Below are 71239 nucleotides of genomic sequence, written 5' to 3'. Positions count from 1 at the left end.
CCATCAGGGGGTCCCGGGAATCCCATGGACCTGAAACTTGTTGAGCCACCAGATCGGAATCACCCAAACATATAACGCGTGTGAGGTTCATCTCCTTGGCGAGTCGCAACCCATGAAGCAGAGCCTCATACTCCGCAGCGTTATTGGTACACGGGAACATGAGTTGGAGAACATAACAGAACTTGTCTCCCTGGGGCGAAATCAACACCACGCCAGCCCCCGAGCCTTCCAATTGCCTAGACCCATCAAAATAAATAGTCCAGTACGTGAGATCAGGGCTGTCTTCCGGAATCTGCAACTCGGTCCAATCATTGATGAAGTTGACCAGTGCCTGGGACTTGATAGCCGTGCGAGGCGCATACCGCATGTGGTGCGGCCCAAGCTCAATCGCCCATTTGGCGATTCGCCCTGTTGCTTCTTGGTTCTGGATGATGTCCCCGAGAGGGGCGGAGCTAACCACCGTGATAGGGTGTTCTTGGAAATAATGTTTAAGCTTCTGACTCGCCATAAAGACCCCATAAACCAACTTCTGCCAATGCGGGTAGCACTGCTTGGAGAGGGTTAGCACCTCACTGATAAAATACACCGGGCGTTGTACCGGGTATTCCTTTCCTTCTTCCTTCCGTTCGACAGCCACTGCCACGCTCACCGCCTTGGTATTCGCCGCGATGTACAAAAGCATAGGCTCCTTTTCAGTCGGGGCGGCCAGAACCGGCGGGTTGACCAGCTGCTGCTTCAGAGCTTCAAAAGCTTCATTGGCCTTCTCCGTCCAAACAAAACGATGAGCTTTCTTAAGCAACTGATAGAGGGGAATAGCTTTCTCCCCCAGGCAGCTTATAAAGCGACTCAAGGTCGCGATACGACCCGCCATGCGTTGAACTTGATTAATATTCGCTGGTTTCCCGAGCGAAGTGATTGCCTCGATTTTGTCCGGGTTGGCCTCAATGCCGCGTTCGGACACCAAGAAACCCAACAGCTTTCCTGCGGGAACGCCAAAGACACATTTGGTGGGATTAAGCTTCATCTGATACACCCGCAGATTGTCAAAAGTTTCCTTGAGATCCTCCAAGAGTGTCTCCTTCTTGCGAGATTTAACCACGATGTCATCAACGTAAGCGTGAACGTTGCGTCCGATTTGGCCGCGGAGACAATTTTGGATACAGCGCTGGTCAGTCGCCCCAGCGCTCTTGAGCCCAAACGGCATGGATACATAGCAAAAAGCCCCAAACGGGGTTATGAAGGCTGTCTTATCCTCATCTTCCACAGCCATCTTGATTTGGTGATATCCGGAGTAGGCGTCCAAGAAACACAAACGCTCGCAGCCCGCGACCGAATCAATGATTTGATCAATGTGGGGAAGGGCGAAAGGATCCTTTGGGCAAGCTCTGTTGAGGTCGGTGTAGTCGATGCACATGCGGAAAGTGTCGTTCTTTTTTAGCACCAGGACTGGGTTAGCCAACCATTTAGGGTGGAAGACCTCAACGATAAATCCAGCGGCCAAAAGACGGGCGACTTCTTCCCCGATCGCCTTGCGTCGCTCCTCATTAAACCTGCGAAGATATTGCTGAATCGGCTTTGCTTTAGGGTCAACATTAAGATGGTGCTCAGCGAATTCTCTTGGTACACCAGGCATGTCAGAAGGTTTCCATGCGAAGATGTCCCGATTCTCACGGATGAATTCGATGAGCGTGCTTTCCTATTTGGGATCGAGACCCGCCCCGATAGTGAACTGCTTGGATGAATCGCGAGGAACGAAGTCCACCATCTTAGTGTCACCCGTCGGTTTGAACTTGAGGAGCGGCTCGGCATCAGTCGTTGGCTTCTTGAGGGGCGACATATCCGTCGTGTCAACATTGGCTTGGTGATACTTGAGTTCTTCTGCAGCACAGGCGATTTCTGCATAAGCCGCATCTCCTTCCTCACACTCCTTTGCTATCCTCCTGTCACCATCGACCGTGATGGGTCCCTTAGGGCTAGGGATCTTAAGTTTAAGGTAAACATAGCAGGGGCGAGCCATGAACCGGGCGTAAGCCGGCCGCCCGAACAACGCATGATAAGGGCTCTTTAGCTTGACCACCTCAAATATAAGCGACTCGCTCCTGTGATTGGATGTTGTACCAAAAGCCACATTAAGTTTGACCCGCCCAATTGGATATGCCGACTTACCTGGGACGATACCATTGAATACTGTGGTTGACGACATTAGGTCTTTCTCTAAGAGGTTCATCCTTCGAAAGGTGTCGAAATTTAATATGTTGATGCTGCTGCCACCATCCATAAGAACCTTTGAAAGGGTATATCCCCCGACTTGGGGGGCCACGACCAATGCCAAGTCACCGGGGTTGTCGATTCTGGGCGGGTGATCCTCCCTACTCCACGAGATAGTCTGCTCAGACCAGTGGAGGTACCTGGGGAGTGCCGGCTCGGACACGCTATACGTCCGGTGCTTCACCTTCTTGTCTCGCTTATAGGCACTGGTGGTGAACACGTGGTATTCTCCGCTGCTTAATTGGTTGGGATTGCTGCGAAATCCGCCATTATCATCTTGCCCCTGTGGAGCCCCCTGCGGGGGTGGCTGCTGAAACACTCTGGGCGGGTTATACCGCTGCTGGTTATGCACAAGGTACTGGCCACTGCTTGGTTGCGAGCCGCCCTGGGCCCCTGGTTCAGGAAAACCGCCGAACGGGTTCTGACGTTGATTAGGCGCACCGAATTGTTCCTTCCATTGGCTCTGGTCACCGGTTTGGCCTTCTTGAGTGCCTCCGCCCGAAATTCCTGCATTACGTAACAATCTTCCCAAGAGTGAGTCGCCGGTCCATCCGCCATGGCGTGGTGCGAGCAGGGGCCCTTAAGTATCTCGTTATAGTTGCGCGGCTTCTTGCCACTGTAACCCCTCATCTTCTGGCGCTGATTGCCATTGTTAGCATTGGTGTTGGCGACGAAGTCCGTGGATCCTTCCTGTTGCCTTCTCTTGCTATTTCCACCATGATTATGGTGGGTGCGTTCCTGAAACCGGGAGTGATTCTTGGATGACTCGCCTTTCCTCGGCGAGTTGGCTTTTCTGCCGTCCTCTCCTGGATCTTTAGTATCGTCTGCTTCGACGTCCGAGTGAGGGTGTCCATCAATTCGCCCATATCCTAGACCTTGCGCTTGAATCGCCCCAGCTTTTGTACCAAGGGCTCATAGTGGCAGTTTTGCTCCAGGATTAGCACGGCTTGAGCCGCTGTGATGCCATCTGACGAGTGGATGATTTCCACAACCCGCCGCGTCCAGTGGTGGGCCGACTCATTGGGGCGCTGAACGCAGTGTTGTAAGTCGACGATCGTCATCGGGCGTTTGCAAGTTCCCCAGAAGTTTTTGATGAAACGTTCCTTCAGTTCAGCCCAAGTCTGGATGGAGTTGGGTGGCAGGTTTTTCAACCAAGTACGCGTCGTCCCTTCGAGCATCATTGTAAAGTACCTGACACAGACCGCTTCACTTACATCGAGCATGTCCATTGTGAGTTCGTAACTCTCAACCCATGATGCCGGCTCAAGGTCTGGGGTGTAGTTGGGCACCTTCCTTGGTCCTTTAAAGTCTTTCGGCATGCGCTCGTTGCATAGGGCAGGGGCCAAGCATGGCACCCCTACTTGCCTGCCGCTTCCGCTAAGTGGCGCTGGGCGGGTTTGGATGTCCTGGTGCTCCTGGTCTGTCGCCCCAAAGGTGTTGCGGATGGGAGGGTCCCGATGGTTAGGCAGGTTACCCTGAGGTAGGCGTCGCGGTCCGCTGGTTATGGCGGGTTGGTCCTCTGGCCGACTTCTGGTGTGGCTCACCTGGGGGGTGGAGTGCAGCCGATCGAGGCTGTGTGAGAATTGTGCATTCTGAACCACCGCCGTTTTTAACATCTCAATGGCGGTTTTTGCTTCTATTTCAGCCGGGGTGTTGCCATAAATCAGAAGGGATTCTAAGTGGCGAGTTGCGGCGAGCATGTTGTCCATGGGGTTGGAAAAGTGGCCCTGAGGCGTATGGAAACGGGGAAAGCGATCATCTGCTGGCTGAAACGACGGGTTTGGTGGCTGAGTCGGCCCTCCTCCTGGAACGGTTCCTGCCCCGGGGGTGCGCGGAGTGTCGAAAAGGCGGGTAGGGTTCAGATCAGGGGGTAAACGCCCCTGGTGCCTCCTCTGATGGACAGCGTTGGACGCGCGCTGATGCCTTTCAAGTCGCCAGTTCTCGGTGTTCAAGCGGGCCGTCTCAGCGGCAATCTGAGCTTGTCGGGTCTCAATCCTGGCGGCTTCTACCTCTGCATCTCGCTGGGCCTTCGCCATCTCATCTCGCAGCTTTGCCAACTCGGCATTTATTGTGCCCTGGTTTTCTGCCGTCACAGGGGTTGCCATGATCCTTGTTATCTCCGCCGACAGGTCCACCAGGACCATAGCTGGGCTCTTGGATGGTTCGCTAGCCTCGTTGTTTCCTGCAGGGTTTTGCTGGGACTGTGTTGCCCCCGCCATGTATACGGCGATCTGACGGCGGGTCCGGTCGAGGACTTCGGGATCCATTGCCAGCGATAGATCTCTGAGGCGGCCTTCCTGCAGGGACTGGATTGAATCCATGTCACCCGTGGATGACTCGTCATCAGTGTTGACCGGCGTAGTCTCCTGAGTCGTCGATCGCTCTGGCTCATCAGATCCCTGCGTGAAGCCGACGAAAACTGGGCGCGTCGGGCTTGGCAGCGCGACGGGACGGACATACCTGGCCGGCTCGACGGTGTCGGTGAAGATGTCCGTGTCACGCCCAAGATGTGACCCTATCCTCAATTTGGCACGAAGGCCTCGTCAGGGATAGAACCGCATCTCGTCGTGTCGCAAGAATGGATATCGTCACAAGTACATGTACTGAAAAGAAGATATATATATATATATATATAGAATTGGCTTACACTCGCCACAAGCTACATCAGAGTCACATCAGCACATTACATAAACATCAAGAGTAAGAGCAGGGTCCGACTACGGACGAAAACAAACGAGAAAAAAAGAACGACGTCCATCCTTGCTATCCCAGGCTGCCGGCCTGGAACCCATCCTAGATCGACGAAGAAGAAGAAGAAGAAGCAACTCCAAATGAACAATCAACGCGCTCGCGTCAAGTAACCTTTACCTGTACCTGCCACATACCTTTACCTTTACCTGTACCTGCCACATTAACTTCAAGTTATCTAGAACCAGTGTTAAACAAAGCTTCCACGTTGCCACATAACCACGGGCACGGCTTTCCGAAAAGATTTAACCCTGCAGGGGTGCTCCAACTAGTCCATCACAAATTACCACAAGCCGCATAGAAATCCTCAATCACGAAGCTCACGATCTCATCGGATTCCCTAGTGGAAAACCTCAACTCTGAGATTACCCAAAGCATCACCGGAATCCCAATGCACAAGATATTATGTCAAAGGTAAAACTAATCCAGCAAGGCCTCCCGACGTGTCGACGAACCCGATAGGAGTCGCGTACCTCGTTCTCAGGACACGGCGGATGAGCTAGACGTCGGGATCGCTAAACCTCCGGGTGACCAGAGGGGCGCCGGACATCGCTCAGGTGGGGCCAACACTCATGAGGAGCACTGGCCCGGGGGTTGATTAAATTATCCTCGCGTTAATTACTCCCTATGCAGTTCATTAGTTATTAGGCAAATGTAGTACCAAAGTTGGGCCTTGCCAGACCAGCTTTAATCTAAAACGAATTATCATGGGGGTCCCCATAACAACCCCGATCGTGTTAGGAGCACTCATTTATGGAACATAACACCGGTAGCCGAAACTAAGGGGGAAAAGGTGGAACAAAACACCAGGCTAGAAAGGCCGAGCCTTCCACCTTTTACCAAGTATATAGGTCCATTAAATTAAATAGCATTAATATGGTGATATGACAAGGAACCCATGTCATCACATGGAAGCAACAACACCTGCAACTAGCAACGCTAACAACAAGGTTAAGCAAGTAGTAACATAGCCAATCAGTGGTTTGCTAGGTCAAACAGGTTGAAGGTAATCATGACATTGTTGAGAGGCTGATATTAAACATGTGGTAGGCAACAAGACATAAACGATAGAAGCGATAAAACTAGCATGGCAATGATAGTAATGGTATCTGGGGAAATGGTCATCTTGCCTGGATCCCGCTTCGAAGAAGAACAACTTCGTGAAGTCGGCAAACCAACGTAGTCGAACGGGTCCTCACATTCCGACACGCTTGCGGAACTCTATCGAGACGAAGCAAACCGGAAACAAACATCAACACAAATATTCACCACGCGATGCACAACATGATGCACAACCTAATATGATGCATGAACAAATCAAAATGCAAGGGATGGCATGGCAATTCACCTCACCCAAGCTCTACACATTAAGTGAAGCTCGATATGCAACGAGTTGCATATCGACGAAACTCCACGATTAATTATTTAATTCACTCCCGATTATTTACACGGCAATATTAAATTGTAGTTAACATGGCAAGGGGTGAGCGATGATCCTACATGACATCCTAGTCGTTAACACACGGAACTTAGAACGAGCTACGTTACCAGAGGCATGCAACACAAGATCTTATGCCATGAATGCGACATGCATGCAAGTTACAACATCACGGCAAGAAGAGAAAGAAGCAGGTGTCGCCACGGCGAGCGAAAGGGAAACTATGGCGGCAAGACGGAAACGATGCCACGGCAATGTTCCTATCCCGATACTCAACGAGATATCGAGCCAACAATAGGGAGCGGGTGCGGGAACGCTAAAATAACGATGGGGTGATCCCGGTTACCGGGTTCCGATGTGCCGGGCAAAACATAGAGGGACAACATGCAACGGCCAACATACGGTGCATACATACATACATTCATACATCACTTGTACACGGTACACGACAACGTTCCATCGGTATACCTTTGAAGCGTGCTATTCGAAGCGGTTCGGGTCGTAGCGGATCAACGGTCGTCGTGGAAGTAGTCGTACACGGTCTCGTCGACGGTAGTCGTTATCTTGCGTCGGTAGACGATCTTCGGCGTCGTGAGTCGAACACGTTTCCGAAGAGGCCGTCGAGGACGACGTGGTGCGCGGTGATCTTGTCGGTTCCTCGGCGGAGGGGAATGACGCATGCGGCGACGCATGCGGCACCACAACAAATGCATCGGCGCCGGCAGACAACGGCAAGCAGCACAGAAACCAAGCCTAGCATCTAATAGCAAAAGCAACTAACAACTACTAGATATAGCCGCTAGCTACAGGATTCTACTAGCAACAGCCTCGGCCAGCACGCACGGCACAGCAAAGCGCAACAACACGCACCCGCGGTCTAGCAGCAAAGCGCAACAACACGCACCCGCGGTCTAGCAGCAAGACGCAGCAATTACAGCTCGCTGCAACGGCATGCATCGGCAGCAGCAATACGACAACGGCTCCAGCTAGCGAGCTAGCAGCGGCAAGGCAACGACAGCAACAACATCGCGGCAACGGCAAGCTATGGTGAGCATCATCATCTCGACAGCAACATCAACCTGCAGGCACAGGCACGACAACAAGAGCAACAGCAATGGCTAGGGCAGCAGCAAGCAATAGCAACACAACACCAACCTCGACTGGCACCGGCAGCTAATTCAGCAACGGCGGCAAACGCATCGCAGCGGCAGCAGCCTAGCGCAACAAGCAACAGGACGGCGACAGCAAACGGCAGCAGCGCAGCAGCAGCAAGCTGTACCGGCGGCGGGGCGAACGGCGAGGCGCGGGACTCCATGGGGAGGCGAGCATGGCGGCTCGACGGGGCACTGGCGGCGGCAAGGCCGAGGGCGATGGCGAGGTCCGGCCGACGGGTAGGGCACGCGGAACCGACGGGGCGACGCAGCTCGCAGCTGGCGGCGCGTAGGGAGACGGCAAGGCGCGGGCGTCGGCGCTGGAGAAGAGGCGCGCGGGGCCATGGCAGCGAGGGGCTTGGGGGCAGGGGCGAGGCGGCGCACGGGGCGGAGCAGAGAGGTGCGCGAGGGGGCTCTGCAGGTGCTTGGGACGGCGGCGCTCAGAGGAGGAGCCACGAGGGAGAGATGGGGATCGAGGCAAGGGCGCTGGGCCTCGGGGAGAACGAGGGGAGCGGGGGTGTTCGCTAGGGCAGGGGAGGCCTGGGCCTTGGCCTGGGGGTCCTCCCCCTTTGTTTTTTTTAAATCCCTTTTAAAACAGAAAAAAACACACTCTAAAATAAAACGATTTAAACAACATTAAAAAAATGATTTTTGGCACCTTGAAAAAAAAATACCCCAACTATAAAATAGGTTGGGCTTTTTTTAAACAAATAAAAATGAAACCCTTTTAAGAATTAAAATAAAACTCTTTTAACAAGAGAATAAAATAAAACCCTTTTGAAGAATAAAATAAAACCTCTTTTATTTAAAGAATAAAATAAAAGCCCTTTAAAAGAGAAAAGAAAATGAGACGGTTTTAAAATAAAACCAAGGGAGAAAATAAAGAAGACCCAAGGGTTACCCCCACTTTTAATAAAAGGACATTTAAAAGAAGACGAAACTTTTAAAGGGGGTTGAAACCGAAATCTTTTGCGCAACCACAAAAATAGAATAGAGAGGAGAGAAGGGTTTTAGGTATGCGGTGTCACAGGGTTTAGCGGTGGCTCTCACGCACCCTCTCTCAACACTCCAACAAAACAACGCCACTCACAAGGCACTAACACCCAACAACACGGCAACAAGCAACACCGACAAAACACAGTTGACATGATGCCATGCATGATGCGATGATGCAAACTAAATGATGATGCAACCAAATAAAATAACCACACGACGGAAACGGAAATAAAGAGGGAATCTTCTGGAGCGTCGGTCTCGGGCTGTCACAGTTCGGCTTAGGCATGGGTGCACCGACCATGCCGATGAAGATGTTGACCTTGCCGAAGGGGACTCTGTAGCCGGATTCGATTAAATCAGCCTCGGGTCCCCACAGCAAGTTGTCGATGTAGTACTTTCCGCGGCGGCTCCGGGTCATGAGCCGGGCCGCGTAGCTCCCTGACCCTGGTAGGGCTCCCTTCGCGAACTTAACTCCACCGTGCGTAGGACTTAGGACCTTGGACTTAGCTAGTATTTCACGATTCCAGAATTTAGTCTAAGCCTTTCTATCATGTGTGGGACAGATCTCCCTGAAAATCCTTCTATCCATGCTTTTTCTTATGTTTCTTGTATGAACAAGCATACATTATATGCCGAGAAAAACTATAACTCCAGACTTTTCATGACACCACAACCAACAAGCTGGTATGCTTCTGGTCGAAAATAGTATCCCGTGTACTGCATATGCATCCATTGGCATATATGTGCTTCTATCATATCATTATTCCACGCGTTGTTCACATATTCAATCAAGTTATTCGCCATTTCAGGTTCCGCCATCACCAACACCATCAGTTGCATCGTACTTTTCATGTGGGATCCAATTATTTTTTCATATATGTGAGTGGATCTACTATCTCTAGTTGTTCATACTGAACCTTGCTTGAGTACCTCGCAACCTTCAAGAATCGACCCCCTATGATGGTCTCGAACCTAGTTTCTCACTAAGAAAATCTCCATTGGAAAAATAAAGTGGTTTCACATTTTGGTGGAGTCATATTTTGCCAGGAGACCCATGCAGTCCTTCTCTTCCTTGCTTTTGAACCCCGCTAAAAATTCCTTTGCATTTATCAGTGTGTTCATCCCATCACACTTTAAAGCATCATATAACATATGTGGGAAGTGCCTGTTCTATAGATTTAACGAACAAAAACTTTCACGTCACTGATAATATCAACTATATCCACCCTTGAATTATTTTCTAAACTCTACCTTTCAGATACATGAAGACACCATTCTTTGACTTTAGGCATCCCCAAATACTTCTCACTCAAAGCTTCTGATTTCAGATTGAGTGTTTGTTTCACCCCATCCTTTAATTCATCTGAGCACCCTTTAATGTTTTCTCTAGGTTTTATTTTTGCCTTAAGGCTCCACAATAAAGCTCAGACACCACAATCACTTCATAATGCGACCGGGACAGTTGCTCTGATCTGGCTAGAACCAAAACCCTGTTTTCTACTAGTAAACAAAATAACATCCGGGAGCACTAATTTGATCCTACTAACCATAACCTTTGACACTATCTTATAAATCACATTGTATAGGATTATTGGTCAAAATTTAGACTATAGTGTAGGATTATTCACCTTCGGAGTCGGAACGATAAATGTTTTATTGGTGGCCTCCATATCATCTTCTCTGTTCAATATTTTTAGAACCACTTGAGTCTTTTCCTCTCCATATAGACCGCAGTGTTTATGAAAAAAAATGTGTCAGAAATCTATCCGGGGACGGAGCTTTCAGTGGAGACAAATGAAACATAGCACTATTTACATCCTCAACCGTGTAAGGTTTTGTTAGGTCAACATTTATCATGTCATTAACTTTCATGTTGAAAGGACGTGGATGTCGCCTGGGGGGTGAATAGGCGCTTTAAAATAGTTACGTTTTAGGCTTGAACAAATGCAGGATAAAACTAACATTTAATTAGTCAAGCACAAAACCTAAAACAACTAGGCTCACTTATGTGCACCAACAACTTATGGTAAGCAAGATAAATAACTAAGTGATAGCAAGATATATAACAAGAAACAATATGGCTATCAAAAAGTAAAGTGCATAAGTAAAGGGCTTGGGTAAAAGATAACCGAGGCACACGGAGACAACGATGTATCCCGAAGTTCACACCCTTGTGGATGCTAATCTCTGTTTGGAGCGGTGTGGAGGCACAATGCTCCCCAAGAAGCACTAAGGCCACCGTAATATCCTCATGCCCTCGCACAATGCAAGATGTTGTGATTCCACTAAGGGACCCTTGAGGGCGGTCACCGAACCCGTACAAACAAGGTTGGGCAATCTCCACAACTTAATTGGAGGCTCCCAACAACATCATGAAGCTTCACCACAATGGAATATGGCTTCGAGATAACCACAAATGGTCGGGGCAATCTCCACAACCTAATTAAAGACTCTGATGCTTGCCCGGAGCTTTACACCACAATGATTAAGCTCCGAGGCACCACCAAGATTCTAGGATGCCAAAGCATCCAAGAAGAACAAGTATTAGGGTACCAAGCACCCAGGAGTAATAAGCTTCTCAAACTTCACTTCCACGTATCACCGTTGAGAACTCAAACCTATGCACCAAATGCAATGGCAAGGGCACATGGAGTGCCCAAGTCCTTCTCTCCCAAATCCCTCCACAACTAATGCTGTGGAAGAAAATGAGAGGAAGAATGAAGAAGAACATGAAGAACTCCAAGATCTAGATCCAAGGGGTTCCCCTCACATAGAGGAGAAAGTGATTGGTGAAAATGTGGATCTAGATCTCCTCTCTCTTTTCCCTCAAGAACTAGCAAAAATCATTGGAGGGACTGAAAGTTAGCAAACTCGAAGAAGGTCAACAATGGGGAACAAACACGAGCTCAAAGGATAGGGCCCTTTGGGAAAGAAGGCCCCCTTAAATAGGAAGGTAAAAATCCAACCGTTACCACCTCAGCCCGCACATGAGCGCTACTACCGCTCGTGGGAGCGGTACTACCGCTCGTGGGAGCGGTACTACCGCTCAGGCATAGGGCAGCTAATCGGGGTGGAGGGCAGGGGCCGATAGTACAGCAGGAGTGGTACTATCGCTCATAGGAGGTAGTACCACCTCCTACATCCACTCGGGGATCAGCTGCGGTCCCAACCCAGAAGAACTAAGAATTTCCGATGCGGTAGTAACAAGCGGTACTACCGCCCAGTACTACCGCAAAGTCCCACACCAAAAGTGTCGAACCCCATGGACAGCGGTACTGGCCAACGTTACAAGCTGGGACACTACCGCTCAAGAGCGGTACTACCACCGGCCCGGGATGTACTACTGATTCGCCCAGTACTACCGCTTGGATCATTCCATGTTGACCACGTGCAACATATCAAAACCAGAAAAACCATATCTTTCGCATACGAGCTCCAAATCGAGCAAACTCAAGCTTGTTGGGTTCATGACGACAAGAGGAAATCTTGAAAACATACATTTATGAAAATGCCAATGATATAGAGATGTGAGACCTTTATGAATGAATAACTGGCAAAAACTCCAACATCAAAAACATCATAGAAGATGCACATGAACTCCGTTTTCGATGAACTCGAGCTTGTCATAAAGATGGCCATAAGCTCTAAAACTCACAAAAAGAAATACCAAATAAGAACCAAAAAATATGATGAAAGGATGAAAATGGTTTGAGATCTCAACAAACGATACGATCAAGCTACTCACTTGAGAACCCCCTTGACAGTACGACAATATATCCTGAAGCAGAAAACCTATCAAGGACAAACCTATACCTTGCACATAGTCCACTTGAGCTAGATGATGACGATATTGAGTTCCTTAAGGTGGACCACCTTTCTTGATTGCGTTGGCTTGATGAAGACTACTTGATTGCTCCCCCATACTCACTATGGGTGAGCTACTCTTCATTACATCTTCACAAGTCCATTGCCACCATAATGGACTACAAGGTTCAAACATGATATCTTCGCGATGCTCCATTTGAACTTGCACACCGCAATCTTGATGACGATCACCACTTGATGTCATCCTTCATGGGTTGAATGAGGTCTTCCTCTTGACACAAGCCCATGGAAACACACCTAACTCCACATAGAACTCTCACGAAGATCATGGATTAGTACACAAAAAGCATAATAGACAGTGCTTACTATATCATAGGATCATTTGATCCCGCTTTGTGTGTTGATCGTCTTGATTTACTATTTGACTTAGTCTTGATAAACCTTGTGCCTTTATGACCATTTTTTCGATAATATCTTGAATACCACCTTGGTCATCATATAAACTCCTTGAAACCAATAGATGGACTTCAAGAAGTGCCTATGGACAAATCCTTCGAATATAACTTAAGGCAATCATTAGTCCATAGGAATTGTCATCAATTACAAAAAACACATCTGAAGAAATATGCTCTAACACATGTGAACCTGAAGCAATAAATCAAGGTCATTCAACCCCTTCGATGTGTATAATCTCCGACAAAATTCTTTTGCATATTACTCATCTCGCTTGAAGCTCACCTAAAAGTTCTTTCAACTTTTCATCTGATTCACGGCACCACTCGCACTCCGGCTTGTCCACTTCTCTTTCAACCTCTCTCTAAAATCCTCATGTGTTTCAAACATTTTATACTGATTAAATAAAACAGAAGATTGCACGTAATTAATTTCTCGGTGGTGGTACCACACTTGAGCCTAGTTGTTTTTTCTTTTTTGAGCAAACACTCGAGCCTAATACTCGTTTAGGCCCAGGTAGTACAAGCTCATGCAGCATCCATTTTCCAGCCCAATAAGGCATAGAGTCCATGGCACCAACCGAACGCTCCCCCCTAAGAAAAAAGCAAACCGAACAAGCTCTCTCCGCCGCCGCAAATGGAGGCGCTCCTCCGGTGGGCGGCCGAGCTGGGCGTATCCGACTCTCCGACGGCGCCCGCCCCCTCTGTCGCCTCCTCCTCCTCCTGCCTCGGCCGCTCCCTCGTCGTCGCTGATTTCCCTGCCGCGGGCGGGTAATAAACCCAAACGCCCACCCCAGCCGCTTGCGGTTCTTGGATCTCTCGGCTCTCATAGCTCACGGATTTTCTTTATTGCCACTTCAGGAGGGGCTTCGCGGCGGCTCGGGACCTCCTGCGCGGCGAGCTGGTGCTGCGCGTGCCCCGCGCTGCCCTGCTCACCAGCGACCGCGTCATGGCCGACGACCCCAGGATTGCTTCCTGCATAGATGCCCATCGCCCTCGCCTCTCTAGCATCCAGGTAATGCCGTATCTTCAGTCAGCAGTTTGATGCACTAAAACATGCTCATGTCATGTGTAAATTGTTCTGTAATTTACCAAGTTTCTGGGATAAACGAGGACTAGGAGTACAATGCTTATGGTGGTCATACTGGTTCTGCAGTCACTGAAATATTTGCAAAAGCTTCGATAGGATTTTTGGGAGACCATGCCAATATGTAACATCTATTTAACCATCTGCCCCTCCATATCAATCTGGTGGCACAGATTTTACCAAGAGGGATATGTCGGCAAACTAATTCATATGTATATAATTAATTAATCGCCACTTGATTACTGCAGGGGTTTGTTTTTCCAGACAGTTTGTTTCTTTTGGTACAATTTGTTATTTGTACACATTTATATGTTCAACTTTGCAAATATGATTCCCTGAATCCGACAGTTATCAGGAGATTGAAAACCCTCCTATATGTAGCAGTTTGCTTGATGGAGGGGAAATCAAAATATTCTTGATTTATGGCAATAATATTGCACAAGTAACTTCACCGAGTTTGGGTACTAGTTTTATAGCGTTCACATTCTGAGTGTAAACTCATTCTTGATCATTTGTCTTTCTTGTACTTCTTCTGAACCTGAACACTCTTTGAATGATTTCCCTGCTCTCCTATTTGTGTTTCGACAGAGACTGATAGTATGCTTTTTGGCTGAAGTGGGAAAGGGGAAGAGTTCTAGTTGGTACCTATATTTGTCTCAGCTGCCTAGCTACTACACGATCTTGGCTACCTTCAACGATTTTGAAATTGAAGCTCTCCAAGTATAGCTCGGCAGATTTGTCAACAAAACTTATTTTGGTTATCGTTTGCTCCATCCTACAAAAACATTAAATGGTTTCTGCTTTGACTATCAGGTTGATGATGCTGTTTGGGTTGCACAAAAGGCTCTTTCTGCCATCAGATCTGAGTGGGAAGAAGCAACACCGCTAATGAGAGAATTGGATTTCAAGCCTAAACTTTTGGTGTTTAAAACGTGGCTCTGGGCCTTTGCAACGGTATAATTATTTTGAAATATATTTCTAGCTCGATTTATGTCAGCATTCTTCTTATTATATACACTACCTTTGTTAGCCTTTTTTAAGTTATCGTGTACAATCAACACTCGCTCAAGATTTTGACAGCTGCTTAGCCTTATTTCCGATATGGGATTTTACTTATTGATGAGATCTCTGAGGTTTCATTTGTCCACTTGAAGGTATCTTCACGGACATTGCATGTACCATGGGATGATGCTGGTTGCTTATGTCCGATAGGTGATTTATTTAATTATGCTGCTCCTGATGATGATACTTCGTCTGAAGAGCAAGATACAGAAGAAGCCATGAAATGCCATGAGATAAATGTTATGTTGGGAAAGATAAAGCTGGATAGTTCATCAGAAAGGATGACCGATGGGGGATATGAAGATTCTAATGCCTACTGTTTGTATGCCCGAAAAAGATATAGGAAAGGGGAGCAGGTATGCTCTAATATTCTTGCCTTCCGATAGATTATCTTGTGCGCTCTCTACTTTCTTAAACTTTGCCAACAAAACCTGCAGGTACTTCTGGGTTACGGGACATACACAAACTTGGAACTTCTTGAACACTATGGTTTTCTTTTGGATGAGAACCCTAATGAGAAGACTTACATTCAGTTAGATGCGGAGTTATGTACGATGGGCACATGGCCAAAAGAGTCCCTATATATTCACCCAAACGGGCATCCCTCGTTTGCATTATTATGTGCATTGAGGCTATGGATGACTCCTACAAATCGTCGAAAGTCCTTTAGTCACCAGATCTACTCTGGATCAATGCTTTCTGTTGAAAATGAGCTGGAGGTTTTGAAACGGTTGGGCTGCAAATGCGTGGAAACTTTGCAGCAATTGCCTACGACTGCTGAGTTGGATGGGAGGCTGGTCCATTTTTTACGCAACCTACAGAACAGCACTAATTGGGGAGTAGACGTGGAGCAGTCAAGCTTTGGACAGGAATTTGCTGCGTTTCTCCGGTTCCATAGCATGGACCTGGATTGTACCCACAATCAGCTCCCAGTTCGACTCCTGCGGTCTCTGGAGAGATGGGAATTAGCTGTCCGGTGGAGATGTAGCTACAAAATAGCTCTTACTAAGTGTGTTCTGTACTGTAAACGTTTGATTAATGAGCTTTCCTTGCAATAAGACCAACAACTGTTACAAGATTCAAATATACTAGTTCTTGGGTGCTATTTGGAGTGCAGAATTCTCAAAATGCTGGAGGTGATCGCAAGATTTTGGTTAGACTACATCTCGGCTGATGTAACTGCTCTCACAGGCCGGCAATACTGCTGAAGTGTTCCATATTAAGAAATCGAAGATGGCGAGACAGGTACTTTAGGAGGACCCCTTGATGTTCATATTTTCTTCTTCTTTTTCGAAGTCATTGTTTGAGTTGTTGTTTTTGGCTGCTGCAAGATAGGTGCTTCGGATTGTTCGATGAAAAATGAACAAAGATATTTCATTTGACGCAGCAGCTCACATGTCACAGCAAATCTGACCAGTTCACTGGCATAGTGGCATACATAATCGATAGTAGTCCAAATGTAAGCAGTAGTAGTTGGTAGTAGCATATATAGTTGCATGATCACGAAACATTATTGTAGAAGTTTTACGAGACTTGCAAGCCTCGAGCAGGTAACGTGATGAGCGGCCCAAACGATCCAGCAGCAGCAGCAGTGGACTTGTCTTGATCACGTTTGCCGCAGCTTTAACCATGGCCACCACCTGCACTCGAACCAAGTTCACAGCTGTTAACTCTCCGAGGAGATGCCCGGTATATAACTTCAGGATGATTCATACCACAAGAACAAATTAAGCCATTTAATCTGGTGCATTGTGTCTCTTGTTGCTTAGGAAAAATACTTTCATTCATTAATGGAGCATAGGCTTGCATGTGGTCAGTGAAAGATCTGACAACAGACTGTATCAATGCATGCATGGAATCTCAAAAAAAATAAAAAATTCAACGGCCCTCGCATGTGCATGGGAGAATTGCTTTTCTCGTAAAGAGCCTATAGATAGTAAGTTAAGTTAAGGCACGGGCAAAATGACTAAGCTGAAGAGAGGGATATGGGAACGAAACAAATGTGAGTTTACCTTGGTTCCCTACTGGCATGGGAATTATTCCAGCACTTAAACTTTCATCTGAATGTCACACAAATTCATCAGTTAGTTTCCACCCATCCAATCCAACGGGCAACAGCACAGTATAATTAAGCAGAGTGACCAGATCTATATATATTTTCTGGATGTGGCCGACTAATTAACAGTTGGTTGTCGAACATCAAAAATCAAATGACCCGCACCTTTCTTTTGTTCTGGCTACTCTTTGAGAGATGTTTTTGTAATCTATCCGGTCCTGAGTCCTGACTAATACTCCTAATACACAAAATAAACACATGAACAGAGAGGCTTTTTTTTTTACCAAGGAGATCCGCCAGGCATTCACGTGCTTTTTCATCAGACACTGCATGCACAAAACATCGGAAGAGCATGGTGAATAACTGCATGGCGCAGGTGTGATTTAGAAATTTCAGATGTACGTACGCACGTACTTTTATGTTTATCCGCAGGCGCAATGAGGTGGCTACAAAAGGCATGCAGGGAAAATGTTCAGATGTGGGCGAAAACAGATTACCTCTTGTGAACAATACTAGTACTAGAAACAATTATATTACCTCCTCATGGCCCTGATGATAGCCTTTGGTCGCGGCCGGGAGCCTTGTTGCTTGTTATTCTTGACGTGACCCCTCCCTCGGGACAAACTATATATACCAAGGAAGACCAGTTAGCTAGCTAGAAGCAACATTAGCATATATACATACAGGGGACTGGTTACTACTGAAGGCGCCGTGACTGAAGTCTCGAGACGAGAGTAATAAGTAGGAGTCGGGCAGTGCGGTCAGGTCGACGTGGCCGGGGCGACGGCGTCGGCGAAGCGGGGGTGCGCGACGAGGAAGTCGCGGAGGAGGGTGGCGGTGGCGGCAGGTGGAGCTCCAGGTAGGCGATGGCGTCCGCCCAGCGGCCCCGCTCCACGAGATCACGCAGGTGGCGCAGGCTCATGTGCACGCCGGTCTTCCGCGTCACCCTGCACGCACGACGGAGTCGCATGCATAGATCGGCGTCAGGAAGGAAGGAAGGAAGGATCTCGCTGCCTATTGAGGATGAGGTCGATCTCGCTTAATTACGTACTCGCCGTAGGCGCCATGGAAGCCATGATGCCGTAGGACGGCGAGGAGTCGCCGGTGACGTACGGAGCCGCTCCACGCCGGGATGGTACACCGAGCCGGCGCAGGGCTTCTCGGCAGCCTCGACCTTGGAGGGATCCATCACGACGACGATGGAGGCAGGCAGCGATGGCGATTTGGTGCTTGGGGTTTCGGGACAGGGAAGGGAAGCGGCAACGGGTGGCGGATGGTATGTACTATATTGACTGCGGCCTGATGCGGGCCCCACTTCGTTCGACTTCTCTTGTTTCCGCCCTGACTTGTTTCCCGACCTCTCTTCGTTCGCTTTCTCTTTTCTCGTTCGTTCACTTCCTTCGATTTCTCTTGTTTCCGCCCTGACTCCTTTTTTTTTTTTTTTTTTTTTTTTGCGAGGGCGCCCTGACTCCTTCTCACAGTCTCGCGCTGGTTTCCGCCATCTCTTCGCCGTTTTTCGTTTCTATTTTAGCGGATTCCCTTTCCTCTCTCTCGCTCAAGGATTGTCCACGTGCTACGTACAGTACTATTTTATAAACGATGTGGATGTGATGTGATACAAAATTATACGTAATTAGTAAACGATGTGAATTTCGTTTGGTACAACGCCGGGTCAATCCGGTCCGTTGAAAAATGGTGGATATCCCTGCAAAAAGAAAGAGAGAGAGAAAAGAATGGTTGATATGTAGCTGATTTGGCCACAAAAGTTTGGTGTACTATTTTCTTAGTCATACACTTCCTTTGTTTAGACTCAATTTTGCTAGCCAACGTTTCCCACAAGTCGACTAATTTGGCCACAAAAAATTCCACCACATCACATTTGTCACACAAAAGTATGAAGTGTGGAGGGCAACCAAACATGCCTTGAAACCATTGCATTGTCATTTTCTATCATTTTCTTGGTTTTTAGGTCCAGAATTTCAGTTTTTAATGATTTCAGTTTTTCGCTACCTGTTGGGGCCGGTCGTCGCTTAATTATGTGCTTAGCGTAGGCGCCATGGAAGCCTTGATCCCGTAGGACGGCGAGGAGTCGCCGGTGACGGAGCCGCTCCACGCCGGGATGGTCCACCGAGCCGGAGAGCTTCTCGGCAGCCTCGACCTTGGAGGAATCCATCACGACGATGGAGGCAGGCAGGCAGCGCTGGCGATTTGACGCTTGGGGTTTCGAGACAGGGAAGGATGGGGGCGTATGGTATGCGCTCCTATATTGACCGCGGCCTAATGCGGGCCCCACCTCGTTCTCTCTCAGTCTTCTTTCCGCCCTGGCGCGGGCCCCATTTCCTTCGATTTCTCTTCTTTTCGCCGTGTTTCCGCCCTGAAGCGGGCCCCACTTCGTTCGGTTTCTTTTTCATCCGCCGTGTTTCCGCCCTGAAGCGGGCCCCACTTCGTTCGGTTTCTTTTTCATCCGCCGTGTTTCCGCCTTGACGCGGGCCCCACTTCGTTCGGTTTCTTTTTCAATCGCCGTGTTTCCGCCTTGACGCGGGCCCCACTTCGTTCGGTTTCTTTTTCATCCGCCGTGTTTCCGCCTTGACGCGGGCCCCACTTGGTTCGCTTTCTCTGGTTTCGCGTATTGATCACGTGACCCGCCTGTTTCCGTTAGTTTGGACGAATAAATAATTCCGACTCCAACAAGATTCGAACCTATGACCGCCCGAACAGAGCAAAAGGTGCTGGATAAAATCACTGGTTTGACCTTATAAGTAAACATGAGCACAAAATGAACTTAATCTGAAAATATTTTTGGATCTGACCTTTTTAGAAACGCCAGAGCCCGTGGCGTTGCTGCTTCAAGTAAAAACGCGAGTCTACCTCTCCATTTCTGTTCCAAATTCAAACGACAGTCTACGTTAACGCTGCAGACCACATGCAAAACGCCAAGGCACATTGCGTTGCAGCCTTGAGCATAGCCACGGAGTGAGACATGGCATCTAAGTAGAGTGCAACCCCCGAGTGGCGTAGCCTTGAGCATAGCCATGGAGTGAGACATGGCGTCCAAGTGGAACGTAGCCCGATTATGGCGTAGCCTCGAGCATAGCCTACAAAGGACACATCATGACAAAAATTCCTTTATTGATCAAGATTTACTCGGCATGAGTTTCCTATCAAAATTACAATACCAAGGAACATTAAGGAAAAAAGATTACGAAGGAGTTCAGCATCCGAAGCACGGGGCTCATCATCCTTCTTATGGAGGTTGTAGAGTCAATAAGCTCCATTACTCCACACATTTAAATTTATGGAAGGACCTTCCCATGAGGGGTGGGAGGGCTCGCTTGTGATGCTTTTGTTGATCCGGTCAGAGGACTAGATCGCCTTCTTGAAATGCTCGTTCGAGCAGTTGTCTGCTATGATAGCGTCGGAGGTTTTGCTGGTACATCGTTGATCTCTTAAGAGCTATTTCTCATTCCTTTTCTAAGAGTTCGAGGCCATCTTGTCACGCGGTTGCAGCTTCTTCTTCCGAGTAGAATTCCACCCTAGGGGAATTTTGAAGAAAATCACTTGGTGTAACTACCTTCACACCATGCATACACCATAACGAAAGGGGTGTTATGCATTGGTCTATTAGGAGTTGGTCGCAGGCCCCATAGAACTGATGGTAACTCGATGACCCAGGCTCCTGCTGCATGCTTTAGGTCATGCATGAGGCGCAAATTTAGCCCTTGAAGGACCATTTTGTTTGCCCTTCAACCCGGCCATTAGTCTGGGGATGTGCTACGGAGGCATAATCCACCCGCGTACCTTGTGAGTAGCAAAATGCTTGAAACTCACTCGAATCGAAATCTGTCCCCATTGTCTATGATGATACTATGAGGAACTCCAAATCTTTAAATGATTTTGTTCATGAATTTTGTGGCTGCTGTTGAGTCCAATTTATTGATAGGTTTGCCTTTTATCCATTTAGCGAACCTGTCAACTACCACCAACAAATGTTTGAAGCCACTAACCCCGTTTGAAGTGGTCCAACCATATCGACCCCCAGACCATAAAGGTTCAAGTAAGTGGGATAGTCTTTCGCACAGACGCCGGCTTGTATGTATGATCAGCAAAAAACTGGCATCCAGTGCATTTCTCGATAATTTCTTTGGCACCTTCATGAACATTGATATGCCAAAAGAAGCCTGCTTTGAATGCTTTGGCGACAAGTGCTCGGGAAGACGAGTGATGGCCACATGAGCCCGAGTGAATCTTTTGTAAGATTTGACATCCTTCTTGTGGGAAGATGCAATGTTGTTACACTCAAGTGATGCTTTTCTTATAAAGTTGATCCCCTCTAAGAGTATAAGACCGTTGAACGATCTTTCGGCCTTCGACTTCATTGCGAGGGAGCCCCTGTCTCATCAAATAAGTCACATAAGGTACCACCCACTCGGGAGTGATCACGAAGACTTCTTGAAACAAATGAGTTACAACTGGAATTTCCACCTCAGCACAGTTTGTCGGTACGACTGGCTGTGGGGAATCCTCCTTGAAGGGATCTTCTTTGATAGTGGGATAGTGGAGGTGATAAGAAATACACCTTTGTGAGCTGCTTGGTTCTGAGCTTGGGGGACATGATGGAACTCCAATCCTTCAAAATGCTTCTCAAGGTTCCTGATTGTGTCGCAGTGTGCGGTCATTGTTGGGTAGTGAATGTCCCATTCATTCATTACTTGATTAACTACCTAGTCCGAGTCATCATAGACCATTAACAACCTAATGCCGAGTAAAATGGCCATGTGCAACCCGTATAAAAGGGCTTCCTACACTAGTGGAAAACGGGCCTTTGGCCGGGACCCTTTAGTCCTGGCCTGCCTCTGGGCCGGGACTAAAGGCCCGGCCACGTCGCCCCAATTCTCAATGCCTCCCTCGAGGCTTTAGTCCCAGCCCGTAAGGAGCCTTTAGTCTCGGTTCGTGTCCCAAACCGGGACTAAAGGGCTACGCGGCGGGCAGTGGTGGTGGCAACCGTTCGTATCCCCCTTTAGTCCCGGTTGGTGGCTCAACCCGGGACTAAAGGCCTAACACGTGGCCTGTCGTAGTGGTGGAAACCGTTGGTATACCTCTTTAGTCCCGGTTGGTGGCTCAACCCGGGACTAAAGGCCCAAACGGTTTGCATCCCGCGTCGTTTCGGGCGATGAAAAGCACGAACCGAAGCACAGTCGCCATTTCTCTGTTTCTTCTTCTCTCTCGCTCTCCCTCTCTGTTCTTCTCCTCTCTTCTTCCCTTCTCTTCTTCCACCATGCCAACTCGCTTTCAAAAGGTGCTCGCTCATGGCACGACCATGCTCGATGTCGTGTACACGAACGAGAGCAGGGAGGTGCCGTTTTTTCTTGAACAGTTGAAGGAAAAATGGCTTGACGCCGCAATGGATCATGAGAAGTTCTTGGGGCTTGATATGGAGTACACGGCCGATCAACGCGGTGTTGCCGTCATCCAACTATGCTTCGCACGCCATGTCTTGATCTTCCAATGGGCGAGGTAAGTTTTGAGGCTTTCTTTGATCCAAGATAATGACATTGTAAGTTTATTTGTTTCAATCATAGTTGGTTCCCTTCAAATAGTTGTAGTGAAACAATTTTGATTAGTTGAAGGGGAACACAATCTAATTGGAATAGTGTTCCATAATCTGAAAAATCGTATTAGAATCAACTAGTGTTTAATATGTTCCATTGGAATCATAGTTGGTTCCCTTCAAATAGTTGTAGTGAAACAATTTTGATTAGTTGAAGGGGAACACAATCTGATTGGAATAGTGTTCCATAATCTGAAAAATCGTATTAGAATCAACTAGTGTTTAATATGTTCCATTGGAATCATAGTTGGTTCGCTTCAAATAGTTGTAGTGAAACAATTTTGATTAGTTGAAGGGAACACAATCTGATTGGAATAGTGTTCCACAATCTGAAAAATCTGATTGGTTCAATATGTTCCATTGAAATCATAGTTGTAGTGATACAATTTTATGTGGTGTTCTTTGATCCAAGGTTATGAAAATTGCATATAGCTAGTGATCTCTCTAGGTTCCATTGGATAGCAATATGATATGTCATAGTCATGAAAATTGCATATAGCTAGTGATCTCTCTAGGTTCCATTGGATAGCTATAGTGATCTCTCTAGGTTCCATTGCATATGTTCTATTTGAATCCTAAAGATAATTTTCTCTTTAGTTGTAGTGCAACATGTTTCCTTATTGCAGTAGTATGTAATATTTGTTCCATTTTAATTTGTTTCTGTTGCAGTAGTGACAAGCATTGTCCAGAACTCATGGACTTCCTTCGCAGCGGCATCACTTTTGCTACCGTTGACATAAGGAACGACAAGCTGAAGATGAGGTACAGCTTCGGTATTGAGATACCAACTGGTTGCCTCATTGATCTCCAAACGGTATTCAGGCTTCGACATGTCAGGACTTCGATGGCTCATATGGCAGTTGCCTTGATCGACGAGGAATATGGTGATATGAAGACCAGTTTCCCAAAGTCTCAGCACAAACTTTGGAAGAAGGCCCCACTTGATCCTATCAACATTGAGTATGCAGCAAAAGATCCATACGTTTCATACGAGTTGTACCGCAAGATTCGAGTCGTCAACTATGGCCAGCGTCACCTCGAGGAAGGTGGACATTCTGATTCAGACGATTCAGACGAGTAGTGTTCTCAACGTCGAACACTTGTATATATATCTATGGTAGCTATTATTATGTACTGTTTGGACTAGTATCATGTACTGCTTGGACCAATTTATATATGTCTAGTTTCTGTTTGTGCCATTATAGTTTCCAAATTTGAATGGTTTAGCCCTTTCTAACTTCATTTGCTACTTTTGAATGGTTTAGCCCTTTCTAACTTCATGGTATCATGCATTTCGACCACATATATATACAAAAAGTCTTCAGTTCAAATAAGTTCAAAAAATGAAATCCCTTTTGTAACAGATCTGTTTTTGATTAAAACAGTCATTTAAAAATGAAAGACCATTAGTCCCACGTGGCGTGCAGCGGAACCACGTGGCGTGCAGCGGAACCACGTGGCGTGCCGCGGAACCACTTTTGTTGTGGGGGTCGCTTTTCCTTCTTCTCCTTGTGCTAGATATTTGTTATGCATTAGGGAAAGAAGGAATAGCGACCATCATCGACGGTCAAAAAATCAGGTGAGGGAGTGTCCACCATACATGAGAGAAGAAGAATGCCGACTGTTGTTGTGGGGGTTGCTTCTCCTTCTTCTCTTTGTGCTAGATATTTGTTATGCACTAGGGGAAGAAGGAGTAGCGACCATCATCGACGGTCGAAAAATCAGGTGAGGGAGTGTCCATCATACATGCTATATGGGTGAAATGATGATAGCATGCCAACTTTCAACATTTTCATAGTTCATTTGTAGTGCTTTTCAATTTCAGGGTCAACTAGCTCAAAAAAAAAAGTAAATGCACGAAGAATACCAAATGAAGTCAGAAATTGTTGAAATTTTGTGATGTGCCTTTGAATGGTGCATTTTGAACACAGAAAAAGTATGGAGTTCAGATAAGTTCAAAAAAATGAAATCCCTTTGTAAGAGATGAGTTCTCGTTCGAAACGCTGATACTTCGAGAGAGATTGTCCGTTTTGTACACGAAGTGCATCCAGTTTTTGCTGTATCCCTCTCAACTTTTTAACACATGCTATGTGGGTGAAATGATGATAGCATGCCAACTTTCAACATTTTCAGAGTTCATTTCTAGTGCTTTTCAATTTCAGGGTCAACTAGCTCAAAAAAAAGTAAATGTACGAAGAATACCAAATGAAGTCAGAAATTGTTGAAATTTTGTGATGTGCCTTTGAATGGTGCATTTTGAACACACAAAAAGTATTGAGTTCAAATAAGTTCAAAAAATGAAATCCCTTTGTAAGAGATGAGTTCTCGTTCGAAACCCTAATACTTCGAGAGAGATTGTCCGTTTTGCACACGAAGTGCATCCAGTTTTTGTCGTAGCCCTCTCAACTTTTTAACACATGCTATGTGGGTGAAATGATGATAGCATGCCAACTTTCAACATTTTCAGAGTTCATTTGTAGTGCTTTTCAATTTCAGGGTCAACTAGCTCAAAAAAAAAAGTAAATGCACGAAGAATACCAAATGAAGTCAGAAATTGTTGAAATTTTGTGATGTGCCTTTGAATGGTGCATTTTGAACACAGAAAAAGTATGGAGTTCAGATAAGTTCAAAAAAATGAAATCCCTTTGTAAGAGATGAGTTCTCGTTCGAAACGCTGATACTTCGAGAGAGATTGTCCGTTTTGTACACGAAGTGCATCCAGTTTTTGCTGTATCCCTCTCAACTTTTTAACACATGCTATGTGGGTGAAATGATGATAGCATGCCAACTTTCAACATTTTCAGAGTTCATTTCTAGTGCTTTTCAATTTCAGGGTCAACTAGCTCAAAAAAAAGTAAATGTACGAAGAATACCAAATGAAGTCAGAAATTGTTGAAATTTTGTGATGTGCCTTTGAATGGTGCATTTTGAACACACAAAAAGTATTGAGTTCAAATAAGTTCAAAAAATGAAATCCCTTTGTAAGAGATGAGTTCTCGTTCGAAACCCTAATACTTCGAGAGAGATTGTCCGTTTTGTACACGAAGTGCATCCAGTTTTTGTCGTAGCCCTCTCAACTTTTTAACACATGCTATGTGGGTGAAATGATGATAGCATGCCAACTTTCAACATTTTCAGAGTTCATTTGTAGTGCTTTTCAATTTCAGGGTCAACTAGCTCAAAAAAAAAATTAAGTTTGAACATACAAAAAGTATGGAGTTCAAATAAGTTCAAAAAATAAGTTCAAATAGTTTGGATAGTCAAAATAATTACTTTTGAAAATTGAAAATAGTTTTGCATTATTTATTCAATTTCAAACACTTTTCATTATCATAGTTTTGTCAAATTCTCAGACGTTCCTCAGCTTGGACAACAGGCCAAACAGTCAATCCCACCCCTCAAGGTGTTAACCGAGAATGTTCCCCCTCCAGTGCAGGGGCAAGATTTTGAAACAGCAAAGGAGTTGGCGGCTGAATGTGGTATCTTGGTTGAAGATTTGCTGGCTTCCCAAGACGACAGGATACCTAAGGCTGTGGTAGCCCCTAAGCCACAGTTTGTCATGGGAGAGCCTTTGGTCAGCAAAGATGATCTCCCAACAAATATGCGTTACTTGCATCAATGGTACTTAAGTGAATCAAAGAATGGGAGAACGATGATCGTGTTGAGTGTCCCACGGAAGTACTACGGCCGCTTCGAAGAAATCCATATCGACTTTGATGAACTCTTCCAGATGTACAATGGCGACGCCCTCGACAAATCGCTTATGAGTTGCTATTGTCTGTAAATTTTTCAATTCGTTGTCTACATATAACTTGTTTAGTTATTTCAATTCATTGTCTATATATAACTTGTACTATATTATGCAGAATGAAGATTCTGGATTGTAAAAGTAAGAACATCCTAAATATTGGGTTTATTGACCCAGATAAAATACATATAGCGACGCTAACTGATAAACCCAAGGAGACGGAGGAAAACCTTCTAAGGTTTCTAATAGATCAAAATTTCAGTGACCACATACTGTTTCCATACAACTTCAGGTGAGGGTCTTTACTCTGTTGTGTCCATTCACTTATAAGTGTAATTGATAAGTTACTGACACACACACACACCCACACACACACACACACACACACACACACACACACACACACACACACACACACACACACACACACATATATATATATATATACACACATGTGCAGCTTCAATTGGATTCTGTTGGACATTCAAATTGATAAGGGAAGAGTTGATGCCTTCGACCCATTATCGAGACCCTTGGAACAGTTCCAAAGCCTGCAGGACATGCTCCAAGGGTAATTTTAATCATTCTTGCGCTCTATCGGTCTCTTTCGATGATTTTCTGATATATCAATTAATGAAAAACTTAGCAAATCATTATTCTTGTCGGGCAGGGTTTGGAAGCGGTTCAAGTGCGTGACTCCCGGTAACTTTTCTGAGAAGCTGACCTTTAGAGCGGCTCAGGTAAGTAGTAGTATGATATACTTCTATTAATTTTCAATACATTTATGATGCTAGATTATTATTTTGATTATATATATTCTATTCTCGTAAAGTGCGACCAGCAGTCACGGGGAACGCATCTATGCGAATACTATGTTTGCGAGACCATTCGCACGTTTACCTCTGAGCTCAAGGATCACAGATTCGACGTAAGCAATGAACATTCACACCTCTATTTTTACCCGTCATTCTTTGTTATCATGATTGATATTCATATTCATCTCCTCTTCTTATATAGCACACGGCCATGAGGACGAAGGTCCTACCAGAGCCACGCGCGATTGCTGTTGCAGAGGAGCTTGCGGGATTTCTGAGGACGGAAGCTATAGATGACAAAGGACGATTTAGTGTAGCTAGGGGCCATTACTGATGTTCGTCCATGTAATCGAATAGACGGGCTCTAGTCCCGATAATTCAGATCTCCATATAATTGTATATATATGCTCGCTTGTAAGATAAGTTAATCTTATATATATATGCATAATTATTTCTATTTAAATTATATGAAAACTAATTCCCGAGCACCAAACGAGGCATCACGTTAATCTCCTGAACACCTAAACCCTAAAACCCAAAAATAATTTCATTCAAAAAAAAACCCAAAAACCAGCAAAATCTGAAAATTTTTAGTCCCGGTCATGGACCGGGACTAAAGGGCCTGCCCCTGGGACGCTACGAGGCGCCCACGTGGAGCACCTTTAGTCCCGGTTTGTAACAGGGCCAAGACTAAAGATTAGGCCTTTAGTCCCGCCCCTTTAGTCCCGGTTGGTGAACCGGGACTAAAGCCCCTTACGGGCCGGGGCTAAAGGCCCCGTCCCCACTAGTGCCACTCGGCTTCGTTGTTGGAAGAAGCAAAGTGGATCTGCAAAACATAATCAAGGCGGTCTCCTCTAGGGGAGATTAAAACTACAATGGTGTCGGAGCCCGACAACATCTTAGACCAGTTAAAGAAGAAGGTTCAACTGTGTGGGAGGTGAGCGATGGGATACATGGCCCATGGGGCAGACAGTACGGGGTCACGCCGGGCAATCCGAGTCGCAAGCTGGATTGTCTGGCCGTTGCAACTCGTCCTGATCAGGGCTTTTGCCGGTGCCAAACGAAGGTAGAGATGCAGGCGGATGGCGTCTTGCATGCCTAAACGAAGGGCTCGCTCCTGGAGTCAAACAGTCCGGTTTCCGAGCCGGACAGTACGGCTTCATCAATTTAGCTTCCGTTGACTCGTGCGTGGTTGCTGGACCAAGGGGAGGATGGTGATCCAGGAGGTTTTTGTCCGGCTACATTAGCCCATCTTCTAATTTCTTGTGTCTCCATTTCCAAGCTTATCTCACGGATGGTGTAGGACTCGCATGAAGCTCATCTCAAACAAATGCATGCATAAGGAAGAAGGGTCAAGTAGTATACTATATCGAACCAATGAGACATGCACAAATACTGGAATTCAGCTTAGTAGGAGTATATGTGATGCGCATATCCCTAGGCAATGGAGCCAAAGCCATGGGGATGATCCTAGGGTGCTCCGCACCAGCACATGGATCAGATCTCTTCGTTAACCCCTAGAGGAATCGATGTAAAACAGAGGGAGGGTAATATTCCTCACTTCATTGACGTTTTTTTTTTTTGAAGATCAAATAAGCAAAGAGATGCATATCCCCATCTATAGAAATAGAATGAACCAAGAGGGCGGTTCAAATCAACACATTACCAACAAATATGATTCCTTAGCTGATTCTCTTATATAATGGATTAAACCGTGGATTCATTCAGTTTAATCCAGGAAGCTCCTCCCTTAACTAGACTGATTTAATTCTTACGCCTTATCTCAATGCCCTGAATGATGAGACCACTCTTCGCATTCAAACGTTTGGTCTCTGCCAGGCCGAAGGACACGTCGCCATCTTCATCCCCCTCACAGACAAACTCACCTAGCTCCAGCTCCATCCAACCATCGCCCCTTCTACGGGGCAGCACTACATCCTCTGCATGGCTTCTTTGCGGGTTAGGTTGGAGGCAGACCTTACGGACAAGGTCGATGCCTCTAACGCTCACCGATGCATCCTGGGGCGAGTCCAGCCCGCAGGTATGGTCGGCCAACTTGTACACTATGAAAGCGGAATAGGCTGAGCCTGCGGACAACATGTTGCTGTGTATCTTGCCACTGATTTCCAGCCAGAAAACGAACTCGAGATGAGGACTCTCAGAGAACCTGGAGTCAAACGCATATACGGTTAGGATTCGTAATGCAGATGCAAACTAAAAAATGGCGTAAGCTGAAGAAAATCATATAGCATCACCCTAGGCAAATTTCTCAAAGGGAAAATTGAGTTGCAAATTTTTGCTGATGATCAAACCGAACTGCTACTTTCTTTCATGACTAGTGACTATTCTGGGTTTTGGCCCACATGGCAGTTCCATACTATCTATCCTGAATCATGGCACTTTCACTTGTATAAGCAACTACTATACAGTACCGCACAAACCAGAAATGTGTTTTAGTGCTCCGGTACGTGAGGCCCTTTTTTGTGAAGATTAATAAAATAAGCATTTTAGAGTCCAAACATTCTGAAAAAATAATCAACATCGTCATATGGATATCTACTGCATATTGTAAAATTTGATGATGAAATACATTAACAAGCGAGCAACACAAAAATGACAAAATCATGGTTTTGAGGACAGTAAACAATGTGTGTAGTGTTCAGATAAGAAAATAACAAGATGAAAACCAAACAATAGCATAGGTCACAGAAAGCCATCTAGCACCGCGTTCAGCCAAATAGTCAAAGGACCAATTAAGTTGGAAACTTTGCTGATGATAAGAACGAAATGCTAGCTTATTTCTTTCATGACTATACAGACGACTGACTATTCTGGGTTTTGGCCCACATATGCTAGTTTATTTCTTGCATGAACCTTCAACCCAACGGAAACTGAACCAGGGAGATAGACTACAACGCAGGAGACCATTGAAATCAACAACTGAATTGCAATTAGAAGAGAATAACTAAGGTTGCAACACATCATCATTCAGCTAAGGGAGTAAAAGTAAGCAACCTGGAGTCGTCGAGAGGGGTCCAGGTCCAGTATTGCGGCGTGTCGCGCCACGCGATTGACAGCTCCGTCGCCGACACCATGTAGCACTTGGCGCCGGTCTCCCTGTCCAGCCACATGCTCTGCAGGATGGGCACCAATTGAACTGATGAGCTAGCGCCTAGCGGCCAACCAAATTTGTTCCAGCGGATGGTTGTTGGGCGCCGTGCGTACGTACCAGTAGTCCGCCTGGGAGTAGGACGGAGCTGCCGGAGAGGCGGAGGAACATGTCCTTCTTCCCGCCCGGCGGCAGCGGCTCTCCATGGGCGGGCGGTGGGAGGTCAGCGAGCGGCGGCAGGAAGCAGGCCCAGACGGCGTCGGAGTCGGCGGCGGCGCGGAAGGCCGGGGAGACCGCCGCGGCGCGGCAGGCGTCGCGCGGCGACGTGCGGGAGAGCGCCGCCGACACGAGCTCCTCCGGCAGGCGCGCGATCTCGCAGGGATCCATCGGCGCCGCGCCTCCTCTTCCTCCGCGGTCGGAAGTACTCCCTTCCTTCGGGAGGCTTAGCGACGAAGCACCGGGGAAGAAATTGATTTGATTAATTCAGGGCGAAGGAAGCTAAGCAAATTATTTTGTACAACTGTCATTAAAAAAGTTATTTTGTACGTACTCCCTCCATCCCTAAATAGTATAACACATTTTAAATGTTTCATTAAAAAACTACATACGAATGCATATAGACATACTTTAAAATATAAATTCACTCAATTTGTTTTGTATGTAGTCCTTTAATAAAATATCTATAAAAACTTATATCTAGGAACGGTTATTTTGTACAACTGGACTCCAGTCCCGTGGAAATGTGGCAGAAATGATTTTTCAAACATGATAAACGTCGGATTTTAAGCATGACCATTAAAATGTTTTTATGACAACTTTAATTTACGAAAGATGGGTAGACATAGTAATTTTCTGGAAAAAAGAAGAACAAGAACAAAGTTATCATGTTTTAACAATTAAAGTTGTCACCTCGTGTCAACTAAAGTTGCTATGAAAAAACTTTGAAATGGCATGCTTAAAATCAAAACGTTCGGGATTTATTAGGTCCCTTTTTTGGATGAAAAAAATGTATTATTCAACTCTTCAAATCCTTACAATCATCAGCAGATAGCACTAAAGAAACTTCTGAGCCAGAGCATAATCAAGTCATGGTTCTTCCTACAGTTCACACAGAATTAGCTAAGTTATCCCTACCCTTATTTTGAATACGAGTTATGAGTAATATAATAATTGTGATGACGGTGTCATACACCGGGGCCTGGTGGAACGCCTACTGGAGTGCCCACGAAGCCCATCCTCGAAGGTGCGCCTGAACAAGAAGATAAACGTCATACAACCCTAGATCACATCTCTCACTCTGTAGAATCCTAGCCTCCATCATCTATATAAGGGGGCTAGGGATCTCTCAAACTCATCTACACCCCTAGAAACAACTCTGGTAGTCATCTCTCACACACCATTATAAATCCCCCGCACGAGCTATCCCATCATTATGAATAACAAACACGAACAATATGTAGGGTATTACTCTACGAAGACCCGAACATGGATAAAAATCCTTGTGTGGCCTTCTCTGTGAGACTTCTAGCTACACGAGGACCCCTATCGAGGGATCTGGTGGTTTTCTGCACCGTAAGTTGGAGCGTCACGCAGGGACGACGTCGAAGATCGGATCTTCCCTAGACCAGCGGTCTCCCACCGGGGGAGAGCCTTACCTTTCGCTCCCTTACCTTCACCCCATACGGGGCATGTCGGGTCGACATCAACCCATTGGCCCATCCTAAGGAGGGTACCGATGATGAGGCACCAGGGGCGGTCTCTTTTCAGTAGGTGGTAATGACGGAGTTGGTGTGTACGGTCGCCGGTCTCTTGAAACCAGTAGAACCCACCACAACGATGACTCACATCATCACAAAGCTCGTATCAACACAAGCCCAACCCACGAAACAACAAGCAGCCGTGCCCTTTTCTCTCACTGCGCCCTCCATAATAACCGAATAACGGCATGGAGCGGGTAGCCCGGAATCCGGACAATCAGAATTCTTTACCCCAGAGACCAGAGGGTCGCGATTCTGAAAGCACACTTGCTCCTTTGGTGGCTTTGCTAATTCATATCAACATACATGTTGTTGGACTAATGGTGTGTGAGAGATGGTGAATGCATAGAAATGTGGATCCCTCAAGCTACTAAAGAACCTTGTTGGCAAAGCTTCAAGAGTCTACATTTTTTGTTTAGTGGTCCAAAATCATATTCAATCCATAGGAAAGCCAATACTATTAAAATAGGATGAGGTTTTGATCATGAGTTGTCTTCTCAAGTCCTTAGAGATGTTGCTCCAAAAAACCTCAAGCACACCCTCACATTCCTATTTGTCAAAACCTCTAAATATAATCTCGGTCCCACGGAATTCATCCTATCCGGACCCACTGAGATACACTTGACAAACCCATTGCCTAAACCCTAGAAACTTGGTATCACCAAGATGACATTCGGTCTCACCGAAGTGCGTGTGTCAACCTTCTGTAACAAATCGACTTCATATCAGAATTTTCAACTAGTTTCAATAGGTGTCATCGAAGTGTGAAAAGTGCTTAGGTCATCACTCATCGGCCCCTCCGAGTTTTTTCATCCGGTCTCACTAAAAAGCTTAAAGTTCAAGACTTTTGTACTGATAGGTCTCACCGAGTGCTTTCACCCGGTCCCACCAAGTAGTGCATAAAGTTGGGTGTAACAACTAAATTCTTGGTGCTGCCTATATATACCCCACCCATTTCACTAGTCTCGGAGAGAGCAACAAGGACGAAGCTAGCATTTCCCATATTCATTTTCTGAGAGAAAATCACCTACACTTGTGATGAAATCAAGGAGATTCCACTCCAACCTTTGATTCTTAATTTCTAGCCTCCCCAAATTGTTTCCCACCAAATCCTTCTCTTACTAACATGCCAAATCTGTGAGATAGTGATCGAGTGCTGATGAGACTATATATTAAGCACAAGAGTAAGGAGCTCATCATCAACAACAACATCTATTAACTTTTAGAAAGTAGTGTCTTCTAGATTGGTTAGGTGTCACTTGGGATCCTCCAAATCTTGTAGAATTGAACAAAGAGTTTGTAAGAGCAAGGAGATCGTCTACTTCACGAGATCTACCCTGAGTGAGGCTAGTCCTTTGTGGATGGAAGCCATGATAACATAGATAAGGTTGCTTCTTCATGAACCCTTTGTGGGTGGATTCCTCTGTGGACTCGTGCAGATGTTACACTTTACGGGTTGAAGTCTCCATCAACATGGACATACAATAGCACCACCTATTGAAACCACGTCAAAAATCAGCGTGTCTTCATTGCGCAGAATCATCTCCAAACTCTACTCCCTTACTTTCTTGCACTTGCATGTTGTCTATTATCCACTGATTATACTCTAGATACACATGCGTAGATTGTATTGCTAGTCACTTAACTTGTGCTAAAATCTGCTTAAGTTTTAAGAAAACTAAAAATTGCACATTTTGCCTTGTTAGTGTCTATTCATCCACCCACCCCCTCCCCCACCCTCTAGACCGATCATTTCGACCACACAATTGATATCAGAGGTTTGGCCTTCATTGCTTTGGTTTAACCACCTCGGAAAAGTATGGATGCGTCTATGATAAGGAGTCAGGGGCGGATCCACAGCTGGTCATGGGGGTACAGATGTACATTCAAACTTTTTAGCCAGAAATTTTTATATACGGTGTATACTTTAATACTTTGAGTGCCTAAATGACCTTTCTCGCTAGTGCCATCTTTGGCAGCAAAAACGGACGAAGCAAGCACGATTTAAACATCAGACTACATACACTTAAGCATGCCATCAGCCAAATAGTTAGCATTTTTCTTGCCCAAAGTCTTCCAATGCTTTGTATACCAACTGTATGATTATATATATGTAGTAAATAATCTTTATTTATTTTGTCATTTCTATAAGATATTGTCATTTTGATGGAAAAAAAATTTGTTACATGGACATTTTAGATACTAGATCAATTTTCTTTGAAAACCCAACATAAAAAAATTTGAACACCAAGTACGAAATCCTAGATCGACCACTGTAAGGAGTGTCAGTTGTAGAGTGTCCTTTCTCAATGGAGAGTGTTAGTTTGCTTGAAAAGATGTAATACTTGTTATATTTGATGATTGAAACTTGAGCAAGTATAATCATACTCCTTACAAACCTTCCATTGATTCCTTGCATATGACTCCAGGTGATGAATTAAACATGCTTCCTAACCTAAGAGCCATCAATCTTATTGGAATGTTCATGCTTGTTCTCACACTAGTCCGTTCAGTCCTGTTTGTCCCGACTTTATCGTCATCAATCCTCCCAATGCCATGCACAAAATTTCCAACTAAACGTGAAATTTTAGAACATATTTTATGTACCATGTGTGTCAACTTCTTTTGTTTCCCCTTATGCTTCCCTGCGTCGATTGTGCGAACGCAGCTCCGCGCCTCTCTCCTCCCTCAAACTATTGCCCATCGCGAGCTTCGCCACGGTGAATCACTCTGCAGCCCACGCTTTCGGCCACGAGAATCGACGAGAATGGAGGACGGGGAGGGGGATCGCTGAATTTGGGGAGGAACCGCCGAAGAAGGTCTCCCGTCTAGCGGTTTCGAAATGCAAGCCGTTCGGTGCAGTCGAGTGGGTGAGGGGAACGGTGGAGGCGTGTTAGCGATGGGGTCGATGGCTGCGTGACCGACCAAGCGGCACCCGACAGCGCGTCGATCTGACCAAGTGGCACCTACAGGGCGCGATCTGGATCGGATGGCGGGCGATGGTCTGCGGGAGCACCAGAAAGTGCAGCTGCATTTTAAGAATTTGGGGTATTACAAAGCCATGATTTTGCTAGCCGCAGTTGTGTTCCTCATCTCAACCGGTCCTCAGATTTATGAATGAGTTGAAAATGAATCACACACGTGTAAACTGTCCCACCAGATAACACAAAGGCCAAACGAGTTAGATGGAAAGCCTGACAAGTCGTATCCAACTATGGTCTTGAAAAATTCATGCGTCTCGTCAGCCAAACAACAAAAGGCATGATTAGGTCCTATCCAATTCTTGATCTAGAAAAATCATGCATCTTCGTTCAAACAAGTCGATTCATCTCATCAAGTGGTATTGCCAACACGTCCTAACATCTCCCTCAAAATAAAAACATCGTAACATTTCAGTGCCGTAAAATTTCGATGAAATTCATCTTGAATCAAAGCATGTCATCAACACAAGGAAAATTCTGAGGCACGGAAACAGAAGGATGACAATTGATAAAGGACGCAGAAGTCTGAGAAAAATCTGTAGTTACCAACAAAGTTCTGATCCAGCACAATCTCTAGTTTTACACACGAGGATTCGGCAGTAACGAGCAATCTGCACCCAGAAACACACAATCACTATGTCAGGTTGACATCTGGTACAGAGTCTTCGATAATGAACTATGCAAGCCTCCTTGTCCTGTCATTCTGCTCTACTGGCCTGCAGGGCCAACAAGAACACCCTGCGCAGAGGCTTCCTTCATGCTGCCTTCTTCCTCGGCACTGTTATCGCCCTTCCGGATCCTGATCTTGTACTTGAGCTCAAACTCGGTGATCTCTTTCTTTTTCCTCTCCAGAGCCTCCTTCATGCGAGCGACGACCTCTTCAAGGCCCTCCTTGTTGCGGTTCACGGCAGGCAAGACTTCCTTGATGGTCCTCTCAACCAAGACTCCGCCGATCATTCTGTAGCATCGCCTTGTGGGGTCCAGGGGCTCTATCGCGCCAATCACGAGGGAGTGCTCACTGACTTCCATTTCCAGCTCCGTGATCTTGGTGTAAAGTTGGTTCATTTCAGTGCGCATGTTGGCATAAGTGTTTGCAACTACTTGCTCATTTATGGGTTCTTTGCCGTCTCCACCTGCTCTGCTTGCCATTTTCCTTGTGATGACCTAACAGAAAGAAACCTGCAGAGAAGAAACGAACATTCTTTCTAGAATCAAAACTAGGTAAAAGTACATTCCAGCATTAAAGTAACCGAGTGATAGTGTCTCAAGAGATAATTTTTCAGGAAGCCGAGAAAACAAATAAAAGCCCTAACACACAAATGACAACAGTCACTGGCTTAACACTCAAAACAGAAATATACTGCTCTGGTAAGAAAACTAAAGGGCATCAAAGGCAAACATATTGCTGAAGCATACCAACAGTGAGCAATCTTGAAAAGTGTATTTAAGCAAACAACCAATGGAGCGTTCCCAGAAATAACACGAGAAAAAGTTGATGTTTGCACAGGAAATAAGTAAAGTATCTAATCATAAGGCCTAATTTGGTTGACGTGATCCCTCAGGGATCCCAGCGTTTTCCCTGGATGGAAAACCACCGCATATGCTTCACCCAGGGTACCCAGCGGCACCATTTGGACTCCCAACTACCACGGGTTTGTCGGCCCCCACCCCATCATTTCAACGGGAGAGAAATCCACTACTGGCAAGGTCGGGAAAGGAAACCTCGAGCTGGTCGCCTCTCCCTGCGGGCTCTGCCCTTCTCCCCCTATATGCCAAATAGACATTCCCCGATGGACTGATATTTCCCTTAGGCCTCGTTTGGTTAAGGGGGATTGGGGAGGTTTTGAGAGGGAGGGATTTTAGGGGATTGGGTGAATCCCTTTGTTCCACCCAATCCTCTCAAATCCCCGGGGTTTTGCTTCCACTAGTCCTCCGAAGAGGGTTTTGAAACACATGAATAGGAAGGGATTGAAGGGGAACGGAGGGGATTGGGCTAAGCAAACCCCTCCTATCAAATGGGCGCCCGAGGATCTGTGGGGTTTCTGGACCCCCCGGGGATTTTCCTCTCAAAACCTCCCCAATCCCCCTTAACCAAACGAGGCCCTAGGGGATCCCTGGTGCTCCTCAAAATTCCTGTTGTGGGTTTGCTACCCAGGTTTTCCCCTACCTTGCAACCAAATCAAGCCTAAACTTTCTACACATTCCATACACGATGCTGCCTATTTGAAAGGTTGCTACAGACGCTATCAACCCGATTCAACCACAAGGCAAGACCCAGCGATTTTGGGCTATTTCATCCACTGAAACTATATAATCACTTCTGCTGTTCTGCGGTTCTGCTTGGCACAATAAATTACGAGAAAACCTGTAACCGCGGCATATAGCAACCCTATCCAGCAGCCAGACACGTTGAGCTTCGGAACCCGATCCAGATCGGGGTCCGAGATCGCTCAGAGTTTGCGCCCCAGTTCGTCTATTTCAGAACATCGGAACGAAATCCTTGTCCCCAAGCGCTAGGATCTTCTGCCTGACAAGGGCGACAGTGGAGATGACCTAGCGGCCCGCCCGTCGCGCAACAGCAAGCCTTACTGCACGCGCGCATCTGAGAGGCCTAGAGAGGGGAGACGCCGATCAGACCAGGGTACGGACCCCTCCTCGTCTCCCCGGAACCGAGCTGCTTGCCGTCAGAGGGGAAGGAAGCAGCGGGCGCGGTAACTTCCCGCCGCGGTCAGAGAGAGGGGGGATATGGACGAGGAGGAGAGTACGGGGCCGTCCACGAGCAGCCGTCCGGCGCTGCCTTCCGGCCCCGATTCGAGTGAAGGAAAAGAAAGAGGAGGCCGAGAGGAGAGAGCGAGGGAGGAATCACCTTCACGCGCGCCGCCGCCGATGCGAAATCTCTCAGCCGCCGCCGCCGCCGCCGCAGCCTCCGTTCTGTTGGTGAGTGAGAGAGCTCTGTTCGCGGGCCGCTAGGTCTGTCTTCGGGCTATTTTCTGGACCCTATTGTTTTTCTCAGCTCAGTATGTTCTTTTCCTCAAAAAAAAAAAATGTTCTTTTTTTTTTTATGAAAGGAGCTCGGTATGTTCTTGCTTTCCTAATGATCACCGGCCAAATCCAGTACTGACAAACAAAGACATAGGAGTTAGGCGTTGCCCTTCCCTTCTCATCATAGCAGTTGCTATGTCAATCAACAAAAGTAGTTGGACCCGTAAAAGAAAAGGACTAGTTGAATGAAGTTAGTACAGTGAGCTTAAGGATCTATTTCTGAGTGTGTCACTGCAGCATGTGAAGGTGGATACGCCGACGACCTTGGATCAAGGACAAGATTCACCTCTGTCAATTGAGCAACCGAAGATTCCTATGGTTGATGATGCGAAAGGAAAGGCATCCGCGATTTCACGATGGATTGTGCTCGGTTTCTCGACTTGTCGATGTGGCTTTTGTATTATGAGTCGTTATTGTCGGTTTTCTCGTCGGGGGTTCCGCTACATTGTACAAGTTTTCAGGATTGTAGTTGTTGTGTGTTAGGAGCATTTGGCGGGCCATCTACGTGGTCATGGTGTTTCGTGTTGACTGAATTTGTATCGGTTTTTGTCCAGCTTTCTGTAAATTAACTAGACAATTCTCTTCTTTTTAATTAATCGATGAGGCAATATTTTTGCCTTCGTTTCAAAAAAAAGGTATAGCGAGCTTACAAAATACCCAGTTTTCTCAACCATCTGAAGTGGTAGTAAAGGATTGCAAGGATTGAGGATGCTCAACTTATATTAACGGTTAGCTGACAAGATCTCGTTTTTATCTGCAAGCTCGATTGCGATCTTCAGAAGCCCGGTACAAGAGGACATTTGCAAATATTTCTTCGTCTTATTGTCCAAGGAATAAAGCAACAAATATGAAAAGAAATTCTTTCATTGGTTTTATGTCTAATCTTTCATTTTACTAGTGATTTTTGTTGATAATCCTTTAAGATTCCTTTGGTCTATATTTTTTTTCTTCTAATATATTGTTTCCGTTTGGTACCCTCTTTTTTCACCAATCAACATTTTTAAATCACCCGCTAGTCTTAAAATGGATGCATTACCTTCATTTTCGTATACAAGGCCACTTCATATTTCTTAAAATGGAGTATTATTTCTAATTCTGCTCATTCTTCATGATGCTCCCTCTTCCTTTGTAACCCCATTCCACAACCCGATTGTGCATTGCTAATCAATTCCTCAAAATCCAACTGCTAGTCTAAAAAAGGACCGTCCACTCGCGACTGCTCCAAGTAACAATTGCTAGGTAGTAGTTGTGGGTACAAATTCGGTACTTCGTGGTGCTAGATGAAAGAATTCAAAAGTACCTAGACAATGAAAAGTAGAGGAGTTGGGTGGCAGTAGTGAAATACAAGAGGATTTTGATTGAAGGTTTTATCATGGGGTTCAAACGGCCCTCATGATAGTGCAAATTGTCCTGCACTCAAATCTAATTCTTGGATTAACAAAAATACTATGAAGTATATGCTATGATCTCAAGGTAGCCAACCAATGAAGAAACAAAAGTAGGTGATCTTGCCACTCAAATATGAGAACTAATTTTCTAAAATAAACTTAACAAAATCTTAGTCCCCTCAATTGGTTTGTCATTAATCACTAAAACTCAATAGAGGTACATAAGATGCGCTTTCAGTTTTCCAATAATGGGTAATATAAAATCAAAAAGGTATCAATTACATACGACCGACATATGCAACACCACATTATTAAGAGTTAGTAAAGGTAGCAGGATGCATCAAATAGTTGAAATGAGAAGAAAAAAAGAGAAGAAAAAAGAGCAACGGTGATCTGCAACAAGTGGCAATACCGACCACTCCTTGACATACATGGATGCAATAATGATTTTCCAAAAGCAATGCCTTCTGGAAAGAAAGAGCGCACAAGCATTGTTTGTTACCAAATCCAACCACTTAAGGTTGGATCATGGTTTTCACCCTGAAGATCAAGTCCGAGCAAAATTCAACCAATGCCTTCAACAAGAGAATAATATGGCACCTTCATTGCTACCACAACCAATTAAGGTTAAACCTAGGGGTCGGTTTCACCTCGGAGTTTGAAAGTAGATACTTGAGAAAGCACCACCAAACACAAAGCCACAATGTGTTGCCGCCTCCATTTGCTAATCCAAAAAACGAATGCTGACGCGCACAAACTTGACGTGGATATTACCAAACAAGAGTTGCTTGTGTAGCCAAGGGCACCCGAGGTCTCACATGGGACACTAATCACATACCATTTGACTAGAGAAGAAGATCAATAGCACCAGCGGAATCCCACATTGGGGACATTCCGTTAACCCGACACCCCATCACAAGTGATAGTGAATGATAGATCTGGGAACAATCATTGGCCTGAGGTGGATCAACCACACGGGCTACTTCACCACAACGACTCACACTACCATGACCCGCCACCGCTCATTCCGCTAGCACTGCGAAAACACCTCGTGTGGACATGAGATGGTCGTTTTAGCCACCAAAAGCCGGGGGACTCCACGCACACATCAGATGGTACCCGCCATGCCGCTTGGAATCCAGATCCGCATATCGAAAAACCATGTCATCAATCTGCGTCACCAAACTGCTACCGAGCACTTCCTCTACCTTGTCACCCCATTGTCATTGATCTCCTCAACGTCCCCTTCACGGCAACCGCGAGGCTTCCCCCGGCACCAACCTCCGGTGGCGACGAATGAGAGGGGAGAGATGAGGGGAGGAGAGAGTTCTAGGGGTTCGCCCCTAGAGGGGAGCGACGCAAGGGGATGCCCGATCACACTAGATTATGGTTTATGGTTTAGTTTTTTCCCTTGCGAATGTTTCAACGATATTATGAACCTCTAACTCCAACCAACAAACATGTCATAGCCAACAAACCAAACACGCAACAATTTATTGAGTTGCTTGCTTTCAAACCTGGCATGGTGACATTCAGCCAACACAGAGATATGATGCTAACTCCAGAGCCCCATTCGTGGAACCCATGAAGCAAAACAACATAAAGGATAAGCAGTACTCGTACAATACTCGAAAAAGAAAACTGTGAATCTGCCATGAGCACACGTACGTGATCCCTAAGCATGCCTAAGCAAGTTCATATACACAACTACATCAAGTGTGGCCTACAGCATAAGTATGCCGAGGCTGAAACACTCCCAAGATACCTTTCCTCAGGTGGCATTATGCGCCTGGTCGTGCTCAATGAAGTCCAGTGCTTGCTCCTTGGACACCGCATCGATGTAGCTCACCCTACTTTTGTGCGCCACGCCGTAGATCCTATCCGCGACTTTCAGAATCTCTGGCCTGAATGTGGTTGCGATGAACTGGGTGTCCGCCATGTCAGCCAGACGTCGCATCACATCTACAACGACACTTAAGGAGAAACAGCAATAAGCTTCATTCAGATGCAATGTGCTTTAGCTTAATGAACTTTAGAACGAGTTTTACAGGACTTGGTTAGAAGAATAGGCACATCAAGATTCTTCTATGGTGATGATAAACAGTCGAGCGAAAGAAAAGGTTGAAGGATACTGCCGACGGCTGTTCTGTACTGAGAATCCAGAGCGGCGTCGATCTCGTCGAAGAGGTAGAACGGAGCCGGATCACATCGTTGGATGGCAAAGATCAGTGTTAATGCCACCACTGTCTTCTGTCCGCCGGACAACTTTTTCATGGACTGAGTGTCTCCCTTGCCAGTGAAGGAAACCTGAAACATGATTGAACATGATCATCCAAACAGGCTGTGGACGCCAGAACAATTCAGGAAGAATTTAATGCTTGACTTGGGAATAGTATCACAACATCATCTGGATTTTTATGGTGAGCTTAGAATATATATTCATGAATGCATAAAAAACCTCTCTGCAAAGATTACATGCCTTGACTTTCACGCCGAAATACTTGTTGATTCTCCCTTTAGGATCTGATTCATGAGGCCCGTCCTCATCATTGTGATCGTTGTCAGCATCACCATCCTGTAGTAATCGAGGGGAGTTAGGAAGTCGTAAGGGAAATTATCTCTAAGAAAAGATCAGTGGGTAAAGCAAGTAGAAGAAACCTTTTTCTTCATCATAACCAAGGCTCCATGGCCACCTTGCACTAATTCAGAGAACACTTCGCGGAAGTGCCTTGCAACTCCTTTAAATGTTCGTTCGATCGATTCATCCTTTTGTTGGTCTAAACCAGATATCAAGTCTCGAATTTTCTGCAATACCAAGCAGCAGATTTTATGAGATTCCAGGCTTAGGATGATCATAATTTTTTTCAAGATGGAAAAAAAGAATCCTTCGAATGTTCGTTCAATCTATTCATCTTTTTTTGGTCTAAAACAGATATCAAGTCTCGAATTTTCTGCAATACCAAGCAGCAGATTTTATGAGATTCAAGGCTTAGGATGATCATAATTTTTTTCAAAAGAATCCTTCGAATGTTCGTTCAATCGATTCATCTTTTTTTGGTCTAAAACAGATATACGGTCTCAAATTTTCTGCAATACCAAGCAGCAGATTTTATGAGATTCAAGGCTTAGGATGATCATAATTTTTTTCAAAAGAATCCTTCGAATGTTCGTTCAATCGATTCATATTTTTTTGGTCTAAAACAGATATACGGTCTCGAATTTTCTGCAATACCAAGCAGCAGATTTTATGAGATTTGAGGCTCAAGATGATCATAATTTTTTCAAAAAGGAAAAAAAGAATCCGGTTTCGTTCAGGGTATTGAACCCTACGTGAATCGAACACGCAACCTTCTGATCTGGAGTCAGACGCGCTACCATTGCGCCAAGGATCCGGTTTGTGTTAGGATGGTAATAACTGGTACAAGTTTTATGGATCACAAAGCTTACCTCGTCACCAAGGGCAAGTTCATCCCGTCTTCTACGCAATTGATCGCGTTGTTCAATGAAGTTCACATACTGGTCAAGAGCCTTTTGGTTGACATGAGTAAATTGCTTCAACTGCTCATTGCAGTCATGAAGCAGCTTATGCAGCTGCTTCTTATTTTTTCCCTTGTACCTATATTTTTTGCCAGCAAGAAAGATGAGCTAACAAAGTATCATCGCACCACCTTATTTATGTGCTGAAGATAGTTACATGATACTGAACCATAAAAAAAAAAGGGCTCCACATTGTGCAACTGAATCAGCCAGTTTAGCTTCTTGAGAAAAATGGAAACATACCTTTCAAAAGCATCAGCAGGCAATGAGCCCAAATCTCGCATCTTTTTCATACACTCAGCTTGCTTGGCTAGATACATGCTCCTGGTGTTCATCAACTGTTCCAAGTCGTTTGCCGCATCTTGCACAGTCTGCTCCAAATTAGCTTGAACAGCCTGTTTTTCATATGTAACACGTCATATAACAAGTCAACAGTAGCTATACAAATTAAAACCCCGAATATTTTTTGCTATATAAGTTACCTTGAGATCATCCCTTTGTTTTTTTAGTTGCTCCATCTTTCCCATAAGGTCATTAATAGCATCAACATTAGCTGCCCAAGTTATGGATCATTTAAGAGTTAAGGGTCATCTCCAACTAGTAAAACACAAAAGCAAAAGAAAAGTCAATCGGTGCTGATATACCCTGCAGAAGTGTAGTCAACTCATCAAGATTCCTCTTTGACTGTTCCAGCTGCTGTTCTTTTGATTTGACTTCAAGAGGCAAGACTTCAGAATCCGCAGACGAAATTATCTCTTCCAGCTCTTCCTGACGCCTCATCAGATTAGTTGATAAATTGGTCTCCAGTTCTTCTTTTCTTGTTTCAATCTATTACATAATAGTTTGTACTTTAGTTATAACTAATATAGACTTCTGCTTCAATACAAGCATGGTTACAAAACTTCATTCGACAACCTCAATGCAACTGTTTTTACACAAGAGGAACCTCTCCTTCAATCCAGCAATTTCAGGATTCAATCGCGAAAGAAGATCTCTTTCTTCTGAAGTTAGCTGGTCAATCAGCTCTGTGCCCATCTCATCATTTTTCAATGCAATGCCAGATTGGATTTGCTCAATTTGGTTGTGGATGTTGTCCAGTGATTTTTCCTGCAAGGTAGAAACTATAAGGCTACATTCCAGCCACACTTACAGCAGGAGTAAGTAAGGATTTACATATGTACAGACACCTGCTAATTATGAGAAGGGGAGTCTACCATCTGCAATGAAGAAAAAAGGTACTCCCTCCGTTCGAAAATAAGTGTCGTATGGTGGTTTTAGTTCACTTGCCTGTTTTGGAACGGAGAGAGTAGAACTAATTAAGTACCTTCTTCCCAAGGGCTTTGTCGAGTAATCCCTTTTGCTTCATTGCCCTGGTAATATCATCCTTAAACTGTTCCAACTCCGACTTGGCATGATCACATTCAGCATCCACTTGTTGATGTTTGGTAACTAAATCCATAATTTTTCTATCTATATGTATGGAAAGTTAAGAAAGATAACTATTGGATGTATGAGATTTTTCTTGCAGTTAAACAGTAACCAGCTGGAGAACTTATAAATTTTTCTTCACATATTCAAATTATTTAGGACATGGGGCCAACCAAATAGAAGCAAGAAACATGAATCCATCAGTTTCGGTAAACTGTGTTGTATTGGTAATGAATCATGCATGCTTTGATCAAGTGTAAGGCAGCATAAACACCAGATCATTCTGCAATAGGTAAACCTATATAGGGTGCATACTCATTTCTACTATGTCAGGTGCATACTTATTTCTATGTAAACAGTAGTGACAATGAGCTCCAGTGCAAGCAAGGAATTTCAAATTTAAATGTGGAACGAAAAACTAAACTATTTTGCCCGTCGGGCCTGCAGTAAGACCGTAAGAAGCACTAGCAGTTGTATATTTAGCTGCAGCAGACACTACAAGGAAAAAACATGCAGTCTTTGCACTAAACTCTTGCAAGAGAAATAGGAATTAATATCATTAAACTACAGAAGGATATCTTGTAGCTCTTTTCCCACATTATCTAGATGCGCCGTCTTTTCCTGGATTATTGTTTTATTGTCCCTAATTATTTTTACATACTTCAGTCTTGAGCGCCTATAGTCAAAGAAACCTCCTGTCATACCACCGTCACTTGACACTTGATCGCCTGAGAATAATCAGAGTGTTTTATATGTTAACAATAATAATGACAAGGACAAGTCAAGAGCACAAGTTCAGAGCTACCATCAAGTGTGATGCAATCTAGATCATTGCTGCGTGCAACCCTGGTCGCAATTTCCAGGTCCCGGCAAATAACTGTCCTACCAAAAATCTGACAGAAGTTTCAAAAGTTAGCTAAATAAGAATCGTTGAAGGCGAGAAAAGTGTAACTTTGAAAGAATAAGTTACCAAAAATCTAGCCTAGGTGATTGTAGAAGTGAAGCTACTGAATCTAGATGAGGATGGGTCACTGATAAGCATGCAGAAATACCATAACCACTCCAAAAATTTGCTCTAAAAAGTAAACATACACGAATGGAAAAATGGGAATGAAGATAACAATATTTCAAAGCAACACAACTGGAAACCCTATTTATATATTTTTATTAAGTCTCCAAAACGGCATCCAACTGACACCCTTGGGTGCCATGCCAGCACCCCCTCCAAAAATGCAAAATAATTTTTACCATGTACTCAACACTACTTATCTAACAAGTTAATGCTATTTAGGACTATTTGCTGAGATTATGATGTTTAGACCAAATTATAGTATCTATAGTGTAAACTTTCAATATTTTTGAACTGTGACACCCCCAGAACTGAGATACTAGATCCGCTACTGCTGACAATTTGAATGATAATCTGATACTGCTACAATCAAGGACATACGCAAGACGTCTCCAAACAAGGATATTCTTATACAACTACTAGATAATTTGACATGGCACTTGTAGCTCGAGAGGTTTTGTTGGGTGCCCAGACACCAAACAAAGAAAGGCAAGATGGATACAAGAGATGACAATAAAAAGGCATCATTCAACCCAAATGAAGGCTAAAATTGACCAGAATAGAGCCTGTACTAAGTTAACCATATTTTATTTTATTTTTTGGAAAAGGAGGAAACGAGCCCCCGGCCACTAAGTTAACCATGATAGCCCAATAAAAGATGTAGACATCAATTGGAAAGAGAAAATAACAGGTAAAATTTGAATCACCAGTTCAAAAGCACGGCGATGATCGGCGCGATACTTCAGCCTCTTTAACAGTGGAACAAAATCAGAACTTTGTGGAATATTGACGCTCGGAGCGTACACTCTGTTCAGTGGTATGAAAGTCACCCGTCCATCTCTATCTTTCTTTTTGTCTGAAGGTCCATCTTTACCTTCCGTCCATATCTTAATTATCTCCGTTGATATGTCATCATTTGCAACCACCACATGGAACAAGCTAATTCACATCAGTAAGGAGTAGGTTATTCAACAGTAAATGGTGAAATGAAGGGAAAGGGATTCAAGATAAGAGGGCAGTTGTGGACCTATTTCCAGCAGCGACCTCAACAGCTGTAAAAAACTTCTCTTCACAGTCAATTAGTTCTAATATTGGACCAAAGACTCCTGGCAAATCACGTTCCCTGACTATTTTGCTTACATGATTCAGGCCTCTCCTGGTGTCCTGTGGAAGAAAAAAAAATAGCACCATGCAAAAATAGCTTTTAAGCAGTCCTTGCAGAGAAAAATTAATAATGCTACAATATATGCCAAAAGAGGCGAGATCCGTAGCTTAGAATCCTAAGATACTAAATGCAAATCGAAAAACAAAACTAGGTTTTCGCTGTACTATATATTGCAGAATCTGTGTATGTCTGTTGTTAGTAGGGGTGCAAGAGGCATTCCTCTTCGTCCCACCAAATTTACCAATTAGTGTCAAAAAACGTCTTACATTATGGGACGGAGGGAGTAGCTCATAATTTTCTGATCACTTGCCTAAAATTAACACTACATTGTACTTCCTCCGTCCCAAAATAAATGTCTCAACTAAGTGTCTCAATTGAGACACTTAGTTAAGACACTTATTTTGGGACAGAGGGAGTATTAATTAACAAAGGATATGTACAAAATGATACATTTGGCATACCCTGGGTGTGGCATAGTCAAGACTCTTCTGTGCCTTCACAATATCTTCCTTTAGCCTATCTATTTAAGCTGTTACACTATTTTCCTGCTTCCACAATGATCTGTGACATTTACTTTCTTAGTATATAAAGTATAAAGCAAGACAACTTCAATCAAATCACAAAGTTGCAAATGTTAAGAAATGTGCGTACTTCCTTTCATCTTGAAGTGCATTTTTCTGCTGCATAAAGTCATTATAATCCTTTTGTCTGTTTGCAAGAGCAGACTCTAACTTGCGGATTCACTTCTCCGAGACTCGATGTAGTTCGTCAAGTTATTAATTTCATCTTTGAGTTTCTGAATTTCTTCATGAAGTAAGCTTTCCTGTCATAACAGAAAATCCAATTAATGAGTAGAGTAGCAAATCAAAACAAAGGTCTAGAATGAAACTTGAAGCATCAAACAGGTCACTGGTGCAGTACCTGCTTTCTATTTGATGAAAGTACACGCCCAAGATCATGAATTTCTTTCTGAAGCCACTTATCTCTGGCAGCCTCATTCTTAAATTGAGTTGCCCTCCCCTGCTTTTGGTACAACATACTCAGCTGATTCTCGCGGTCCATTATGCTATCCCCACAAGACGTAACATATCAAAAGGAATATCCATCAACAAGTAAAACTTATCTACTTCCTCCGATACATATTAATTGTCAAAAGTTGTACCTAGTCAGCGAAAATTAATATGGATCAGAGGGAGTAGTATATTTTACCTTTTTGATATCTCCTCCTCTTCCTGCAATTTGGCCTGGTGCACCCTACTAATTTCAGCCAATTCAGACTTTGAACTTTCGCTCTCTTTCCTCATACTGTGTAAATCCTTCACAGCTTCATCCTAACCATTGAATCCTTTTAGTGCAGCAACAAAACAAAATTACTCGAATCCATGAGAAATGCAAAAGCGCGGCATACCTTTGCTCGTTTTTCACTTGAAATTTTGTCTTCTATATCTCTCAGATCAAGTTCAATCTGAGTGACTAGCTTTAGTGCTTTAGTACGCTTCTTCTCGGCATCTTCCTTTTGAGACTTGATTCCATCTATCCCTTCTGTACAGACTTCTATTTCTTTATCAAAACTCTTGACCTTCTCACGTATATCTGCCACTTCATCATCCGCACTAGACAACATTTCAGAAAATTTTCTTCGATCATCATCCATCTAACAAGAGAAAAATCAAATTAAGTGAGTAGAATAAGCATTACACTATACAACAGGATCAATGATATGAGTAGGTTGGATCTAGGGTATCTTCTTTTGGAGACAATGCCTTGTGCAGTGACTACAATCCATGGAGTTAACATTCAAAATGATAATAGCATGGATCATGACACAGCATGAGAATGTTTACAAGACTGTGCGGAGAAGCATCTTACACATTTGCAGAAATGCTACTGAAGAAATACGGTGATGTTCAGCAAAGGAAATGGAGGATATCATCCGTTAACAATTGTTTGTCTCAAATATTTATTTTTGTTTTTGTTGTGTCACTTAATTCATCAGTCCACAAAAGGGGCAGCTCATGTTATTTGTCATTATGCTTCATAAAGTATTTCTAGTTTTCTAGACTCAAGTTTTTTGAGCATTGATGGGGAGCTTCAAGAATTGCGGAAGACAATCAAACAGCGATACTCAGGTGATCATTTGAGTAGGAAATGTTAATGATGTGTTTAGCCTTCAATCATTTTGTAATGAGACTATTCAAATTTACCTGATAGAACATAATAGTAATATCCAAGGTGGAACTATGTAACAAAAGAGAAAGACTTACTGAAACTAATTCAATTTTAGCATCATTCAGTTCATGGTCCAACAGGTTATACTCGAGCGATCTTCTTTCTTTGTCCAGCTCCTGGTACTTTTCTAGTTCTTCTTTCTCTTCATCAAGTTCTCTCAATCTTTTCTCCAGGTAGTGGATAGTTTGACCGATCTGCTTCCTTTTATGGTCTGTTAATCAAATAATTAATGGACGTTTCAACAGCTCAATAGAAAAATTACACAGATATTTTTTGGTGATTTAAACTCGCCTGTTTCTTGCAATATTTTCAAGCTCTCTCGACGTCTATCTTCATAAACACGCGTACCACCAATCTCTTTGAGAAGATCCAGTCGCTCAGAATCCTTCATTAGAGTAAGGGATGCAATCTACACATGAAAACTTTGTTAATATCATATTTGGACACATCACGGGAACAATCAGATGAAAATAATATTTACCTTTCCCTGCTGGACAATATAGTATGGATTAGAGCGAGAGAAGCCAGCACTCTCCAGCAGGTTCATGACTTCAGTTTTACTGAACATGGTAGCAACAAGATGGGGGTCTCAGCAAGCGACAAGATACAACACTGCTAGCTTAATCGGTGTATCAGTGTATGGCATAAGACATACCTAACATGTTTCCCATCCAGGTAGTATTCATCCTTCTTTGAAGAAACCTCCTCCGGAGGCGTACCACTTCTCTATCAACCTGCAGGAATATTGAATAGTTTAGAGAACTTTCAGAGTCTCCGAAGCAGCCATATCAGTGGAGAGCAAAGTAGCGTCCGTAATGATTTGCACGCACTCATATGGATGAGTATTGATATTTCTCTCGGTGAAGTACGACGCTGCTTGAGGATCAAGTAGTTGATTTGAATCAAATAAAGTAACGCTGAATAAATCATAGGACTTACTGGAATACGGTTGTCTGAATTATCAAACACTATCTCGACAAAAGCAGATATAACCGAGTGTCCGGCACCTTCCTGGAAATGGTCACTAGTATCAAACACTAGTCATTAATTTCAACTATTGTATTCAGATTTGATCAAGGAATAACGAGGCATACATGGTGTTGGGTTTAGTCCCACATCGGTTGTGGGAGGAGGCATAACACGACTTATAAGGGTGAGGGTGTCCCCTCCTAACAGGCTAGTCTTTTGGGGGGAGAGGGCCCAAGGCCTGTCATAAGTCGGTGTTGCTCTCTAGTTGGGCCTGTTGACGCATGTGGGTCGGAAACGTTGGAGTTAGTGGACCCGGGATTGCGTAACAAGTGGTATCAGAGCCCAGGTGCCCGGAATAAATCTCGATGGACTCATGGATGGTCGGTCATGGTAGGGGGAGAGGGTCCAAGGCCTGTCGATGTTGCTCTCCGGTTGGGCCTGTTGACGCATGTGGGTCGAAAACGCTGGTGTTAGCGGACCCGGGATTGCGTAATTAAAACTCATAGTAGCAATTAAACAGTAATGGATTCTTGGATTAACACCTAGCTAGCTAGTGTTAATCATCATTGTAATTGATTGACGGGCTGATATTTTAGCAGCACCTTAATTAGGTTAGCCATGAACCAGTTTTTTTTTTACGCAAAAACACAAGAACCTCGATCGGTACCCTATAGCCAAGTTCGTTACAGGGAGGAAAACAGATTACCAACTACGTTAACTTTGGGCTGAAAGGGTCAGTTGAGGTCTCCTCCCTGTAGCTTTTAAACCCTTGGATTACCACCTGCGTAGACCGCCATTAATTACGTCAAGAGGAAGCAATGATGTGACGAAATTTAAATCATCCCAGTGCTAGCTAGCAGAGTTTACCTTCTTGATATACATGGTTCAGATGTGGGGGAAGAGAGATCACGCCACGACTTAGTTAGTTCTGCCAAACGTAGGACGATCAGTAGTCGTGAGCAGAGCATCCAGATGAAATACAAAAATTCTACAGTAGAAAGTACTAGCAAATGAGTGAATCCAGGTGGGGTGGTGATGTTTGGTACGGTTCAAAACCGAAAGGTGTCGATGGCGGCGGGAACGCGATGTCCCGGGGAGGAAGAACGTACGGGAACTGCTTGTGATCGTGGTCGTGGTGGAGCACGGAGCGGGATGGAGGCGTCGGCGATGACGCTTACGGGGTGCGTACGACACGGTTGCGGGCAGAGCTCTAGGGCATCCGGCCGATGGTGGACTACAGACAGGAGGAGTTGAGAGCCATGATGGTAGTAGTAGACTCGCGTGGAAAGAGGAAGGAAAGGTACGGGATATCAGGACGGGGAAGAAAGGAAGTTACGGCAAAAGAGAGGTAGTTTTTTCTTTTAACATACTAGCAAAATGGCCCGTGCGTTGTCACGGAAGAAAAAAACATAATCTTTAATGATGATGAACACATTATGTTCACATATCATCGCTTGATTTAAAAAATTTGTACACAAATGCAAGAAAATGTTTCTTCTTTTAAATTTATTCACAAGTTGAAGCAATCTTTACATTTTCAAAAATCTTGGTAACTCAAAGATTTATTTTGAATTTCAATATTTTTTTAAAAAAACATACAATAATAATCCGATGCATCCAACAGTTAATTCTTCAAAATTCACACAGGTATATTGTCACATAGACTTAGAAGCATTAATGTTTAACTACATACATTAGATCTTTCGTGAACAATTTTACAAATATGGGAACAATTTTAAAATCGAGAATATTTTTTACAATTTACAAACATTTACTAAAAATCGTGAATATTTTTTATATTTTGAACGGGTTTAAATATTTTCTTTTGAATTGGCGACCAATTCAAGAAAAGACGAACATAATTTTTTATGTTGGAGGATTTTATTTTAAATTCACAAACATTTTTTGAAACGCATGAAGTTTTCTAAATAAACAAACATTTTTATAAATCAGTAATATATTTATTAAATTCATGGACATTGTTTTGGAATTTGCAAAAAAATATATAAAAATCCGGCGCTTTTTTTGAATCCTATTTTTAATTCAAAATAAAAATTCGTCAGCATTTTAATTAAAATTCCTATTTTTTAGTATGCAAAAGTTTTTGTAATTCTAAATTATTTAAATTATAAATAAACAAAAATGGAACGGAAAATTTTAAATAAAAAAAGAAACTATCGAAACAGGTATTAGCTATTTTTAAAATATTAGGACATTTTTTAAATGCATTAACATATTTTGAATTAGAAAGCATTTTGTTAAATGCCTTTAATAATTTTTAATACATGGAATTGTATTTGAGATCGTGGACTTTTCTTATTGTATAAATATTTTTCTAAAATTGTAAACATTTTATTGTATATGCGAGTATTTTTTACAAAACTCCAAGCAGTTTTTGAAGTCACAAACATTTTAATTTTTGAAATGTGTTGATTTATAATTTTCAGTTTATTAAAATTTCAAAGATTATTTGAAGTTTAAATTATTTAAAATAAAAAAATAAAACGGAACTGAAAATAAATAAATAAATGGAACTAAAAGCAGGCGTCTGTGCATGGGCCGGCCCATACGGTGTGTTGGATATTCTCCCAGCATGCAGAGCGTAATATATGACGTTTTTACATGGGCCGGCCCAGTCCAAGATTTTTTGCTTTATGAAACGTTTTATATTACTTACCGGTGGCATGATGGGTAATTTATGCAAACTTTAGGGGTAATTTTCAAGACGGACGACCAGAAACGTATTTGCTTTATTATTAGGGAGAGACTACAAATGCAAGCGTTTATATACACGCGCATGCATTCATTCTTATGAACGCACACGCGCATGCTCTACCCTATGAGCACATTCGAGAGACTGAGCCGTTATATTATTTTGAGATTTAATTACAAAGTTATCAAAATCCTGAAATAAATTCAGGAATAATGCAAATACCAGGACTTAAACCCTGGTGGACTGGGGATATCACTGTCTCTCTAACCATCCACCCATAAGTTGGTTTCAAGAGGGGAGCAGATAATTTCCCCTTTTTTTTGCATATTTTCACCAAAGATGTATCCTCATAACCGTGTCGTACGTACCCTACTGCCCTACTGTCAGGGGCGGAGCTACGGCTAGGCCATGGTCTGACCAGCCCAACAGGAATTCAGTGAAGACTAGTACTGAGTATGGGCCTTGAAAGCAAAATTTACATTGTATTCGCTAACCAGGCCTATTTTGATCCGCCTAGAGAAGTGGCTGAAGCTTCGCCACTACCTACTATCACACTTCTCATATTTATTTTTAAAATGAGTGTACCGTCCTCATGTGAAAACCATTCATCAGGCATAATACTCCAACGTCCTCATGATGAACCAACATGTGATTTCATGGTTGGCAGGATGGTCGTATGGCATGAAGAAGTCCATAAACATAACCATGAACCCAACGTCAACCTTACAAGTTTAAATGATTGGATTAGTGACAAAGAGCTTTGCACGTGCCAAGGTAAGCTCTCTCCTATTTGAGCTCCCTATGCATTTTCAAACAATCAATGATATTATTTGCTTTATTTTGTCCCTCACCTTATTTTTCCCTAGTGATTAGGCAACTGAAAACAACCTAATTGTATATGTGTTACGACTTTTTTCTTAGTCTTTTATCGTACTAATTTTGTAGACAACCCAAATAAAAATTCTGGTGAGGTTTTTATTAAGCTAGAATAACGTGACTGCGACTATCATGGAATGCAAAAACGTAAAGTAAAGTAGTGTAGTGTTGTAATTTCATCTTTGAACTTTTGTATTGCAGTTTACGTAAATTCTGACCATATTTATTGAACTTTTGATGTCGTGAAACTTTATTAAGCTATACACAACGGACCCAGAACAGTAAAATCGAAAAGAAATTGAAATAAATTTTAAAAATCTGGAAAAAAATTTATCACTGTTGTTAAAAAACAGATTTTCTGAATTTATTTCGATTTTACTGTTCACCAAACTCAATTGAGCTCGGGAGCAGAAGGGCACTTTTGATACACAAGATGCTTTTCAAAATTCGGTTATACACAGTATTGTTCAGAGTTTTACATCCATGCTCGGTAAAACTAGAAAACATGACAAATTCTTAACTGGCAGGTGCATCCAACACAGGCCGAATGCAGTGAAATTGTATAAGGAAAACATCGATCCATTAAAAAGGAGCTTGGATGCTTTGGCAACAATACTTCCCACTCCGCTCTCAACACAAAAAATGCTGAGGGCTGTACACTCAGGCAATAGTTGATTAGTTGGGGGTGAAAAACACACTTTTTCTAGTAAAGTGTCTTAGCAAACATCATCTAGAAGGTCCTTCGATCTTCTGTCTCAGCTGTTCATAGTTTTGCAACTCCTCCATTGACAATGACGGTGAGATATCACCCAACACCTGTGTAATAGGAGAACTAGTTAGACTCCTAAGATATGACCAAAGTGATTTTATACTGTGCTTTCTGACAAATGATTTCAATATTACCGTCATAAAATCTTCAGTCTCGACAATGACTTCTTCTGCACCGGCGTCGTTATTTCTCGAAGGATCAGCCTCAAGCGTTTTGACCTTCAAATATAACGCGTAAGTCCGACATAGCACAGCTATGAAAAACATAATGTGGCAGCAGGAGGGAAGTACAGCTACTCACGGAACGCTTAGCAGCATGAAACCATGCATCCGCGCATAATGCATAGATATCAGCACCGGTAAAGTTTGGAGGACAGTGCTGAGCAATCGACAAGAGAGATACATTCTCGTGTAGTTTGTACTTGCGAGTCTGTGCTTTCAGTATCCTGCATGACAATTATAGGGAGATCATAGTTTAGTCGAAACGAACCTGAAATTTGGTGAAAGAAAGAACTACCGATGACTACCTTTCCCTGTACGATGCTTCAGTATTTACACCAATGTAGAGAAGCTTATCAAATCGGCCAGGGCGGAGAAGCGCAGAATCAAGAAGGTCAGGCCTATTGGTAGCCCCAATAATGAAGAGGTCCTAGAGAATAATTTGGAAAATGGTTTCCTTTAATGTTACTGCATCCAGAGAATATAGGTAAACAAAAAAGGCATATCGTAGATGAGGAAATAACCTGGCTGTTATCACTTAACCCATCAATCTCCACCAGCAACTAGTAAAAAGATAAAAGAGGAAAGTGAATTAGATGACCCTGACAATTTAGCATTGAAAATAAGAGGGAAAACTGAGAACGCCAGTCACCACCTCATTGATGAAGTTAATTATACCTGAGAAACCACTCTATCCATCACACCTCCAGAATCTGCAGAGGATCCTCGTGCAGGAGCAAGGGAATCAAGCTCATCGAAGAAAATTACACATGGGCGTGCTGATCTAGCCTGAAATTGACAGCGACAAACTGAAAACCTAAGTATATGTGCATATTTCATGTCAAGTACGTGCCTTGTGCAGATGGATATACCTTCTCAAAGATGTCCCTGACATTCTTCTCTGATTCTCCAACGTACATGTTTATCAGTTCTGGACCTTTTACGCTAAGAAAGTTTAATGAGCACTCAGTTGCTACTGCTTTCGCCAGTAATGTCTAAGAATACAAAAGAAAACATCCTAGTGAGCATGTATCATGTTGCTGTTGGATACAGCTACCTCTTGACAAATGGGAATGAAAACTCGATTCAAGAAAAGTATAAAACTCACTACACTCACCTTCCCGGTGCCTGGAGGTCCATATAACAGGACACCTGATCGCTTTGGCAATTTAGAAGAAAAAAGGTGTTTGTACAACAGAGGTAACTAAATACCAACAAAAGAGAACACAAGTTAGCAGTTTCAAACCGGATCTTCTGGAACCAAATATTATTTGCATCGATAGAATACAATATCTTAGCTCAGAGATGAATCAAGTAAAATTTACCTGAATTGTATCTAGAATAACCTTCTTCACTTCCTCAAGCCCACCAACATCTTCCCATTTGACATCAGGAACCTATAGCACACAAAAAAACATAAATCAACGACTTGCAGAAAGCAAGCTAAAGGTAACATGTATGGTTTCATGTGTTGTACACAGATGGGCCTGAAATCTAGAAGATATAAGATACTGGAAGGCAGGGATTATTTTTTTACTTTTGGTGTACCCAATGCAGCACGATTCCTTTTCTTAGCCCGTTCTAAGGAAGACAAAATATCCTCTTTACAGAACTGATTTTCTTCTTTCTGAGTGGTAGAAGAGCTTGCAGTAAGGGCATCCTCAAGCTCATCATTGCTGCTTTTCTCCAATGCAACTTTATGTGCAAATGACACACCAGCGTCTGCGACCAATGCAAGTATATCCCTAGGCATGAACCCAGACGTTTGCACTGATATATCTTTTACAAACTTGTCATCGATACTCTGAAAATGAAACCATATAAGCACACAACTTTAACAAAAGCATAAAACTTCATTTCTGGTTCAATAACAGCAACAAAAAACACCTCATCAGCAACTGTTGAGACACCATGGAGTGTTTCAGATATCAAGTTCTTCCTCTGGTCTTCATTTATAGTTTTCATGTTGACCTCATGGCGGAAACATCGCCTAATTGATTGCTGCATTCCTTCAGCACTGTCTGCAGTTGCCACTAGTATAACTTGAACGGAGCTTACACGTTCAGGTTCCACAAGGTACTGAAAACAAAGAGGTTGAATAATAAGGTACTTGATAGTTGATACAATACAAAGATGATTTTATATCCTAATGGCTTGTCAAAATCTAAAAGCTTGGGGAACAAAGACCTACTGAATTTCCAATCACATCCCTTGCTGGCAGCGAGTCTTTCACAACCCAACGCTGTCCAGTGTATTGCTTAATGACAGACTCAACATTTGCCGCAACGCCAGATTGCTCAGATTGTGGGCCTTCATTGGAGGATGTATTCCCAATTGCATCAAAGTGGCGAAGAAGTATTATAGAAGGAGAATACCTTCAAAAAAGAATATCCAACAAAAAAGGAAACAAAGTAAATACCATCGCCTGGAAAAAGTAAAACGAATTAGACAAAACAGTTTACAAACTAAAACAAGAATTAATTTCTGTAGCGATAACAAAGAACAAAATGAGTACTTCTGAGCTTCTTTGAAGGCAGCCACAAGTGCAGCAGATGCCCCGCTTTCTGATGATGTCATCAGATCATGACAGCAACACTCAACCACATGCATACCAAGATGATTCGCAACATGCCTGACTACCGTTCTTTTTCCACATCCTGCAACCCCAGCATTTGATTTGAACAAAAGTTCAGTTCAAAGTTGAGTAGTAAAATGTGAGAAGGAATGAGACTACAATTAAAGTGCAGTAACCTGATGGGCCGTACAAGAAAGTGGAAAACTTGATTCTTGGTAAAATGTTTGAAGGACATAATGCTGGTGCGATGATGGATGCTAACTGCTCCACTACTTCGCCATGCAAAGGGACTGAATCATCATTGGCAGAAAAGAAGCTGCAGGGAGGGATTGGAGCAGAAGCACTTCCCCCAAGCACAAGGGCTGTTTGATCACGGTTAATACGAAGAATCGGCTCATTTGATGGTTCCATGCCGGTTACCTGGTAAGTAATTACAATATTAAACACCCAATACTTATGGATTAAAAATGAGGGCAAAACTAAGCTAAAAGGACAGATAACATTTATTATGTATCTTTTTCTTCATTCAAACATGTCTAAACGAAGAAAAGTGGGTAATTACCTTAAAGTATATCATGCTAGGAGGATGCAGTCTATCATTCTCCTTATTGCACGCTAGGCAAGAGATCATGCCACAATTCCAGTCATTATGTATGGAAAACACATCCCCGCTTGCTAGGAACCTATCAAACTTGAAGTGTTCATTTAAAGCTTGATCTATCATATCTTGGTAGTCACTTCCTCCAATGGCTGAATTTATCTTTAGGGAAGCAAGCACACCACAATCAGGAATCCTCACAACAGAAACCCGTAAGTGCAAAGCATGTTTAGGCACTTGTGGGCATGGGAGAAGTTCTAGGTGAAGAGAAATACCAGTCCCACTACTAGCAGAACCATCCTCGAAAACTTTAGAGCAAAACTTGAAAGGTTCCTCCCCTTTCTGAATAAGAAGCTTGAGGCAGGAAACATGCACTCCCAGGTTGAATGCCAAAAGTGGGCTGACATAAGCAACGTCTTCATCCAAGGGTGTAAAGCCATTAGCTGGAAATGAGCGAGTAGGTAAGGATCCCATCACACGATCAGAAGAAGAGGTTGAGGCCACAGGGTCAGAATCAGGATGCTCTCTCTTGGACTCATCGAGGGATGGCCGATCCAATACTACTGCTTTGACAACCCTCCCAACATTATTATCGGTATTCTTCACAAGCACCTGCAGATTAATAGTTGTTTGTTACATCCAACTAATTCCATCTCACATACCAAATTGAGGTAAAAAAAATGCAACAGCAACAACAAGAAAATACTCCTAAGTACCCGAGCACCTGCAGGAGTATATCAGTTAAAATAAACTGACTGAACAAAGTACAGGAAAATAACATATATGTGCCCGAGCACCTGCAGATTAATAGCTGCTTCATACATTTAGTATCAACAGAGGATATTCCTATCTAGTACCATATTGAGTGCTGAAAATTGCAAAAACGAAAAGGATACATATCAGTTACCATATATGTGGCCACAGAGATCACTCCTGCAGCACCAAAGTTATACACAATTGAGTGAATACCTATGACTACAGCTCAGTCACACCACAGAAATCAGCAAGCGCCACCCAATCCATCTACAATTATTAACTACTCCCTCCGTTCCTAAATATAAGTCTTTTAAGCGATTTCACTAGATGTCTACATACGGAGCAAAATGATTGAATGTACACTCTAAAATATGTCTATATACATCCGTATGTAGTCCACTAGTGAAATCTCTACAAAGACTTATATTTAGGAAAGCAAATGTATCCATAATTATTCAGACAGCCATGCAGCATGACCACCCCCAAAGTCGACGAGACCGAATTCACTCATCCTCCAAGCACCATAGGTCTCACAATTCATCCCCTAAGTGATCGAACCCCATACCCGGCCATCCAACCGACACCCATCCCAGGACCGGAATTCGATCGGAGAGATGCCGAACGGGACCACGTACCGCCGTGCCGGTGACTACGGCGAGACGGCGGAGCGCGGACGCGGGGAGGGCGACGAAGGAGGCGAGCTCGCCGAACTCGCCGCCGCATCCGGGGACGGAGGGGCGGGCGGGGAAGCGGAGGACGCCGGCCCTGAGGCGCACGGGCTCCGGCGGCGGCGGGGCCGGCCCGCGTCGCTCCCCCGGGAGCGAGTCGAGGAGCGCCTGCGTCGACGCGAGCACCAGCGGCTTCCTCCGCGGCCGCCTCTCCACCATGGCTGCGGCCCCCCGGGAAGAGGGAGAGAGTCGAGAGCTCGCGGGACGGGAGGAAGACGGGACGGGACCGTTTGACTTGGATCAGCACACAACGAAATAACGGAGGAGAGATTCCGAGACGGAAGACGTGGCGTCTTTACGATTAGATTAAGAGCAAGTACAATAAAGTATAGTCAGCATGCAACACAATCCTGATTTCTGGCAGGGATCTAAAAGCATCTGCAATTAACTCCCCTGGCGGCGGCCTAGGGTTTATCTCCCCTGGCGGAAACGTCTAGGGTTCCCCGATTGTAATCCGACTATAACTCCCCTTCAGAGCGGGGTAGGGCATCCATATAGTCGCACCAGGTTAGGAGATCGTGTCCTGTGCTGGGGTTGTGTCGCGGGCTATGGCGACTTCGGGCTCGAGATCTTCGGCGAGCAGCACGACCATGACGGACAAGGCGATGGGGGTGGATAATCTGATAGGAAAGCTAAACCTGCAAAAGAGAGAGGAGGACGATCTCAACTTTGATGAGGAATTTCCGGACGAGACTGGGAAGCAGAGTTCATGGTGATCGCCAAAGTTCACACTGAGAAACCCTTCTCCAGGGGGGCGTTCTATGAGAGTATGCGCATGGCCTGGAGTTTGGCACAGGGTGCTACTTTCAGCGTGCTAGGAGCAAATCTCTTCTCGATCACGGTAAACTGCATGGGTGATTGGAAGAGGATTACGGAAGAGGGACCTTGGCTCTTCAGGGATCATGGGGTTTTGATTGAACCATATGATGGCTTTACAAAATTTGATGAGGTGGTGTTGGATAAACTGACAGTTTGGATCCAGATAGTTGATCTCCCTCCAATGTACAGGAAGGAACGGGTGGTTCGATCACTGACCAGGAAGGTTGGGGAGGTGTCGAGCGTCATGCTAAACCCTAGATGTGGTAATGGCAGGATCGTCAAGGTCCGAGTCAGGTTGGATGTGAATGAACCACGAATGAGGTTTGTCTCTATTACCAAAAATCAGCGGAAAGTTTATTACTCTATCCTCTATGAGAAAATGTCAGTGTTTTGCTACGTATGTGGACATATGGGGCATACCTTCTTGGAGCATGGTAATGGGAAGCACAACAAAGATTCCATGGCCTGGGGTGACTGGATTCTTGCCCCCCGAGCCGGAGGCCAATCTCAAGGACCTAGGCAGAATACTACGGCTGGAAGTAAGGTTAATCCTCAGGGTAGAGCTGAGAGTGGGAGGCCCTTGGCGAAGGAGTTACAGGATTGCGGCTTGGATGATCTAGGTTATGTGGGTGATATCTTCACATGGCACCGGGGAAATATCCGTGAGCGTCTGGATCGAGCAGTAAGCAATGTGCAATGGGCTGATATGTTCCCGGACTATGGGGTTTCAAATGAGGATTATGACAAATCGGATCATCGTCCTATTCTCATTAATACGGAACATAGCATGATACTACAGCAGAGAAAAAGACCTTGTACTCGGAAGTTTGAGGCTCGTTGGCTAGCAGAGGAAAGTGTGGAAAACATTGTCCAGGAGGCATGGAATAAGAGGAAGGACGAAGGCCTAGATGTTGGAATTATGCCCTAGAGGCAATAATAAATATAGTTATTATTATAATTCCTGTATCAAGATAATCCTTTATTATCCATGCTATAATTGTATTGAATGAAGACTTATATACATGTGTGGATACATAGACAAAACACTGTCCCTAGCAAGCCTCTAGTTGGCTAACCAGTTGATCAAAGATAGTCAGGGTCTTCTGATTATATACAAGGTGTTGTTTGATAACTGGATCACGTCATTAGGAGAATCACGTGATGGACTAGACCCAAACTAATAGACGTAGCATGTTGATCGTGTCATTTTGTTGCTACTGTTTTCTGGGTGTCAAGTATTTGTTCCTATGACCATGAGATCATATAACTCACTGACACCGGAGGAATGCTTTGTGTGTATCAAACGTCGCAACGTAACTGGGTGATTATAAAGATGCTCTACAGGTATATCCAAAGGTGTTCGTTGAGTTAGTATGGATCGAGACTGGGATTTGTCACTCCGTGTGACGGAGAGGTATCTCGGGGCCCACTCGGTAATACAACATCAGACACAAGCCTTGCAAGCAATGTGACTTAGTGTAAGTTGCGGGATCTTGTATTACGGAACGAGTAAAGAGACTTGCCGGTAAATGAGATTGAAATAGGTATGCAAATACTGACGATCGAATCTCGGGCAAGTAACATACCGAAGGACAAAGGGAATTACATATGGGATTATATGAATCCTTGGCACTAAGGTTCAAACGATAAGATCTTCGTAGAATATGTGGGATCCAATATGGGCATCCAGGTCCCGCTATTGGATATTGACCGAGGAGTCTCTCGGGTCATGTCTACATAGTTCTCGAACCCGCAGGGTCTGCACACTTAAGGTTCGACGTTGTTTTATGCGTATTTGAGTTATATGGTTGGTTACCGAATGTTGTTCGGAGTCTCGGATGAGATCACGGACGTCACGAGGGTTTCCGGAATGGTCCGGAAACGAAGATTGATATATAGGATGACCTCATTTGATTACCGGAAGGTTTTCGGAGTTACTGGGAATGTACCGGGAATGACGAATGGGTTCCGGGTGTTCACCGGGGGGGAACCCACCCCGGGGAAGCCCATAGGCCTTGGGGGTTGCGCACCAGCCCTTGGTGGGCTGGTGGGACAGCCCAAGAAGGCCCTATGCGCCATAGGAAGAAAATCAAAGAGAAAAGAAGAAAAAAAAAAGAGGAGGTGGGAAAGGGGAGAAGGACTCCACCTTCCAAACCTAGTTGGATTCGGTTTGGAAGGGGAGGACTCCCCCCCTTGGCTCGGCCGACCCCCTTGGGGCTCCTTGAGCCTCAAGGAAAGGCCCCCCTCTCCCACCTATATATACGGAGGTTTTAGGGCTGATTTGAGACAACTTTTGCCACGGCAGCCCGACCACATACCTCCACGGTTTTTCCTCTAGATCGCGTTTCTGCGGAGCTCGGGCGGAGCCCTGCCGAGATCAGATCACCACCAACCTCCGGAGCGCTGTCACGCTGCCGGAGAACTCATCTACCTCTCCGCCTCTCTTGCTGGATCAAGAAGGCCGAGATCATCGTCGAGCTATACGTGTGCTGAACGCGGAGGTGCCGTCCGTTCGGCACTAGATCGTGGGACGGATCGCGGGACGGTTCGCGGGGCGGATCGAGGGACGTGAGGACGTTCCACTACATCAACCGCGTTCACTAACGCTTGTGTTGTGCGATCTTCAAGGGTACGTAGATCGGAAATCCCCTCTCGTAGATGGACATCACCATGATAGGTCTTTGTGCGCGTAGGAAATTTTTTGATTCCCATGCGACGTTCCCCAAGAGTGGCATCATGAGCTAGGTTCATGCGTAGATGTCTTCTCGAGTAGAACACAAAAGTTTTTGTGGGCGGTGATGTGCGTTTTACTGCCCTCCTTAGTCTTTTCTTGATTCCGCGGTATTGTTGGATTGAAGCGGCTTGGACCGACATTACTCGTACGCTTACGAGAGACTGGTTTCATCGCTACGAGTAACCCCGTTGCTCAAAGATGACTGGCAAGTGTCGGTTTCTCCAACTTTAGTTGAATCGGATTTGACCGAGGAGGTCCTTGTATAAGTTTAAATAGCAATTCATATATCTCCGTTGTGGTGTTTGTGTAAGTAAGATGCGATCCTACTAGATACCCATGGTCACCACGTAAAACATGCAACAACAAAATTAGAGGATGTCTAACTTGTTTTTGCAGGGTATGCTTGTGATGTGATATGGCCAACGATGTGATGTGATATATTGGATGTATGAGATGATCATGTTCTAATAGATAATATCGACTTGCACGTCGATGGTACGGCAACTGGCAGGAGCCATAGGGTTGTCTTTAAACTAACGTTTGTGCTTGCAGATGCGTTTACTATTTTGCTAGGATGTAGCTTTAGTAGTAATAGCATGAATAGCACGACAACCCCGATGGCGACACATTGATGGAGATCATGGTGTGGCGCCGGTGACAAGAAGATCGTGCCGGTGCTTTGGTGATGGAGATCAAGGAGCACGTGATGATGGCCATATCATGTCACTTATGAATTGCATGTGATGTTAATCCTTTTATGCACCTTATTTTGCTTAGAACGACGGTAGCATTATGAGGTGATCTCTCACTAAAATTTCAAGACGAAATTGTGTTCTCCCCGACTGTGCACCATTGCTACAGTTCGTTGTTTCGAGACACCACGTGATGATCGGGTGTGATAGACTCAACGTTCACATACAACGGGTGCAAAATAGTTGCACACGCGGAACACTCGGGTTAAGCTTGACGAGCCTAGCATGTGCAGACATGGCCTCGGAACACATGAGACCGAAAGGTCAATCATGAATCATATAGATGATATGATTAGCTAGGGATGCTTACCATTGAAACTATACTCAACTCACGTGATGATCGGACTTGAGCTAGTGTAAGTGGGTCATGAACCACTCAAATGACTAGAGGGATGTACTTTTTGAGTGGGAGTTTAGCAAGTAATTTGATTAAGTTAAACTCTAATTATCTTGAACATAGTCTAAGTCCACTTTGAATATATTTGTGTTGTAGATCATGGCTCACGCGACAGTCACCCTGAATTTTAATACGTTCCTAGAGAAAGCTAAGTTGAAAGATGATGGAAGCAACTTTGTAGACTGGGCTCGTAATCTTAAGTTAATCCTACAAGCTGGGAAGAAGGATTATGTCCTTAATGCTGCGCTAGGAGATGAACCACCCGCTACGGCTGACCAGGATGTTAAGAACGCTTGGTTAACACGTAAGGAGGACTACTCAGTAGTTCAATGTGCAGTCTTGTATGGCTTAGAACCGGGACTTCAACATCGCTTTGAGCGTCATGGAGCATATGAGTGTTGGAATTATGCCCTAGAGGCAATAATAAATGTATAGTTATTATTATAATTCCTGTATCAAGATAATAGTTTATTATCCATGCTATAATTGTATTGAATGAAGACTCATTTACATGTGTGGATACATAGACGAAACACCGTCCCTAGCATGCCTCTAGTTGGCTAGCCAGTTGATCGATGATAGTCAGTGTCTTCTCATTATGAACAAGGTGTTGTTGCTTGATAACTGGATCACGTCATTAGGAGAATCACGTGATGGACTAGACCCAAACTAATAGACGTAGCATGTTGATCGTGTCATTTTGTTGCTACTGTTTTCTGCGTGTCAAGTATTTATTCCTATGACCATGAGATCATATAACTCACTGACGCCGGAGGAATGCTTTGTGTGTATCAAACGTCGCAACGTAACTGGGTGACTATAAAGATGCTCTACAGGTATCTCCGAAGGTGTTAGTTGAGTTAGTATGGATCAAGACTGGGATTTGTCACTCCGTGTGACGGAGAGGTATCTCGGGGCCCACTCGGTAATACAACATCACACACAAGCCTTGCAAGCAATGTAACTTAGTGTAAGTTGCGGGATCTTGTATTACGGAACGAGTAAAGAGACTTGCCGGTAAACGAGATTGAAATAGGTATGCGGATACTGACGATCGAATCTCGGGCAAGTAACATACCGAAGGACAAAGGGAATGACATACGGGATTATACGAATCCTTGGCACTGAGGTTCAAACGATAAGATCTTCGTAGAATATGTAGGATCCAATATGGGCATCCAGGTCCCGCTGTTGGATATTGACCGAGGAGTCTCTCGGGTCATGTCTACATAGTTCTCGAACCCGCAGGGTCTGCACACTTAAGGTTCGACGTTGTTTTATGCGTATTTGAGTTATATGGTTGGTTACCGAATGTTGTTCGGAGTCCCGGATGAGATCACGGACGTCACGAGGGTTTCCGTAATAGTCCGGAAACGAAGATTGATATATAGGATGGCTTCATTTGATTACCGGAAGGTTTTCGGAGTTACCGGGAATGTACCGGGAATGACGAATGGGTTCCGGGAGTTCACCGGAGGGGGGCAACCTACTCCGGGGAAGCCCATAGGCATTTGAGGGGGTCACACCAGTCCTTAGTGGGCTGGTGGGACAGCCCACCAATCCCCTATGCGCCAAGGAAGAAAAAATCAAAGGATAGAAAAAAAAGAGGAAGAAGTGGGAAGGGGGAAGGACTCCCTCCCACCAAACCAAGTAGGACTCGGTTTGGGGGGGGAGAGTCCTCCCCCCTGGCTCGGCCGACCCCTTGGGGATCCCTTGGACCCCAAGGCAAGGTCCCCCTCCCTCCTCCTATATATATGGGGCTTTTAGGGCAGATTTGAGACGACTTTCTCACGGCTGCCCGACCACATACCTCCATAGTTTTTCCTCTAGATCGTGTTTCTGCGGAGCTCGGGCGGAGCCCTGCTGAGACAAGATCATCACCAACCTCCGGAGCGCCGTCACACTGCCGGAGAACTCTTCTACCTCTCCGTCTCTCTTGCTGGATCAAGAAGGCCGAGATCATCGTCGAGCTGTACGTGTGCTGAACGCGGAGGTGTCGTCCGTTCGGTACTAGATCGTGGGACTGATCGCGGGATTGTTCGCGGGGCGGATCGAGGGACGTGAGGACGTTCCACTACATCAACCGCGTTCTCTAACGCTTCTGCTGTACGATCTACAAGGGTACGTAGATCGCTCATCCCCTCTCGTAGATGGACATCACCATGATAGGTCTTCGTGCGCGTAGGAAATTTTTTGTTTCCCATGCGCCGTTCCCCAACAGTGGCATCATGAGCTAGGTTCATGCGTAGATGTCTTCTCGAGTAGAACACAAAAGGTTTTGTGGGCGGTGATGTGCGTTTTGCTGCCCTCCTTAGTCTTTTCTTGATTCCGCGGTATTGTTGGATTGAAGCGGCTTGGACCGACATTACTCGTACGCTTACGAGAGACTGGTTTCATCGTTACGAGTAACCCCCTTTGCTCAAAGATGACTGGCAAGTGACGGTTTCTCCAACTTTAGTTGAATCGGACTTGACCGAGGAGGTCCTTGGATGAGGTTAAATAGCAACTCATATATCTCCGTTGTGGTGTTTGCGTAAGTAAGATGCGATCCTACTAGATACCCTTGGTCACCACGTAAAACATGCAACAACAAAATTAGAGGACGTCTAACTTGTTTTTGCAGGGTATGATTGTGATGTGATATGGCCAACGATGTGATGTCGATGGTACGGCAACCAGCAGGAGCCATAGGGTTGTCTTTATACTAACATATGTGCTTGCAGATGCGTTTACTATTTTGCTAGGATGTAGCTTTAGTAGTGATAGCATGAGTAGCACGACAACCCCGATGGCAACACGTTGATGGATGATCATGGTGTGGCGCCGGTGGCAAGAAGATCGTGCCGGTGCTTTGGTGATGGAGATCAAGAAGCACGTGATGATGGCCATATCATGTCACTTATGAATTGCATGTGATGTTAATCCTTTTATGCACCTTATTTTGCTTAGAACGACGGTAGCATTATGAGGTGATCTCTCACTAAAATTTCAAGACGAAATTGTGTTCTCCCCGACTGTGCACCGTTGCTACAGTTCGTCGTTTCGAGACACCACGTGATGATCGGGTGTGATAGACTCAACGTTCACATACAACGGGTGCAAAAAAGTTGCGCACGCGGAACACTCGGGTTAAGCTTGACGAGCCTAGCATGTGCAGACATGGCCTCGGAACACATGAGACCGAAAGGTCGATCATGAATCATATAGCTGATATGATTAGCATAGAGGATGCTTACCACTGAAAACTACTCTCGACTCACGTGATGATCGGACTTGGGATAGTGTAAGTGGATCATGAACCACTCAAATGACTAGAGAGATGTACTTTTTGAGTGGGAGTTTGGCATATAATTTGATTAAGTTGAACTCTAATTATCTTGAACATAGTCTGAGTCCACTTTGAATGTATTTGTGTTGTAGATCATGGCTCACGCAAGTGTCATCCTGAATTTTAATACGTTCCTAGAGAAAGCTAAGTTGAAAGATGATGGAAGCAACTTTGTAGACTGGGCTCGTAATCTTAAGCTAATCTTACAAGCTGGAAAGAAGGATTATGTCCTTAATGCTGCGCTAGGAGATGAACCACCCGCTACGGCTGATCAGGATGTTAAGAACGCTTGGTTAGCACGTAAGGAGGACTACTCAATAGTTCAATGTGCAGTCTTGTATGGCTTAGAACCGGGACTTCAACGTCGCTTTGAGCGTCATGGAGCATTTGAGATGTTCCAGGAGTTGAAGTTCATCTTTCAGAAGAACGCCCGGATCGAGAGGTATGAGACCTCCGATAAATTCTATGCTTGCAAGATGGAGGAAAACTCGTCTGTCAGTGAACATGTGCTCAAAATGTCTGGGTACTCAAACCGTCTAGCTGAACTGGGGATTGAACTCCCGCAAGAAGCTATCACTGACAGAATCCTTCAATCACTGCCGCCAAGCTATAAAGGCTTTGTGTTGAACTACAACATGCAAGGGATGAACAAATCTCCCGGCGAGTTGTTTGCGATGCTGAAAGTCGCAGAGTCTGAACTCCGTAAAGAGCATCAAGTGTTGATGGTAAGCAAGACCACTAGTTTCAAGAGAAACGACAAAGGCAAGAAGGGAAATTCGAAGAAGAGCGGCAAGCCTGTTGCCAATCCGCCGAAGAAACCCAAGGCTGGACCTAAGCCTGAAACAGAGTGCTTCTATTGCAAGGGTATGGGTCACTGGAAGCGCAATTGCCCCAAGTATCTGGCAGATAAGAAGGCGGGCAAAGAAAAATCAGGTATATTTGATATACATGTTATTGATGTGTACTTAACCGGCTCTCGTAGTAGTGCCTGGGTATTCGATACCGGTTCTGTTGCTCACATTTGCAACTCGAAGCAGGAACTGCGGAATAGACGAAGGCTGGCGAAAGACGAAGTGACGATGCGCGTAGGAAACGGTTCCAAGGTTGATGCAATCGCCGTCGGCACAGTGTCACTTCAACTACCATCGGGATTAGTGATGAACTTAAATCATTGTTATTTAGTGCCTGCGTTGAGCATGAACATTATATCTGGATCTTGTTTATTGCGAGACGGTTACTCTTTTAAGTCTGAGAATAATGGTTGTTCTATTTCTATGAGTAACATCTTTTATGGTCATGCACCGAATGTGAGAGGATTGTTCATATTGAATCTTGATAGAGATACGCATATACATAACATTGAGACCAAAAGAGTTAGAGTAAACAATGATAGCGCCATATTTTTGTGGCACTGCCGCTTGGGTCATATTGGTGTAAAGCGCATGAAGAAACTCCATGCTGATGGACTTTTGGAGTCACTTGACTTTGATTCACTTGACACGTGCGAACCATGCCTCATGGGCAAGATGACTAAGACTCCGTTCTCCGGAACGATGGAGCGTGCAAGTGACTTGTTGGAAATCATACATACCGATGTGTGTGGTCCAATGAGCGTGGAGGCACGCGGCGGATATCGTTATTTTCTCACCTTCACTGACGATCTAAGTAGATTTGGTTATGTCTACTTGATGAAGCACAAGTCTGAAACATTTGAAAAGTTCAAGCAATTTTAGAGTGAAGTGGAAAATCATCGTAACAAGAAGATCAAGTTCCTACGGTCTGATCGTGGGGGTGAATATCTGAGTTTCGAGTTTGGTACTCACTTAAGACAATGTGGAATTGTTTCGCAGTTAACACCGCCTGGAACACCACAGCGTAATGGTGTGTCCGAACGTCGTAATCGTACTTTATTAGAAATGGTACGATCTATGATGTCTCTTACTGATTTGCCGTTATCGTTTTGGGGTTATGCATTAGAAACAGCTGCATTCACTTTAAATAGGGCACCATCGAAATCCGTTGAGACGACACCATACGAACTGTGGTATGGCAAAAGGCCAAAGTTGTCGTTTCTTAAAGTTTGGGGATGTGATGCTTATGTCAAAAAGCTTCAGCCTGAAAAGCTGGAACCCAAAGCGGAAAAGTGCGTCTTCATAGGTTACCCAAAAGAGACAGTTGGGTTCACCTTCTATCTCAAATCCGAGGGCAAAGTGTTTGTTGCTAAGAACGGAACTTTCCTCGAGAAGGAGTTTCTCTCGAGATAATTGAGTGGGAGGAAGATAGAACTTGACGAGGTTGTCGAACCTCTCATTCCTCTGGATGGTGGCGCAGGGCAAGGGGAAACCTCTGTCATTGCGACGCCGGTTGAGGAGGAAGTTAATGATGATGATCATGAAACTCCAGTTCAAGTTTCTGTTGAACCACGCAGGTCGACGAGATCACGCGCTGCTCCAGAGTGGTACGGTAATCCCGTCTTATCAATCATGTTGTTAGACAACAATGAACCTGCAAATTATGAAGAAGCAATGGTGGGCCCAGATTCCAACAAATGGCTAGAAGCCATGAAATCCGAGATAGGATCCATGTATGAGAACAAAGTGTGGACTTTGGAGATGCTGCCTGAGGGCCGCAAGGCTATTCAGAACAAATGGATCTTTAAGAAGAAGACGGACGTTGACGGTAATGTGACCGTTTATAAAGCTCGACTTGTGGCAAAGGGTTTTTCACAAGTTCCAGGAATTGACTACGATGAGACTTTCTCTCCCGTAGCGATGCTTAAGTCCGTCAGAATCATGTTAGCAATAGCTGCATTTTTCGATTATGAAATTTGGCAGATGGATGTCAAAACAGCGTTCCTTAACGGTTTCCTTAAGGAAGAGTTGTATATGATGCAACCCGAAGGTTTTGTCGATCCTGAAAATGCTGACAAGGTGTGCAAGCTCCAGCGATCCATTTATGGACTGGTGCAAGCATCTCGGAGTTGGAACAAACGCTTTGATGAGGTGATCAAAGCATTTGGGTTTATACAAGTGGTTGGAGAATCTTGTATTTACAAGAAAGTGAGTGGGAGCTCTGTAGCGTTTCTAATATTATATGTGGATGACATATTACTGATTGGAAACAACGTAGAGCTTTTGGAGAGCATAAAAGGTTACTTGAATAAAAGTTTCTCTATGAAGGACCTAGGAGAAGCTGCTTACATACTAGGCATTAAGATCTATAGGGATAGATCAAAACGCCTGATAGGACTTTCACAAAGCACATACCTTGATAAAGTTTTGAAGAGGTTCAAAATGGAACAGTCCAAGAAAGGGTTCTTGCCAGTGTTACAAGGTACGAGATTGAGTAAGACTCAGTGCCCAGCAACTGATGAAGATAGAGAGCATATGCGCTCCGTCCCCTATGCTTCAGCCATAGGCTCTATCATGTATGCAATGCTGTGCACTAGACCGGATGTTAGCCTGGCCATAAGTATGGCAGGTAGGTTCCAGAGTAATCCAGGAATGGGTCACTGGACGGCGGTCAAGAATATCCTGAAGTACCTGAAAAGGACTAAGGAGATGTTTCTCGTGTATGGAGGTGACGAAGAGCTCGCCGTAAAAGGTTACGTCGATGCAAGCTTTGACACAGATCCGGACGACTCTAAGTCGCAAACCGGATACGTATTTATTCTTAATGGGGGTGCAGTAAGCTGGTGCAGTTCCAAGCAAAGCGTCGTAGCAGATTCTACATGTGAAGCGGAGTACATGGCTGCCTCGGAGGCGGCTAAGGAGGGTGTCTGGATGAAGCAGTTCATGACGGATCTTGGAGTAGTGCCAAGTGCACTGGATCCAATAACCTTGTTCTGTGACAACACTGGTGCCATTGCCTTAGCAAAGGAACCAAGGTTTCACAAGAAGACCAGACACATCAAACGACGCTTCAACCTCATCCGCGACTACGTCGAGGAGGAGGACGTAAATATATGCAAAGTGCACACGGATCTGAATGTAGCAGACCCGCTGACTAAACCTCTTCCACGGCCAAAACATGATCGACACCAGAACTG

General features: G+C 44.5%; 5 protein-coding genes, 1 non-coding gene and 1 pseudogene across 6 annotated transcripts; 1 reads left to right on the top strand and 6 right to left on the bottom strand.

Moving 5' to 3' along the window:
• Positions 1–13476: 13476 nt before the first annotated feature.
• Positions 13477–16132, top strand: LOC123427834 (protein SET DOMAIN GROUP 40). Its single transcript, XM_045111970.1, has 6 exons — positions 13477–13649; positions 13740–13893; positions 14554–14685; positions 14779–14919; positions 15120–15383; positions 15465–16132. Exons 1-6 carry the CDS (start codon positions 13516–13518, stop codon positions 16083–16085), a joined length of 1446 nt encoding a protein of 481 aa, XP_044967905.1. The 5' UTR covers positions 13477–13515; the 3' UTR covers positions 16086–16132.
• Positions 16133–16445: 313 nt separating this feature from the next.
• On the bottom strand, positions 16446–17601 carry LOC123427835. The gene is made up of 3 exons (XM_045111971.1): positions 17498–17601; positions 17368–17409; positions 16446–16667 (listed from the first exon to the last, which is right to left on the bottom strand). The coding sequence occupies exons 1-3, from the start codon at positions 17540–17542 to the stop codon at positions 16446–16448; spliced, it is 309 nt and encodes a 102-aa protein (XP_044967906.1). The 5' UTR covers positions 17543–17601.
• Positions 17602–28847: 11246 nt separating this feature from the next.
• Positions 28848–30829, bottom strand: LOC123430810 (F-box protein PP2-B10-like). The gene is made up of 3 exons (XM_045114649.1): positions 30484–30829; positions 30270–30388; positions 28848–29421 (listed from the first exon to the last, which is right to left on the bottom strand). Exons 1-3 carry the CDS (start codon positions 30748–30750, stop codon positions 29019–29021), a joined length of 789 nt encoding a protein of 262 aa, XP_044970584.1. The 5' UTR covers positions 30751–30829; the 3' UTR covers positions 28848–29018.
• A 4687-nt stretch (positions 30830–35516) lies between these two features.
• On the bottom strand, positions 35517–38088 carry LOC123427832 (probable prefoldin subunit 2). Its single transcript, XM_045111969.1, has 2 exons — positions 37968–38088; positions 35517–36280 (listed from the first exon to the last, which is right to left on the bottom strand). The coding sequence occupies exon 2, from the start codon at positions 36248–36250 to the stop codon at positions 35810–35812; it is 441 nt and encodes a 146-aa protein (XP_044967904.1). The 5' UTR covers positions 36251–36280; positions 37968–38088; the 3' UTR covers positions 35517–35809.
• A 3214-nt stretch (positions 38089–41302) lies between these two features.
• Positions 41303–50810, bottom strand: LOC123428769 (annotated as a pseudogene).
• TRNAW-CCA lies at positions 42852–42923 on the bottom strand. Its single transcript has one exon. It is a non-coding gene; the product is annotated as a tRNA-Trp (tRNA).
• A 3144-nt stretch (positions 50811–53954) lies between the features above and the next one.
• On the bottom strand, positions 53955–59415 carry LOC123427831 (peroxisome biogenesis protein 6). The gene is made up of 16 exons (XM_045111968.1): positions 59069–59415; positions 57642–58289; positions 57256–57499; positions 57020–57161; positions 56696–56879; positions 56392–56583; positions 56042–56308; positions 55830–55901; positions 55622–55708; positions 55377–55499; positions 55183–55293; positions 55029–55067; positions 54813–54934; positions 54587–54731; positions 54421–54504; positions 53955–54333 (listed from the first exon to the last, which is right to left on the bottom strand). Exons 1-16 carry the CDS (start codon positions 59318–59320, stop codon positions 54244–54246), a joined length of 2802 nt encoding a protein of 933 aa, XP_044967903.1. The 5' UTR covers positions 59321–59415; the 3' UTR covers positions 53955–54243.
• Between the last annotated feature and the right edge of the window lie 11824 nt (positions 59416–71239).

The sequence above is a fragment of the Hordeum vulgare genome, chromosome 2H (genome assembly GCF_904849725.1).
Source record: "Hordeum vulgare subsp. vulgare chromosome 2H, MorexV3_pseudomolecules_assembly, whole genome shotgun sequence".
Classification (NCBI taxonomy): Eukaryota; Viridiplantae; Streptophyta; class Magnoliopsida; order Poales; family Poaceae; genus Hordeum; species Hordeum vulgare.
This window is presented reverse-complemented; position numbering and strand designations above follow the sequence as displayed.

Bases quoted from the DNA above. Each gene is read 5' to 3' on its own strand.
- LOC123427831 (XM_045111968.1), bottom strand. From the start codon at position 59,320: ATGGTGGAGAGGCGGCCGCGGAGGAAGCCGCTGGTGCTCGCGTCGACG. The intron at 56,309-56,391 runs GTGTTTTTTGTT...TTTCATTTTCAG, and splicing joins TCTCAACAGTTGCTGATGAG to AGTATCGATGACAAGTTTGT. The intron at 54,334-54,420 runs GTAATATTGAAA...CCTATTACACAG, and splicing joins AGACTGAAGATTTTATGACG to GTGTTGGGTGATATCTCACC.
- LOC123427834 (XM_045111970.1), top strand. From the start codon at position 13,516: ATGGAGGCGCTCCTCCGGTGGGCGGCCGAGCTGGGCGTATCCGACTCT. The intron at 14,686-14,778 runs GTATAGCTCGGC...TTTGACTATCAG, and splicing joins TTGAAATTGAAGCTCTCCAA to GTTGATGATGCTGTTTGGGT. The intron at 15,384-15,464 runs GTATGCTCTAAT...CAAAACCTGCAG, and splicing joins GATATAGGAAAGGGGAGCAG to GTACTTCTGGGTTACGGGAC.
- LOC123427832 (XM_045111969.1), bottom strand. From the start codon at position 36,250: ATGGCAAGCAGAGCAGGTGGAGACGGCAAAGAACCCATAAATGAGCAA.
- LOC123430810 (XM_045114649.1), bottom strand. From the start codon at position 30,750: ATGGATCCCTGCGAGATCGCGCGCCTGCCGGAGGAGCTCGTGTCGGCG. The intron at 30,389-30,483 runs GTACGTACGCAC...CCCATCCTGCAG, and splicing joins TACTCCCAGGCGGACTACTG to AGCATGTGGCTGGACAGGGA. The intron at 29,422-30,269 runs GTTGCTTACTTT...GTTTGACTCCAG, and splicing joins ACCCCTCTCGACGACTCCAG to GTTCTCTGAGAGTCCTCATC.
- LOC123427835 (XM_045111971.1), bottom strand. From the start codon at position 17,542: ATGCCTTTTGTAGCCACCTCATTGCGCCTGCGGATAAACATAAAA. The intron at 17,410-17,497 runs GTACGTGCGTAC...TTGTGCATGCAG, and splicing joins GCCTGCGGATAAACATAAAA to TGTCTGATGAAAAAGCACGT. The intron at 16,668-17,367 runs GTAAAAAAAAAA...GTTCGAGTGCAG, and splicing joins ATGCCTGGCGGATCTCCTTG to GTGGTGGCCATGGTTAAAGC.